This window comes from Misgurnus anguillicaudatus, chromosome 21 (assembly GCF_027580225.2).
Source record: "Misgurnus anguillicaudatus chromosome 21, ASM2758022v2, whole genome shotgun sequence".
Classification (NCBI taxonomy): Eukaryota; Metazoa; Chordata; class Actinopteri; order Cypriniformes; family Cobitidae; genus Misgurnus; species Misgurnus anguillicaudatus.
The window spans coordinates 2077291-2149379 of record NC_073357.2 but is presented as its reverse complement, the minus strand read 5'-3'; the positions used below and the strand labels follow the sequence as shown (position 1 = coordinate 2149379).

General features: G+C 37.6%; 1 protein-coding gene and 3 long non-coding RNA genes across 11 annotated transcripts; 3 read left to right on the top strand and 1 right to left on the bottom strand.

Moving 5' to 3' along the window:
• The first annotated feature begins 2933 nt into the window (after positions 1–2933).
• Positions 2934–3513, top strand: LOC141353201 (uncharacterized). The gene is made up of 3 exons (XR_012360219.1): positions 2934–3070; positions 3154–3254; positions 3373–3513. It is a non-coding gene; the product is annotated as an uncharacterized lncRNA (long non-coding RNA).
• Positions 3443–4661, bottom strand: LOC141353200 (uncharacterized). The gene is made up of 3 exons (XR_012360218.1): positions 4305–4661; positions 3953–4010; positions 3443–3555 (listed from the first exon to the last, which is right to left on the bottom strand). It is a non-coding gene; the product is annotated as an uncharacterized lncRNA (long non-coding RNA).
• Positions 4662–8554: 3893 nt separating this feature from the next.
• Positions 8555–10785, top strand: LOC129421281 (uncharacterized). The gene is made up of 3 exons (XR_012360421.1): positions 8555–8669; positions 8913–9071; positions 10350–10785. It is a non-coding gene; the product is annotated as an uncharacterized lncRNA (long non-coding RNA).
• A 9565-nt stretch (positions 10786–20350) lies between these two features.
• LOC129414754 (sodium/potassium/calcium exchanger 2-like) lies at positions 20351–66836 on the top strand. 8 transcript variants are annotated; one of them, XM_055168896.2, is made up of 12 exons: positions 20352–20596; positions 21739–22740; positions 35603–35641; positions 36341–36449; positions 40472–40486; positions 46468–46518; positions 55257–55337; positions 55967–56049; positions 59062–59196; positions 59278–59367; positions 59517–59683; positions 60800–66836. In XM_055168896.2, the coding sequence occupies exons 2-12, from the start codon at positions 21880–21882 to the stop codon at positions 61047–61049; spliced, it is 1881 nt and encodes a 626-aa protein (XP_055024871.1). In that variant the 5' UTR covers positions 20352–20596; positions 21739–21879; the 3' UTR covers positions 61050–66836. The 8 variants fall into 8 exon arrangements, with proteins under 8 accessions (XP_055025111.1, XP_055025186.1, XP_055025254.1 ...); XM_055169136.2 differs by lacking the exon at positions 55257–55337 and having other exon boundaries at positions 20351–20596; XM_055168956.2 differs by lacking the exon at positions 35603–35641.
• Positions 66837–72089: the final 5253 nt, after the last annotated feature.

The following is a 72089-nucleotide window of genomic DNA, read 5'->3' as shown; positions in this document are numbered from 1 at the left end:
GCAAACCCAACCATTGACTATCATACGCATTAACTACTGGGTACATTCACTATAACATCCATGGTAACTACATGGAAACAGGACTGTAAAATAAAGTGTTGCTTTTTACACAGTTATTATATAGGACCTACCACCTAAGATATAGCATCATATACATGACACTGTTAGGCAAACCCAACCATTGACTATCATACGCATTAACTACTGGGTACATTCACTAGTACGTCCATGCTAACTACATGGAAACAGGACTGTAAAATAAAGTGTTGCTTTTTACTTTAGTTATTACACAATAGCATAGTATACATATACATATGCAACTGTTAGTTATATTAACTAGTAAGACCATAAAATAAGAGGCATTGTACAATACTTTTGAAGTGCAGCAAAACATTTACTTATTTAGTTCTTAAAGATTTTGTCTTTTTTTGTTGAATTTTGTTGAACAATGCATTTAGAAATAGCAATGACATACTGTTATTTTTTTTAACATGTTGTCTTAACCTGAGAACAAAGATTTTGCAAAAATACTATTTTACCATCTTGAAAACTGCAGAAATGTTATTTTGGCAACAGCTTACTACTGGGTCAAATAATTGTCTTACGTTTTAGTTCAGTGACTTTATTTATGACTTCTGGGTTTGTATCCACATATTCCTGTAGAGTTAGTAAAGTCATTTTGCTACACCCTGTATATAGCAGCAATGTCCTCAAGCAAACATCCAAGAATACCTCTGGGATGTTGTTTTCCTCTCCAATATTGCCATTCAATGAAGGCTAGTTGATCTTTCAGTGTTTGTAGAGTCATGTTCCCCCTGTAACGGAATACCTCATTTTTGTAGGTTCTCCATGCACGTTCTATATGTTGCGTATGAGCTCCTGTTTGTGGATGTACAAAAAAACGACTGTGATTGACCTGATAATGAATAAAGCCATGATGAGCAAGTTTTCTATAAGCTGGCCAGTCATCACTGATCAGAGTGCTACCTTGACGCACGTGCTTCCTAATAATGGGAATTAATTTTCTTGCTGTTCTTCGTTTTACCACTTTCAGCACAGGTCTCCTTTGGTTTCTTTTGACTTCAATCATACCGAAAACCCATGCTTTTCTTCGCCACGTGTTGCCAAAATGCCCACGTGCATACTAAATAAGAGAAGGATAAAACTAGTCATTATGTATCTTACTGTTACTAATTGCATTCATTTTTTAAAAGTATTAAAACTTTTTTACAATACACACAAATACCTTCCTTTTGTGGCAAAACTTGCTTTCATCCAGGACCACAAATGCTCTTGCTCCACCAATTCTGATCCTCCGCTCTCTTTCCATTTTTTTGATTGATTTAACACATACTGCCTTGAGTTTTTTGGTCATTTTTGTAATGTTGCACTACTGCCACACAGACCCTCCTCAAGCATATCCACCTGACGGAGACGTAATCCTTGAGCAAATCTGAAGCAGAGTGTTAACAATTAGATTACATGCATGCAGTATACACAACAAGAAGAATATTTGTCATACTTTAAACTAGCAAACTAGTTAATAAATAAAAAATAAAAAACAAGATTAATGCATATACACAAACAGCACACAATACCTAGAATGTAATTTATTGATACACATTAACTATTGTTAACAAATGGTTAACAATATACGTAACACATTAAAGAGCACCTATTATGAGATACACGTTTTTAAACATCCTTTTGTGTGTAAGTGTGTATTAGTACATGCTAACGATATTCAAAAAGTACATACCTCAAAGAAAACGATGACGCGAGTTATCGTCTCTAACGTTCGAGGACTACAAAAAACACTTGGATTGTAGGCAACAGTTTACTTCCTGGGATTGGTGACTTAGAGAAGACCAACATTATCATAGTTCAGCCCTCTCTGCTTTGCTTGGGTATGCCCTCAAAGACGGGGGTGGAGAGCGCTGAGTCAGAAGAGAGCTAAAATGGCGGAGGTTGGGAGTCCCTGCTTTGACCCTGTTTGCAAACTCTTGTTTCATTGTTTAAGCGATTAAATCTCTCGAGTAGACGCTGTCTCTTTAGATGCGAGGGCAAAATAGCACTTTATGGACTTACACAGAGGACATCATGTTTAATACGGTTCCGGAAAAATCCAGTCAGAAGTTGTTCACGGAGTTTTCACAATAACTGCTTCTCATGAACCGAAGCTGCGCGACGTCTCCTCCTGAAAGTTGGATTACCGTGCACTTCTGGATCACAGGCTGTAAGTCTTCATGTTTATTATTTGCCTTTACTGTAAGTTACGTTACCGGTAACCGGAGCTTAACATTATGTGCTTGTAGAGCTCAGATATATATCTATGTGTAGAGCTAAGCTTGCAAGCTAATTGTTTTGTGTTGTAATAATGTATTTCATAAACAACGTACCATATTTACACACGTGTATGTTGAATTATGCAGACTATCGTTTTTTATCGATGTTTATTTAGACGTGTTTACAAACTTGCTAAGCTGTTCCAGCTAAACTGTTACCAGTAAAGTTTGTTCTCATGATCAAACTCAAGAAACTCTAAGTACAGATGATTTGTTTAACGTTATATGTATTTTACTGTTGTTTTTACTTGAAGCTTTCTTAGATTTTGAAACGAACACGTAATGTGTGTTGCTAATGTTGGGCCATGTAATACAATAACGTTTTAATGAATAGTCTAACGATTTATAATCGTTGTACTCTATTGTTATAATATGTCTTTTTGACTGAATACATGTTTGTTTTATTTGTCTATATGCTAGATTCGCAGCTGGACACATCCTTCTACACTGTATGCAAACATGCAACATCACAGTACAAGGCATATGAGGAGCAAAGGTGTGTAACACATATGATGTATTTAGCCAGTGAAACCACTACCAGTCTCAAATGTATAACTGATGATGAAAAGTTTTTTTTCTCTGCATAATCATAGGAACCCAGGCAGTAGCATCGTTTCACAATGTTTACATCACCATCATCAGTGGATGCCTTTGCCGTCCGTAGCCTGAGATTTCAGATTTGCAGCAAAAAATTTGACTTTACCATTTATTGGAATGCTGTGCAGGTATTTAAGTATTTTAGTAACTGTGTTAAATTAAGTAGTATTTACTTTTAAAATAAATGTATTGCTTATTTATATTTTTACAGGTTGTACCTTGCAGCCATCCATTACAATGTCACCAAGCCGTAACAAAAGCAGGAGAGGGAAAGTACAAGGCTATGTTCCCAAAACACACAAGTGACATACCGTAAGCAGTAATGTTTTATTTCAAATACATTCATAGTTAAAAACTTACTGTTTTAATGTATGAAGCAGGGAAATAAATGATCAAAACAAAAGATTTGTTGACTGCAATATTTGTACAGTTATGTGGATGATGTGATCAGGCTTGTGTTTGAGGTATTTGAAGATAAGCTGAAGGAAACTCCGATTCCGATGGACCTGGCATCACAGTTTGAGAGACCTTCAAAGGAGGACGTGATTGCATGCCATCTTCAGTGCAGGGGTCGTCGGAAGCCAACATTCCGATCAGGAAGCTCCAAGCATATCTGGAGAACAACACACGACAGGATGATAACCCTAAAGTGTCGTCTTAGATAGCATCAGCTGACAAAGCTTTGATATGCCATTTATCTGAATAAATAGCTGTAAGAAGTGTATTGAACAATTTTTGAAAGAAGAGCACAATAAGGTTACTAAAGTATGTTTATTTGTATATTGTTTAACATTTAAATATATATTTGTAATAAATAAACTTTTGACTGACTACTATATTTTCTTTAAAGTTACATCTTTTGTTCTTTTGGGTACTTTGTTACTATAATAATACTTTAGTGTTATTGGTTTAAAACTGTAATAAAACTTACCCTAGTCCTGCGCCTCAAAGGCTTATAGTCGGTACAATAAATGTTCTGTGTGTAGGGATTTAGACAATTTGCGCAAAACCTGGATGATGAATCACGCAGGTAAGAGGCCCTGGAACCTGTTGCATTCTCCTTAAAACCTAATAAGTAAAAACATAGCACTTATAAGTAAGCTCTTTCATAATAAAGTTTACCATAGTAAAATAATGTAGAACTAACATTCATTGCAATTAATACTTTTTTTGTGCTACATTTGGTGTTTCCATATAGTTTGCACAGTAATAGAGTATGTAAGCAGTCTTTTATAAAAAAATTTACTATAGTAAAATAATGTAGAAATTACCAAGTGAAATCGTTTTATAATCATTTCAACAAATACTTTCTATGTGCTACATTTGGTGTTTCCATATAGTTATGTAGTACGTTATAATTACCTTTTGGATGTCTTTGCAACACATTTTCGTCTTCGTTTAGCACTCTGGCAGAGCTAAGGACACCTAAAAAAGTTGAATCCAATCGCATTCATTGACGGAGATTGTTTATATCGTAACGGCCTTCTGAACTCTCTGGATCGAGCTCGAAGTGGTAAGGCAGTACAGACACCATCGTTTATAGAGAAATATAACGCTTGTTTACGTTGCCTCTGAGGCCGTGACTCTCAGTCAGAACCGGTGTCAACCCACGCGTAGTCAGGGGCGTAACCTTTCAAACACACGCCGAACCCAGCTGACCAATAACAGTTGAGTAGTCATCTGACCAATCCGATTACACTAGACATTTTGGGAGGCGGAGACAGGAACTAGTGGTGGGCGATACTGCAAAATTTGGCATCGATCCGATACCAAATACATATAGGGTCAGTATTGCCGATTCCGATACCGATCCGATACTTTTTACTTTAAAAAATACTTTTGTGTAGGGGAGAGCAGTATGTCATTATTTCTGAGATAAATGAATGATAAATTCTTTAGGCTTTTTTTATTAAAGTATTGAAGTCCACAAAATTATTAGTTATTAGGAACTGTAGAATTAATTTGTTACAACCTTTTTTAAAAAAAAATAAAGAATAACAAAATTCTCTCCCTCTCTGTTTTTAAAAGCAAATGAAATAAAGTGCACACAATTATTACTTTTTACACGTTTCAAGTTATAGTATTATTATTTAGAGCCGTAAAATAGCTCCACACAACTCTTCTCTTCCTCTCGGCCATCCTGATCTCTCACTCAGTTCGCTGCTCCTCGGCGCGTTGTGTCAGTGAGTCACATGACGACACAACAACGAATCACAGCAGTGCAGCAGGAGGGGGAGGAGTAGCAAAGTGGGCCAGGACGTGAAAGAAGCATTTGCTCAGGATTGTAGAGGTAGAAGACACGAGCAAAGTATAATGAACATAGAGGAGGGATATTTAAATTGAAGTATCGATTCAATTACAATTGTATCGATCTGATACCAATACCAGTGTTGGCATCGATACTATCGATATTTAGATCGATCCGCCCACCCCTAACAGGAACTAAACCGAGCGTTTTCCAGAGAGTGGGAAATCGGTGAGGTATGTAAGCAATTTATAAGACTCACAATGCATTAGTTCAAGTTTTAATAACATGTATGTACAATGGGATATTGCAATAACGTGCTAACGTGCCAATTTATTAGCATAATTGGTGCTCTTTAACACGTGACAGATTTTAAAATGGCACAGCCTCAGGGCTTTTACTAATATATATAATTATTAAACATGTAATGTAATTTGTAATAATGTAATATGTTAACACATAAAGACTTTAAACACCCTGAATTCATTAATTTAAATCTTAGAGTATAGAACTTGGACTATCTAACGTTACCTGTGAATGAACTTCATATAGGAAGCAAGAGAAACATGACTTTTGCTAAAAACAGAGCCATGGCGTATGGAGAGAGACACGTCCTTGTGGCGATTTCGTCTACATATCCTGTAATGTTGATGTAAAAAATAAAATTAGTACTTTATATTTTGAACTTTAAGACTAGGCTTTCTCAAGCCAACATAAATTTTGTTCACAAACTTTTACCTCATCTAGTTAACATTAAAATCTAATTTTGCCTGTCCTACAAAAGACTTTGCTTACCATCGATATCCATCTTTTGTTGTGGTACTTTTTTAAAGACTCATCCTCTTTCTGCATAACCTACATTTCTTTTTTCTGAGCAGGAGCTTGTGTTTCTGAAGCCATTTAATGAGTGATTTACGTCTTCCGTATATCCTCCGTAATAAAGATCTGACAAGACTCATTTTGAATTAATCTCTGAAAACAATTAGTTAGGCTAAGTGAGATCATCGACCTCTAAAACACCGCAAAGCAGCCAAAATAGTAATATGATCACTGATTGGATGTTTTGAGCGCGAGACATGAACTTCCTGTTCCCGCACTTCCAGAATCATCGGAAGTTCGGAACAATCAGTCGTCACTGTTCAGGTCATCACCCGTGTTCGTCGTAACTATCAGTCATCGCCCTGGTCTTCATCCGTGTTAAGGTAAGTTATATATGAACACAACAACAATAACTTATATACGCGGAGATGGACGCTGTTAAATTGTTAAGCCTTTAACTAACAAGTAACTTTACAGATCTCGCGAAATAGTGGCTCCCTCAACCCGCAAATGATATACAATATCATATCAGTCCATCGATTTATTTTTTTAGAGAGACCTAAAGGGATGCATATCTCGGCATCTAACTTTAGTTTACACAAACGAATGAATGCACTGGCTGAATAGCTTGATGCACTTTGCATAAGACGTTATGTTTAATGAGACACCTTATTATCAGTTAATGAGCTACCATAAACATACAACAAATTAATACATTTAATGATGCTCAAAGTATAATTTAATTTATACAACAGTTCTTTCTGGTTCTCGAATCTGATTGGCTAAGAGCTATACGATATTGTGCTGATAACGGCACTGTAACCGCTTCACCTTTCGTATTATTCTGCCACCTAGTGAATGGAGGTCCTAAGCAGGCTCATCTCTGAATGGAAAAACACAGACGCGCTGTTTTTGAACACTCTCCTTGTGTCTTATTAGTTTACTAGCTCATAAATCTGTCTGTGAATCCCCAATCAGAAGTTATTAATAAAGTTAATGGGAGAAATGTCTTGTCACATCGTGTGGACGATTAACACTTGGAAAGAGGAATATAAACACTCGTTTTTTCTGGAGCTATATTTCTTATCAGAACGCGAAAACACCGTGGAACTGCAGGTAAGCACCGCAGCTTTTAAATGTGGACATTGATCATTTACTTTATCGTGACGTGACTATTAAAACATGTTATGAGAGATCGCCACTGATATATTTATAAGCAGCATGCAAAAACATCTCTCTGACACTTATAAAAAACCGTTTTATATAGTACTGACAAGAACAAAGTTTAATAATAATAATCGAGTGCTCGTATCGCGTTAAGAATAAATGAGAAAGCAATAGTAACGTTATACAAGTATAGCTTTATTAACTTTTACCTTGCGCCAAAACAATAACAACACAAAAGACACTAAATATGAATAAAAAAACAAGTAATAGTTTGATCATGACACCAAATACTGCTGATTTGATCTCATTTTGACGATCATAAACAAACAAGGCCAACATGAGAGCCAGGGAATCCCTGTCAGAAATGTAGCCCAGAGAGGGCGGTGGTCAGCGGGGCGAGTGAACACTGACGTCCGCTCATGCTTTGGTTCTCATTCGTACCGAATCTCACTAAGCAAACATTCAAACAGGCGCTATCTTTACTAATCGACTGCAGATTTAAATATAATACATATACATTCTCGACTGAACTAATCTTAAAATTACACTTTGTGACCAAGAAACGGTAATATAAAGTAACGGCTTTTCCGTCCATTGAGTTGTTATGAGCTTCAAAGCAGCCGAAAGTTTTACCTGTCATTCTGGCCGCCCTCAAATCCGTGGCGGAAGAAGTAGTTCTCAAACAAAGAGGCTTTTAAAATAACTCCGTTGTTGTTTTCTAGTTTTCGTTTTTCAAACGTGTGCCGTCGAACTGTTGTATAAAAGCAATATCGCTCGAGTAGGAGTGTGATATAGCTCTATATCATCACGGCTGTGATTAGGCCAGAGGCTGCGGCCTCGTGCCTCTGGCCTAATCACAGCCGTGATGATATAGAGCTATATCACACTCCTACTCGAGCGATATTGCTTAAATAAAGATGCCCTTAAGTGTCATATTACCATCCATGTGGAAACTGTTTTGACCTGCTGTAATTATGTGTTACGTGCAATGGTTACAGTTGCAGTTGTGAATTGATACTTAAAATGTTAATGTTTTTAATATGCAGAATATGCAGAACACAAAGCGCACAAAGCGAGGGAGAAAGCAAGTTGTTGATGAAGGTGAGGAAGGTTTTATCCAGACCATTTAAATATATGAAAACAAGCCTCTTTTTATAATTTGCTATAGCCCAAACTAAAATTAGGGATATATATTAATATAAACTCAAAGCTAAAAGCACTAATGCAGATTATATGCAGATATATAATAGAAATACACATCTTTTAAACTTAATTGAAATCTCCAGAATTAACTGATAAATGTTTTTTATTACTGTAAATTTACAGCAGGTACATGATATCCCTCTCTGTGCCTCCCCCTGTCTCTGTGCCCCCACAAGTTGCGCCAACTGCAGTTTCAATATTTGAAAACCTGAAAGAGAAAAATAAACTTTTGAAAGAGGAGCGAGACTTCCTTCGGGAGCAATTAAAATGTGCTCTTAAAAACAGACAACCAAGTGTTTATTCACATAGGTAGGAAATCTTATTTCCTTGACATATCTGACTATTTTTTTAAGTCTGATAAGAAGCACATGGAATCTAGTTGTTAGTTATACGAACTCAATAAAAACAAAAATGGAGATTTGATGTAATAAAACAATAAAGCATATCATTCATAACATCTACAATTTTAGGAAACTCAAGAAAATGATATTTTACTGTAGCAAATGTTAGATGTCTTTTTGTACAAATGTTCTTAGGACAGAAAGAGAAGATGCAAAATGATGCTTCTTCTGAGTCAGAATCTGGAGAGAGTTCAACATTCTCAGACACATCGGATTCATCTGACAAGCCTCCAAAAAGAAAACAAAAGAGAAAGCACAAAGTCAGGGAGGAAAAACATGCCGCCATTCGAAGAGGTAAGTGCAAAGACCAAACCTATCGTACAGTTTAAATACTTTCTTATTTCCCAGTTTATTGTACTGAGCTAGCTATATCCATTCATTAAAGATTCTAGATTGTTACTGTGATTTGTACCTTGGTACAATAAAATTCTTATTTTGTCACAAAAAATAAAAATATAAAAAGGGGTTATAAAAAAGATGTGAAATTAAAATTATGTCATTAATGACTCACCCTCATGTTGTTTCAAACCCGTAAGACCATTGTCTTCTCTTCCGGTCTGTTTTGAATCCGCATGCATGACACAGCAGTGACGCTGCTGATGTATGACGCTGCTGATGTGTTATCTGGTGCGCCCGAGCTTCGTTTAGAGTTTGATGGAGACGCACGCTGTATTCAAGCTGTTCAAAATTGTTTGTGTTTTGTTGGTATTGCTATATTTTTTTAAATGGTGCGTAAATGTGCATGTCACGGATGTCCTAATCCATCAGACTGTAAACGAAGCTTGGGTGCACCAGATAACACGTCAGCAGCGTCGTACGTCAACAGCATCACTGCAGTGTGGTGAACGCGTATTAACAACAGACCCGAAAGAGAAGACAATGCTGAATAAAGTCGTAATTTTTGTATCAATTTTTGTATCAAAATGTATTTTTGATGTTTCAACACATTCTAACTGACCCACTGATGTCACATGGACTACTTTGATGATGTTTTTATTACCTTTCTGGACTTGACAATATAATGTACATACATATTCAATGGACGGTCAGAAAGCTCTTGATCTTAAACTGTGTTTCCAAAGGCATTAATGACATAATTTTAATTTTTGGGTGAACTATCGCTTTAAGTCTTTCACACATGCATTAATGTTTATAAAACAGTTAGTTCCAATCCTTGATTCTGATATTCACAATAAAACAAGGCTAGGACCGCCCAACGGGTCTATTTATCACTGCACCCTTAGCAACCACACGTATCAGTTTCAAAACGGTTTGTTTGATTGTATTGATCTAACTTCATGAAAGTTGCACTAATACATTTTTTTTAACTTTTATATAGTGTGGTAACCGTTTTATAAAAGCAATAAGGTACTCAAGGCAAGTGTTGTATCCTGAATAAGTAACGGCTGCTCCGCTTCGCTTCGTGCCTAATACACCCTTCAGCCGTTACTTATTGCTTACATAAATTTATTATACCTTTTCACCCCTTAGTGGTCAAAGGTGGAACTACATCTTAATGCATTAGATAAGTATTAGTCCTACAATGTCATAATGTTACATAATTTTTTTCAGTTCAAACACCTGATGATGTTTTGCAACGTTACAAGGCCATTCTGAAAAGCTTCATGAAGACCAGAAGTGTCTCCCACAGCTGCAAGCAACACAATGTTGATCGCAATACCATCGCACTTACAGCCATTATTGCAGAGTTGCAGATTATTGCTACTCCTGAACTCCACATTCCTGAATTTCAGGTTGGAACTCTACAGAAATATGCGAAGGAGTGCAAGGAATACATGGATACAAACCCAGAAGTCATTAATAAAATCAATGAAATGAAACGTAAACGTGAACTCCTGCCAATTAGGTACAAATTTAGAAAGGAAGACAATTAATTGACCCAGTAGTATAATAAGCTGTTCTCAAAATAACATTTCTGCATTTTTTATGATGGTTAAATAGTATTTTTGTTAATATCGTTGTTCTCAGGTTAAGGCTGTTAATTGTTAAAAAATCTGAATGTTCAATATGTTGAAAAAAGTAAAAAAAATAACAGTATGTCATTGCTGTTTCAAACTTCAGTGTTCAACAAAATTCAACAAAGAAGACAAGATCGTGAAGAAATAAATAAGTAAATGTTTTGCTGCACTTCAAAAGTAGTGTATTATGACTCTTATTTTATGGTCTTACTGTGTAATGACCGAGTAAAAAGCAACACTTTATTTTACAGTCCTGTTTCCATGTAGTTACCATGGATGTAATAGTGAATGTACCCAGTAGTACGGTTATTTAATGCTTGGTTTAAAGGACAAATATACTGAGTACCAAAATGGCACATCAGTAATGTTTGTTCTTAGTTATCATATATGTATGGTATAAGTATAACTTACACTTACCTGCAGGTACCACACACTTATCATGTATATACAATTTGTAAGTACAGTATTGTTTCTTGTTAGTTACAGTAAACATACACCATATGTGCCGGTCATTAATTTATGACCTACAGGTACCACACACGTATCATGTATATACAATTTGTAAGTACAGTAGTGTTAGATATTAGTTATCATATATGTACACTATAAATACCTGTCATTTACCCTAACTTGCATGTAAATACTAAATACTTATATTGTACATTCATTTGTAAGTACAGTAGTGTTTCTCGTTAGTTACAGTATACCTACACTATAAGTATGTATCTGTTATTACCCAGTACTTATCTAGAGTTACATAATTACTACCAAGTATGTACTACTGGTAAGTACAGTAATGATACCAATTAATTACCATGTAGATACCTAAAAGTAAGTACCACACATTTGTCGGTAAGTACAACTTATTTACCATATATGTACACTGTAAGTACACGTACTGTAAAATAAAGTGCTACCATGCACTTGCGAAACTGTGATATCAGTTCTTGCCATTCTGTTTTAATAACGTAAAAATGGATCGGTGGCTAAACCAAAGAGGACTCAAAAGAAAAGATCAAGCTTCAACTGAAAGCAGCTAAAATCCACAGATCTACATGTATTAGTTTTGTTATGTACTAGTTTTTGTTTCATGTGTAAAATCCCTGTAATTTCAGTGATTTTGGAGATAAGGGGAACCTTTTATTGATACCATAGTTACAACCAAAGACTTCATATACGCACCACCTCAGTTTTAAACTAATGGCTCTTTGGAATGACATTAAGTGGAACCTAGGCTGTTATAGTATGTTTAATTGCAGGTTTTTTTCAGATGTGCATCTGAAAATATAATAATTTCTGAACATATAATTTGTGTTTAAAAATGTGTTTTTGACTTGAAACAGTTGCATATTAAATTTAAATTTAGCTCATCCTTCCTATTTTGTTGTTTTTTGGGGGGGGGGTGTTAGAGTGGGATTCTGTTAGGTGGTCCTCAGAAAAAAATTGGAAGATAAAGTGGTCCTTGGGCTGAAAAAGTTTGAGAAACACTGGTCTAGATGAATACACTGTTAACCCAGAAATTGTCTTTACTTAAACAATCAAGTAAACATCACTTAATATTTTCTGTTTTGAAGCCAAAGCTTAAAAAGTTTAGTTGATTTAACGTTTAAGCTTACAAAATCCATTAAACTAAAACATTCAAGTAAAATTAACTTAAAATTATTAGTTCATGTTGTGAGGAATACCCACAATCCTTTGCGCCTGAATATTTTGATTATTTTACGCTTTTTCACAGAATAAAAACTGGTAAGAACTTTCTCTACTCAAATATTTGTTAATAAAAATGTCATATAGGTTCAAGCTCTTATATTATTGATGTTGTTTTGTTGTAAATTATAATTTTGTGAAGTCACCGTTCGGGTGATCAGTGTTTCCGTACATGAAGCCTGTTCAGAACATTTTATTGCATTTCTCTCCACAGTACTGACAATCTATGTCAAAAACACAGTTTTGTGTGTGTTTCTGTGGAGAATCACGTTTATTTAATTATTGAGTTAAAGGCGGAGTCCACGATGATTGAATGCCAATGTTGATATTTGAAATCACCTAAAAAAACACGCCCCTACCCCAATAGAATCTGGACCTTCTGTTGATAGACCCGCCCCACACATACGCAACCCGGCAAGGATGTCGGTTAGTAGACACGCTCCTTACTGCTGATTGGCTATAAGTGTTTTTTTTGGTAGTTGGCCCGTCTCCTTTTCCAAAGCGTTTTTCAAACACCGTGGACTCCGCCTTTAAAGTCAGTCATTAGTTTTGTGTTTTAATACCATTTATAACATCAAAAGTAATATAAAGTGATAAAAACTAAAGTTATATGCAACGGGTTTCCTCACAAACTTCTAGTAATGTCTAATCCGGGTTAAGAGTGCAGGAATATTGGGAGAAATTAAAACATTAAGTACATTAAACTTAAAATGAATTGTTTTTTTTAACCAGGCAAAATTAACTTTTTTAGGGCAACGAGTTTCCATATTTTTTTTAAGTTCAATCAACCTGTATGGGCTTACAGTGTAGACCCCAATCTCTGTCTTGGGTTTAAGTCACATCCATACTGTCACATAACTGAGAGAAAAAGTGTCACGATCGGTTTTAACCGGAAAGTGGAAAACAAAAGGAGAACCCAAACGCAGAGGAATGTATGAAAATATAACTATGATTTATTTACAGAAATAAAAGAAACACCCACGAGGGGGTAAAACAAGGGATAACAAAAACACTGTGATAAAACACAAACGGAACACCAGAATAAATGGAACAGGTAACTAAATACATGAAGACTGAAATACGACAATGCACGCACACCAGTGCTTTAAGTGGCCCAAAAGAGGTTCCGGTACTCTATTTTTTTTTTTTTTTTTTGCTGACTCGACTCCTATATTGAAGGGGTTTTATATTCAGCAGTCAACAGAAGACCTTGTAAAAAATAATAAATCCTTTTATAAGTTTATGGATTTGCTTGAGCTAGAAATAGCTACTGAACATAAATAAAATGTGCAAAAGGATTTTAAAAAAAACCATTAGAAAGAGCTACTGTAGAGCTTTTGAACATAAATAAAATGTGCAAAAGATATGTGAGGAAAATTTTCAGCATGGTTAAATGCTAAAACTAGTTGTTCAGATAGAAAGAGCTTGAAAAAAAACTTTAAAATGACACGAAGACCCTGCAGGGTACTATGGGTTCAAGAATAACAAAATACTGGCCATTTGAAACTCGAAAGTCATTTATTTTGTCCCATTGTTTTCCATTTTGCGGGTGGTAAAACTACTGTGCACGTCGTTCAAATTCTCATTCACTTGTAGTTTAGCAATTAAACTAAATGTATATTACAATTTCAAGAATGTTTTCTGCACATCGCCCTTAGGAAATCCGAAGAGGGGAACCAAACTGACAGCCGCGACAGCGGAGATTATCACGTACCTACAAACAGGTATTGGATAAAGTTTGCGTCTGACCTGCAGCTATCATTCTGGCTTGGTGGGATGTCAGCCAGCATGTCCTCTGATACTGACCTTGTTCTTTTACTACTCAGAGTCTAAAACAAGGAGGGCATATTAAGTGTTCATTGTATTTTCATTTTAACCGAGCATCTATGGTTGCGCGTTTCACACACAAACACACACACCTCTCCAGTCCAGAGCACGTTGACTGACCGACGCATGCGCTTTTAACTTGTAAACACAAGGGTGTATGGGTAATGTAGTCTCTGCTCTCGGTGGGATGAATTAGGAAGCGTACATTAAGGGCGCTCTGAAAAGCCGCAGCGCAGCCAAAGGATTAAATTAAACCTCTGATTTTTAAACAGATGTGCAAATGAGCGTTCCGGTACGCTAAAAGCACGTTCTGGGCGCACGGAGAGGTGGTGGTACGCTCAAGAGCTATTTTTGGAAGTGGCGGTACTGAGTACCGGGGCGTTCCGGCCCACTTAAAGCACTGACGCACACCACACAGAGAACACGAGGGCATAATATAGACAGCACACCAATGGGGAACAGGTGAACATAATTAATCACATAAGACACGAGTACATAAGGGAGTAGGGTGAAAGTGACAAGACACTGGGAACACGTGTCACACATACATGATGTGAAAACACACGTGTTCCCACATAAACACAATGCTGCCATGGCCTTGCCCTCTAACATCCCACCTGGATAATAACCAGTGTCAGGCAAGACCATGACAGCCACAAGACACTGAGAACACGTGTCACACAGACATGATGTGAAACACACGTGTTCCCACGTAAACACAATGCTGCCATGGTCTTGCCCTCTAACATCCAACCTGGATACTACCCAAGGTCAGGCAAGACCATGACAGCCACAAAACACTGGGAACATGTGGAAGCCACACACTATATGCCTCCACATGCTCCCACACAGAACATAGTACTGTCATGGTCTTGCCAGATACACTCAAACCTGAGTCTAGTGCAAAAATATCTGGCAAGCCCATGACAGTACCCCCATCTTCAAAGACGGATACCAGACGTCATAAACAAAAACAAACAAAAACATTAAACACGAGGAACGAAAGACTGCACAACAGAAGACAACCACGACAACATTACCACGAACAACAAAGGTAAACAAACATATGTGACAAACGGATTGGGGTGATTTCACAAAAACAATACATGATGAAGGGGTGGTGGGGCAAAAACAGGGGGAACAAAATGTCCATGGTGAACATGAGTCCCAGAGTCCCACGGCTGAAATGCCGGCTGGTGACGTGTCGCCGGCTGCGCCGGCGGGTGACGAGTCTCCGGCTGCGCCGGCGGGTGACGAGTCTCCGGCTGCGCCGGCGGGTGACGTGACTCCGGCTGCGCCGGCGGGTGACGTGACTCCGGCTGCGCCGGCGGGTGACGTGACTCCGGCTGCGCCGGCGGGTGACGTGACTCCGGCTGCGCCGGCGGGTGACGTGACTCCGGCTGCGCCGGCGGGTGACGAGTCTCCGGCTGCGCCGGTTCCGAGGCCCTCTTCGTCCTCCTCCTCCTCCGTTTCGACGCTGGGAGTGCAGGTCCGAGACTGGCCCCGGGAGTAGTCTCCAGCACCGGGGAGATGGGAGTCGACCTCCCCATCCTGATGGCCCCGGTCATAACACCCCTCACGCTGGACTGAGTCTGGCGGAGTCCAGCAGATCCAGTATGTGTCCGCCTGGTGTTGGTCTCGGGTCCGCATACGAGTGGGTCATAAAACTATAACTATAAGGGAGTAGGGTGAAAGTGACAAGACACTGGGAACACGTGTCACACATACATGATGTGAAAACACACGTGTTCCCACATAAACAAAATGCTGCCATGGCCTTGCCCTCTAACATCCCACCTGGATAATAACCAGGGTCAGGCAAGACCATGACAGCCACAAGACACTGGGAACACGTGTCACACAGACATGATGTGAAACACACGTGTTCCCACGTAAACACCATGACAGCCACAAAACACTGGGAACATGTGGAAGCCACACACTATATGCCTCCACATGCTCCCACACAGAACATAGTACTGTCATGGTCTTGCCAGATACACTCAAACCTGAGTCTAGTGCAAAAATATCTGGCAAGCCCATGACAAAGAGTGCTTTCATTAATAATGAGATTCAAAACCTCTAAATCAGATATGGTCTGGTGTCTAAGAGCTTCTTAGGATATCAAAATATAACATTCTCTTGTAAAACATGAAGTTTCTGATGATTTAGTCAGATTGTATTGTGCATGTCTAGTGTATGTGCATTTAGCTGCACGAAAAGCATGCAAGGATACGAAGATAGCACACGCAATTATCAAGAGAACCCAATGCGAGAACCACAAAGACCTCGATACATTTATCATATCTGCAAGCAGAGAGAACAATTAAAGCGATCAAAGAAATGTTTCAGAGAAACACATGACCCTTTGTGCTGCTAATGCATTGCTACTAAACTATACAGGAGCACATAATATATATTTCAATTTAGTTTTTCTTTCTTTTTGTGTTGTACTTCTGTGTATGTTTTGCATATTTGTATTATCTGTTTTTATACTGTTTGATATACAGTTGTGTTCAAAATTATTCAACCCCCCAATGCTGTTAAGGGTTTTAGGGAATTTAGTGTACATTTGTAATTGTATTCAGAATGAAATCCTACAATGACTTCTTAAAGAACCATATGCAACTAAAATGACATCAATTGGTTTTGTAATATAGTAGTAAATGTTTCTTTTGTGAATTCTTCATTGACACAATTATTCAACCCCTTAAAGAACTACCACTCTGAAGAACAGAGGTTCATTGAAGTGTTTTCAATCAGGTTTTGAAAACACCTATGGATGTCAGGGAACAGCAATAAAGCCTAATAAGCACCAATTAGGCAGCTTTAAAATGACTGTGATACTCAACTCCTTCTAAACATTTACTGGTGAGGTTACAAACATGGTGAAGTCAAAAGAATGGTCCAGGAAGACAAGAGAAGAGGTGATTAATCTTCACAGGAAGGGCAATGGCTATAAGAAGATTGCAAAGATGTTAAACATACCAAGAGACACCATAGGAAGCATCATTCGCAAATTCAAGGCAAAGGGCACTGTTGAAACGCTTCCTGGTCGTGGCAGAAAAAAGATGCTAACTGCGACTGCTGTGCGCTATCTGAAGCGTAGAGTGGAAAAAAGTCCTCGTGTGACTGCTGAGGAACTGAGAAAAGATTTGTCAGATGTGGGTACTGAAGTTTCTGCTCAGACAATACGGCGCACCCTGCGTACTGAAGGCCTCCATGCCAGAACTCCCAGGCGCACCCCCTTGCTGTCTCCAAAGAATAAGAAGAGTCGACTGCAGTATGCCAAAAGTCATGTGGACAAACCACAGAAGTTTTGGGATAGTGTTCTGTGGAAAATTAGAACTGTTTGGGCCCATGGATCAACGCTATGTTTGGAGGAGGAAAAACGAGGCCTATGAAAAAAAGAACACCTTGCCTACTGTGAAGCATGGTGGGGGGTCAATCATGCTTTGGGGCTGTTTTGCTTCTGCAGGTACAGGGAAACTTCAGCGTGTGCAAGGTACCATGAATTCTCTTCAGTACCAGGAGATATTGGATGACAATGTGTTGCAGTCCGTCACAAACCTGAGGCTTGGACCTTTCAACAGGACAATGATCCCAAGCATACCTCCAAATCCACTAGAGCATGGTTGCAGAAAAAAGGCTGGAACATTTTGAAGTGGCCATCGCAGTCACCAGACTTAAATCCGATTGAGAACCTCTGGTGGGACTTAAAGAAACAGTTGCAGTGCGCAAGCCTAAGAATGTGACTGAATTGGAGGTTTTTGCCCATGATGAATGGGCGAAGATACCCGTAGATCGCTGCAAGACACTTGTGTCAAGCTATGCTTCACGTTTAAAAGCTGTTTTAACTGTAAAAGGATGTTGTACTAAGTACTAAGATTGAATGTCACTTGGGGGTTGAATAAAACTGATAATGATGTGAGCACAGAAAAGACATTTGTGGTTATTTCATTATAAATGTTATGTTATATTTGTCTGACCTACACATGCCTCTTTGATGTAATTGTAAGCAGGATGACTGAATGATCAAAATCAATGTCAAACCGGCCAAAACAATTTCAGTTGGGGTTGAATAATTTTGAACACAACTGTACATTCTGCATTAATTCAGTATCATTAAGAAAATAAACTTCAAGTGTTTTCCAGTCATTTGGATGTCTCATTTAGATAAACAGCTTAGACATTCATCAAACTAATCTCTTTGGTATTCCCTTAAAGATAGAAAGCAATGAAACATGTACAGAATAGAAAGGTATTAAATAAATAATAACATATTTTTTGCCCTTTAATAATGTAAACAAGTGCTTATTACAAACACTTATTCTGACACACTTTTACCACACGGGGACACTGTTGGGCAGTTCTTACTATGAAAAAAATATATTAGTTGTTATTATTATGTTTGATATTATGCTACTCCTATTATAATTTAATTGCTGATGTTGGCTATAAGAAAGTGTCAGTGTGTTTTAAATTTCAGCATTAAGAAGAGATAGGCTATTTGTGGTATTTATTTTGTTCATTATTTTTGATTATTATAATTATTATGTTTATTAATCCAAACAGATATTCCTCCTTTAAAGAGATGAAAAAAATTAAAATTCTGTCATCATTTACTCGCCTTCATGTTGTTACAAACCTGCATAAATGTCTTTGTTCTGACAAACACAAATGAGTATACTTTTTTCCTACTATGAAAGTGAATGGGGTCCACGAACGGTTTGGTTACAAACATTCCTCAAAATATCTTCCTTTGTGCTCATCAGAACAAAGAAATATATATGGGTTTGTAACAACATAAGGGCGAGTAAAAAGATGACAGAATTTTTATTTTTAGGTGAACTATCTCTTTAATGCCAATTACCATGAGTAAGGAGACAATATGTCATTATTATAGAGAACCAGAGGCGAGTGAATGACACCTGCACTGGTATTACTGTAAATCATGATTCTTCTGGGATACTGAAACAGCAAGAATGCCTGTCACACACACACACACACACACACACACACACACACACACACACACACACACACACAATAGGCTCCTCTCACACCTCCTGTACTTTCACACTCCTCTCTCACGAGGCTGACTGTAAACACCACCATGATTTTAGCAGAGCAAAAATGTTGAGTCTCCATTTGTCAGAGACACCCATTACAGATTTAAAGGCACCAATACATTGATTTCGGAGAGATCGCACCAGTGAAGCTCAGGAGAATCTTGATAAATTGACTCATTTATGACACTGGACAGATGAAGAGAGACTTTTAATGTACAAACAAGTCAATGGGAGTTTTCCTCCTGAGAGACACAGAGTTCAATGCTAAAAAAAAGTAAATCTTTCAGACCTCATACTGCAGCTTACTACAAGATAATAAATGCACGATCTGCTATATAGACAGCTGTACATCTGCAGATACTTTTATTACCACATTAAATGTCTCTCTGTGTGGGTGTGTGTGCGTAATTCTCAAGAACAATGCATAACAAAATTTAACTAAAGTGCATACATGTTTCTAACATATAACATAAACAAATGCAAAACAATGATAAATAAATTACAATTATGATTGGAAATAGGACATGATAATGAGGTTGGAAATATACTGTATTAGCATTAAATTTGTGTTGCAATGTTTCATTGCAACATTCTGTTGATTTTCAATTGTATTGTTGCTTTTGGGGAGAAATATGACTTAAATCTTACAAACTAGTACTACATGTCTTGTAAATGTTGACATTAGTAATCATTCGTATTACCCTAAAACTACGTACAATAAAAACGAAAACAGAGAAAGCCAGAAAGAATATATGTGCACATGTGGAAACATATTTAGCCTGTGATATAATTTTAAACTCATGATGTGCGAGAACCACGCTGCCGTAACCAGGGCAACGCTTCACCCAGGTCATTGTGACGTCACAGATACGTGTGGACCGCGCTGGCCGACACCTGTGCACACGCACACACAGTGAGTGAGTGAGTGAGCCAGAGAGAGAGAGAGAGAGAACGAGAGAGAGAGAGAGAGAGAGAGAGAGAGAGAGAGAGAGAGAGAGAGAGAGAGAGATCATTGGTCCTCGCTATAGGTGATGTCTGGGAAAAAAGCGCATGATAGAGGTGCGCTCTCGGAGCTCCGCCCCTAAATAACATCAGCACCAGCATCACCATCATCATCATCATCATCATCACAGACGGAAAGAAATAACCGGAGGGCACGAGAGAGGACGCACGCGGATTGTCAACTTGCTGCATGCGCCTCGCCGCGCGTCGCGTTCATGCATCACCTCTGAGCGTAAGTCTTCATTTATTATATTAAAGTTTATCAATGTATTGTGTTAATGTATCGTTATTGAAGATTGCAGAATTGCGCAAACATGATGCATTATTAGAATGGTACGTTAGATAAACTCTCACATGACTTCATCATTTCATATTAGGCGATATATAATTCATGGCAGAGCGCAGAGGTCATGAGAATGACAGGTGTGTTGTGTGTCAGATGTTTCATGAGTTATGACAGCTCTTTACTCTTTAATAACAGTCTGTGATAAATGACATTGCCATGCATGGAGATATTTACCGGATATTTATGTTCAGAATATGAAAAAATAAATCTCTGAGATGAAACCTGCATGACTAAAGGCTTTAGGGAAATACAGATTTATTTATTTATTTATAAATAAATAAAACTTATTATATAAAAATGCTTTCAAAATATCTGCATTCCCAAAATAACTGAAAACAAACTAATAACTAAAGCAACTTATATAATAAATGAATTGAATAGAGTTTTTAGATTAGTGGATTAATACTAATTATTGGAGCTTTTATGTTTAATAAGCTGAAACTTCCTCCAGTTTCTATACTGGAGATCTTACTGCATGCTTCTTGATTGTTTCTAGGCCTTTCTATTGAATAGCTCTAACCTTAAAGACATATAACATAAACACATATACTAGATATTTGAGAATGTCTGACTTTAGTCATTACTGGTTTTCATGTATGATAAAGTAGTAGTACAGTATATTTTCAAGTGAGGACTTTTATAGCTGTTTTGGTTGATGTCTGATACTGGTTTTCAGTTTAGCTCTTTAAAAAATGCTTTAGATGTGTGTGTTGCGATTGTAGTATTTGTCAGTGATACACGCATTTTAGTTATGTAAGGCTTGTGTTGTAAAACGGCTGCGTCTGGAATGAGACGTGCTTTTGACATTGTGCAGTTTCACTGTGACCTTGAAAATGCATACGCAGCTTAGAGGAAGAGCTAGTCAGCGAACGTTCTCGGATTCAAACGTGCACCAGCACGCACCGTTAATACCTCGATGTGCGTGTGGATACTGAGAGCGTAGATCTAGGTGGTTCTGTGCTGTGTATGATAAACCCTCTCCCCATCCCTGCTCACTCTCTCTTTCTCTCTGTGATTATTTCTCTCAGGCTAATATAAGGAACCCTCTGGCGTGCTGAAGTACATCTGGATTCTCCCGATTTTCTGGACAAGTAGCACGCTCGGCATGCGCTAAGTCCATCCCTAGCGCAGTGAGAGAGCACGTTAGTGTCGAAGCCGGGACAACGGCCATGGCCTTTAATTCAGATGCACTACCGCAGTATCACGAGGGCGTTTGCTCCCACCGGCGCTTCCGGCACGTGTGGAAGACGCGTCGGCCAGCGCGGATTCTCTGCCTCCTCGCCGCACTCGTAGCAATAAGCACAGTGGCCTTCTCATGGCCCTCGTCTTCTCAGCGGGAGGGGCTATGGAGCCACACCCCACACAGGACTTTGCTGTCCACAGACCTTGGTTACCATGGTAACCTCTCAAAGAACACGCCCGTGCCCAAGCACTCATCCCCGGGGTCGAACGAGAGTCAGGGGGAATATCCAACTGACCTGTTCAGCTTGAAGGACCGCAGGCGAGGTGCCGTAATACTGCACATGTTCGGCATGATCTACATGTTCATCGCCCTGGCCATCGTGTGCGATGAGTTCTTTGTTCCTGCGCTGACCGTCATCACGGAGAAACTCAAGATTTCGGACGATGTCGCGGGCGCCACCTTCATGGCGGCCGGGGGCTCGGCTCCCGAACTTTTCACCTCTGTCATCGGCGTCTTCATTTCCCACAGTAACGTGGGCATCGGCACCATCGTCGGCTCGGCGGTGTTCAACATCCTGTTTGTCATCGGAATGTGCGCCGTGTTCTCCAAAGAGATCTTGAACCTGACGTGGTGGCCTCTGTTCAGGGACGTCTCCTTCTACATCATCGGCCTCATCATGCTCATCGTCTTCTTCTTGGATAACTACATCACGTACTGGGAGAGCATCAGCCTCCTGCTGGCCTACGCCACCTATGTGGTCTTTATGAAGTTCAATGTAACGGTAGAGACTTTCGTCAAGGGCTGTCTGAACAGAAACCAGGTTGTGGAGGTGGAGACCCAACCGAAGGTGAGTTGACAACCCCCTTCCTTTCTCAGAATGTCTAACCCTTCATAAACTAAGTGGATTTTGGTTAAGCTGTTTCTTTGTGGACAGTGTTACCACAGTAACAAAGAGGACATTGAAAATAGTTTGTGTACTATGACGTCTCTATTGACTGGGTGTCTCCAACCCTGCTCCTGGTGAGGTACCATCCTTCAGACTTTTTTGGTAGTCCTCCAGCTCCAACACACCTGTCTGTAATTATCAAGCAACCCTGAACACCTTGATTAGCTGCTTTTGTTGTGTTTAATTGCGGTTGGAGCTAAAATCTGCAGGACGGTATCTCACCAGGAGCAGGGTTGGAGAGCACTGATATAGAATGTTGGGTTGTCGAGAAAGGTCAGTCTAGGATTTGGTCCAGACCGGTTTAGGATAAGACAGTAGTTTCATGAGAATGATGGGCAGTCATATATATATTCAAAATGCATTACACTGGACCCAAGTGTGCCCTCCAATGTTGCCAGGCAACAGGTAGTTGTTTTCTTTATAGGACCCACAGTATATGTAGTTTTTTTCTACAGCAAATGTTTTGGCTGCTCATCCACATGCAGTCTTGCATGCAGCTGCAGTAATCCTGCAAGCTTTATGTATTGTAATCCATTTGTGTCAGCTACTGCAACAAGGCCTCCAGTAACAATAATCATGATCTAATACCTCATGCCTAATCCCTGAACCCTGAAGTGTTCAGAATATCTTCAAGCACAGCTCGATCAGATCCATCACTGCATTTTGACAGGACATTTCTCACTAAATGTTTTTCTGGATGCAACAATCACAATAGTAACATCATTAGGCACTAATTAGTCTCGGACAAATGAGTCTGCAACAAATGCAGTAACTATCATGCATGTAAAGCTAATAGGAAACTTACAGTACAGATCAGTTCTAATGATTGCTGTCAGCAAAATAAAGATCACCAGTAAGACGTTTTTGGTTGCACAGCATTCATGGACGTAACTAATTTGAACATCTGAACACTATGCACAAATTTTGCCACTTGCATCCTGAAAAATCCACAAATTCAGCAAGCTGTATTTTGGATCAATGCTGCAATTATAGTGAGCTCACTTTGATGGGCACTCGTGAGCCCAAGCCACGGGATGCCCCACATCGAGTACAGTATGTGCCCTGTTGGCCTCTGCCCCTGGTGTGAGGTCTTGTGGTGTAGACTATCTGCAAGTATTAATATTGTGTTAATGTAACGTTACAATAAAGTTCAGGGGTGTTTAAGAGTTATAAAGCCAAAGAGTCTTAGCCAATATGAGATTGTGGTAAACTTCTATGCTGCCATTAATGTAAGGAAATCTGATTGATGTGAAGCAGGAGAAGCTCACAGTGGACTGTATCACAGCACCGAGGGATTGTGGGATTGTGTAGTCACGTTCATTACGCAATCTATTTCAAAGAAACCAACCAAAGCCCTACTGGTGTACTATGAACAAATTGTGTCCTTTTTCTCTGAGCATATTGACAACCTTTGCCTGAATCTAGTAATGTGATTGAGATTATGCTTAATGAAGGATTAACTTCAGCAGTAAGGAGTCATGCAGGGTCAGAAGGATTGATTTGAGGTGGAAGGGAATTGCTGTAATATTAAAGTGTCATAGAACAGACGTGTCTCACAGTGTCTTGTTTTGTTTGGACTGACATGTCAAAGATGGCTGCCACTGTCTTTTTTTAACTCTAATTACTTTGACATCAGACAGGTCTCTATGACGATATGAAGTGAGGTGAAGCGTATTGTCAAGGAAACAACATGCTTGTGTTTCACAAACTACTATACAGGTTTGGAGAATGAACGCACATGCGACAGGGTCAGTAGTAAATGCTGTTCCTCATTCAGACTCAGGGTCTGACCTGGGCAGTAACTACTGCATTTCTATACTAACTTGCTTAGTTCAAGAAAGTTTTGATTAAAGGGGACATAAAGTTTTGTAAAGTTTTAGCACAAAATACTCCACAGATAATTTATTATAGCATGTTAAAATTGCCACTTTGTAGGTGCAAGCAAAAATGTGCCGTTTTTGGGTGTATCCTTTAAATGCAAATGAGCTGGTAATGCAAACACTGATCACCATAATGGTGGTTTGTTGAAATTGAAACTCAATTCTGCCGTCAATTGTTCTCTCTCTCTCTCTCTCTCTCTCTCTCTCTCTCTCTCTCTCTCTCTCTCTCTCTCTCTCTCTTCACTAAATGACAATGCCGTGGTTGGATAGTGCAGATTAAGGGGCGGTATTATCCCCTTCTGACATCACAAGGAGAGCCAAATTTCAATGACCTATTTTTTTACATGCTTGCAAAAATGGTTTACCAAAACACTGTATAAAACCTCTAACAGTTACTATTTCTTTAGCTCATATTTATATAGCCAATCTCAGTGTAAATCTATTAAGCCATGCAAGCCTATAGGCGGGGGAACCTTTTAAGTTAATCCAACTTTCACTTTTGATGCTGTGTATTATCTGAATAACACCTTTTTAGGGCGAACAGAGGTGAAATGCATGACTAGTATATTTATGTTTTGAGGTGAAGCATGATTATATTCAGTTTTTTTTTCTTTGCACTATTTGTTACTGAAGCTTAAATGATCCATAGGGATTTAGTTTTACCCAGTGACAAGAGATGGAAATGAGTTTCAGAGGAGCTCTAAAAGCCGTATAGTAAAGCTTTAACCAAATCAGGATTTATCATGACTACATAGGGCAGGTATTGTGGTGACACGGAGGTGGGGACGATCATTTCTGATCGTTCATGCCCACATGTTTATACTCTAGCAGCTTATCTCTGCTATGTGAGATGTTTGCGGTCTGCTGCCTCATACAGGACTCATTTTGTGCATTATTTACAGCTTGACAGAGCAAAATACAATTAAACAGAACGTGAATTTACTTACTAAGCATCTGTGCATGTTGCATGTGTATCAACACTCATATGATCCAGACGATCCCTTCTTTTCGATAAATTTATATCTACACACTAGATACAAATAATCTACAATACCAACTGTAAAATTCTGGCAAGTCATTTTAATGGTAACTGTTCATGATATTTTTAGATTAAATTTAAAATAGAATCACAGGAAGTGCATAATTTGAGTAGCACTGTGGCTGTATAGTGAATGGGTTCAGGGTTGCCAGGTCTGCCTAATAAAACCATCCCAATGGCCAGTCAAAACTAGTCCAATGACTCAAGTTCAAACACCAAAATTGAATATGCCACTATAACGCATATTTTACAGTCACTTTTATGCATTACACACAGTTTCTTCTTGAAGATCACTGTATAGAAGTAATGATAAACACAATAAGTTTTCATAAAATAAATCATTATGCCTCAGAATGGACAGCTAATGGACAAAATCCTTTCATCTTTAACCGGCAGAACCCACAATTCCAAAGTATTTTGTGGAAAAACCAAAGATTTGGCATTTTTAAACTAAATGTAATGCCTTAAAGAGAGTCGTTTTTGATGTGATGGTTTCAGGAAAACTTTTCACCAGCTGTTAACACTTTTACTGCTATTGGATTAAAATGCGCAGTAACAGTGTATCCTCACCATGGGGACAATCTTTGCAAATGTTTTAACATAAGTTCCAGGTCAGAGTCTAGGACTAAGTCGGATTAGGTGTATTGAAGCCTTAAAGCTAAAAGCTGTTAAAAGCTATTAAAACTTTGCTTAATTTGAGTATCAGCAGCTTAATTACTGTAGTAGCGTGAGTTTAGAGCAGCACCATTTGTTTCACTAATCACTGGCAGACGATAATTGTAAGGAGAAATGTATTATTTCTTAGAGTATATTGTTGATATTTGTTAGACTTACAGAATCTCTACAATATAAGGTTGTCTCTGTTTAGGACCATGATAAACGTTTAAGGGTTGGGTCCATTGTGTTTTAATATTGTTAAAGGATTTGTATGAGTTTTTTCAGATTTGTCATCCAAAAAAATCCATCACGCACAGAAACATAGGACACTGAGTTGAATGTGTATTAATTAATGTGGTGCGAAAGAAATCATCAAACAATACAAAGAGTCTTTATAACGTTAGCACTATTCACTAAGAATGAATGAATGACATTAGCAACAAGCTATTGTTTAGCTAACTTGATCACAATACTGTATAATCTTTCGTACACTCTTTGTTAGTACCTAACGTACTGTTTCACAATCATCTGCCACAATCTCTCTTTATATTCCATCTCTTCAGACCCCGATTTGGTCGTCGCTTGCTATGGATGCAAAAAAATTAAAAATTAAATCTGATATTTTTTATGACGTACGAAAGTTTTAGAGGCAGTGTTTAAACGTGATTGGCAAAAAGCAAGATTGTATTTATTTTTTATCATGCAAACATTTCAGACAATCATTTCGGACTTAGTGTCCATAAGTCTGATGATAAGATGATATCGGCCCCAGAAATAACTTTTACTGTCTATGTCAGAGTAGAACGCTTAATCCTTCTACAACACAACACACAGACTCTTAATTCACTGTGTGTGTGTGTGTGTGTTTGTGTGTGTGTGTGTGTGTGTGTGTGTGTGTGTGTACCTTATCACGTTGTGGGGACCAATTGTCCCCACAAAGATAGGAATAGCAGTGTTTTTGTGACCTTGTGGGGACATTTTGATGTCCCCATGAGGAAACAAGCTTATAAATCAAACAGCATGATGTTTCTTGAAAATGTGAAGTAGTAGAAGTGTTTCTGTGATGGTTGGGGTTAGGGAATGGGGTAGGTAAGGGAATAGGATATACAGTTTGTACAGTATAAAATGCATTACGTCTATGGATTGTCCCCACAAAACATGGAAACCAGAGTGTGTGTGTGTGTGTGTGTGTGTGTGTGCGTGCGTGCGTGCATGTGTGTGTGTGTGTGCTGATCAGTGCTCATCTGCATAAGAAGCGTGTCTGAATAGTATATGTAAATGTGTGTTAGAAATGCATATTAATATCTCTCTTAAATAAACATAGATTACTGCAATAGACATTGTATGAAAGAGAGGAAATTCAGTGATGAGATCAGTCATACAGCTGTTTATTTGCATGCACCTGATTCACCAAAGAGATCATGCACATCTATAGTTCATATAATAACCATAATGTACACATAAAGAAGACCTGTTTGCACCGCAAAAAAGACTGATTTTATATTCTCATAGCACTCGCCAGTAGTCATAAACTGGCACAGCAGTGTCGTCAGATTCTGCAGAATGAAATATTATGTAACAGAAATTGTGCCTGAAAGTCATGAAACAAAATGAGCAAAAACAAACCAACAAGGTAAATGAAACACCTCACCCGCTGGCATTCACTGGGCATGGTTTTATCTGTCTAGGTAAAGGGATCTTGCTTTTCTGTATTTGATATTCTGTATCAAGGTCGCTCACGAAAAGAGCTGAAGGTGAGGAGCTGCGAGCCGCGGAGAGAAATCTGAAGCTGAATCGATCTGGCTATTTTAAAAGATTAGGGAATTAGCTAATGTAGGCAGTGAAATGGCGAGGACCATTCTGTAAATAGATTGTGTGCCATTCAGACTGACTTCCTAATTACAAATTCACCTGAAATTCAACTGCTGTAAGGAATTTTAAGACATTTTGTTTGTTTTTAGTGCAAACAGCATCATGACGATTTCCAGAAACCTTAATGTTTGATATTCCAGTCAAAACATTTTTAATGTTTATGCATTTTGCAGACAATTTTATCCAAAGCCACTGTGAGAAGTGACATTCATTTGTGTCTCATAATCTAATGATGAGAGTATCAAAGTGATATTTAACATTTAAGCTACCTGAGCATGTAGTGTACTGTAGTTAATTTACACTGAGGTCTAAAAGTATGTGTACTTACCTTGTACATATATGGTAAATATGTTGACAAATGTCTGGTACTTACTTTTGAGTATGTACATGTTAATTAAATGGTATCATTACTTACCGTACCAGTGGTACATACTTGGTAGTTATTATGTAACTCTAGGTAAGTACTAGATAATACCAGATGCATATTTATAGTGTAGTTATACTGTAACTAACAAAGAAACACTACTGTACTAACAAATGACAGTTTAAGTATTTAGTTCTTACAGGCAAGTGTGGGTTAATGACAGGTACATATAGTGTTCATATATGATTACTAGTAATAACAAACAAACACTACTGTACTTACAAATTGTATGTACATGGTAAGTGTGTAGTACTTACAGGCCAGTGTAAGAATGACTGGCACTTATAGTGTATGTATATAATAACTAATAACAAACATCACTGATGTGCCATTATTAGGACAAAGATGCAGAGTAGAAAAATGGCACATCATTAATGTTTGTTTTTAGTTATCATACACGTATGCTATACATACCTGTCATTAACTTGCAATGACTTCAACATGTACATACAATTTGTAAGTACAGTAGTGTTTCCCATTAGTTACAGTATGCATACACTATAAGTACCTGCCATTAACCCACACTTGCCTGTAAGTACTTAATACTTATATTGTAGATTAATTTGTAAGTACAGTAGTGTTTCTCGTTAGTAACAGTATACATACACTATAAGTAGTACATAATACCAAGTATGTACCACTGTAAGTAATGATACCGTTTAGTCACCATGTAGATACTCGAAAGAAAGTACCACACATTTGTATGTAAGTACAACATATTTACCATATATGTACAAGGTAAGTACACGTATTGTAAAATAAAGTGCTACCTGTCAGGCTAACATATATTTTTATGTTACTTTAACTGAATAAATTAAGTTAAAAATTTTAACTTGTTTTTATAAGTTATGTCAACTTATCACAGGTCAAAACTTAAAATATTAGGTTGAATTGCAAAACAAAAACAAAAAAATTATGCTGCATTTGTTTACAGTGTGTGTAGAAGTGCAAGAGCCACACATTGCGTTTTAGTAATATAATCTTAAATTTTGACATTTAAAGTCCTAAATACAGTTTGTCCAGTCACAATGAAATTGAAAAATTATTTTTTGGAATAATATGGTATTTTTTTACAAATGACTTATACTGTATTTGAGCTTCATAATTTTTGCCCTCCTCTTCTCAAACCGATTTCTCTTTTCTCTTTAGGACAGATGGGCGGGGCCTTGAAAAAGGTCACGGCGATTAGCAAATAGCAACATGATCCAACTTCCAATCAATTCTCGATGGACAAATTCAAGTCTAGTCCTACCTTTATTCATTTCAGAAGCCGTTTCACTCGGATAGGGAAAATAAGGCAATCGCTACTTCTGTTTCATTTCATACTTCCGTGACTTTAAATCGTAAAACACAAAACTTATTAAGTTGTAATCTTTAGGGACGTGCTGGTGAGGAAATTTTCACAGAGATTAAGAAACTTTTTTGATCTTTAAATTTTGACCTTGATGAGTTTTAACATTATTTGTTATTTTAAATATTTAAAAAAATTAAATATATATCTCTACAAACAGTTCCCTTATAAAAAAATTATTATGTGACATAGTAACCACTTTTGTTTTTATTTGTAGTAACTACAGATTTACCATGTTCTTACTATAGTAACCATAGTATAACAGTTTGGCATTAGTTTGGCATTTTGACCATAATAAAAAATTTTCATACTTAAAGGGGGGGTTTAATGGTATTTCAAGCATTCTGACTTATTAACACAGTTATAGAGTTGTTTCCTCATGCTAAACGTAGGCAAAGTGTCAAAAATGCAGTTGGGTGTGTTTCAGAGTATTTCTGTGCCGAATGCACTTCGCCAGGGTTCGTACAAGTTTCGGCTAATTTTTTTCGATTACGGTTCTAACTGACGTTTCAGGGGTTTTCGAGACGTATCACTTCTTTATATGGGCTTCCGCCGGAAAACTTCCCCCGGAAAACCCCGCCCAGCCGTCAGTCAGCGGGAGACGCTAGAGCTTGCTAACAGCTTATCACGCCACTCAGCCTTGTTTAATTTCAAAAGTCAACAATGGCACAACAAGAAGTGTGTTTTTGGATGTAAGGAGAAGACATCCAGCCTCATGGAAACAATGGATATAGTTTATTATCCGGATTAGCAGCAGAGTGTTGCGTGTGTGTTTGATGCGGTGGATTTTCAGAACCGGGTCATGACGAGTTACACGTGGTAAGTAAGACTTCTGTCTTATGTTGGAAATAGGCGCGTGTATATTATATAAATGACACGAACATGTAGTGAATCATACGTTATAAGTGTTGTATAGTGTTGCATGACTCGTACTCGCTCCTCCCGTGTTATAACTCCTCCTTCATTTTTTCGTACGTTATCAGAAAGATTCGTTAAAGCTAATATTTCTTTTATAAATCTGATTAAACTAAAGACTCTTCAGAGATATAAAGGATGTCATACTACTCTATAGGTACTCCAGATTGATATCAGAAATGCAGAAACAGCGTGTGTTACGTGAGCTTTAAGATTTTGTGTGTAAATGTACACAGTAGAACGAAAAAAAAAACATTGCAACGCACAGTATGAAGTAGTCGCATCTGATTGGAAGCTGATTGGATGAATTCTGGTGTGTGATCTAGGATCCAGAAATGAAGCTGCCCCAGAGCAGGTTAGCTGTGTAGTATAGGTTACTATGGTGATAAACACTATTTAAAGCTGAGCTTCAGGATTGGCACAAACTAATCCTAAACTTACCTGACTAGCCAACTAGTCTGACTATATGGTACAGGCCCTGGTTTCTCACAATGACTCTACTGTATTTCAGCTCTCATGTACAGTGTTCACAGTGTTTCTCTGATCAGATTTAAGGAGATGTCTGATTGCAATCAGTTTGTCTGATGAGGTCTGTGAAAGGCTCATTATTATAATGACTGAATGTTACTCTATAAACACTCATACAGCAGTGCTCCTCATATCATCTTCAATGTGACCCGCTACACACTCATACAAACACAGTTCTGTCTCTTGTCTGTGCTCGTACTGTGCAATATTTATCATGGGACATTATTCCAAAGGATAAAAATGCTTAAAAGCAGCTATTAAAGATTTAGGTTCTGTGGAAACAAATAGATCTAGTTTCACAACCAAATGGAAAAATGGAAATGGATGTTGGTTTTTAATGAACTCACAGTGCAGGTTGGTCCTGCATTAAATCTAACCAGCTGTCGCTGAGTAAACTGTGTGTACTCAGACATGCTGTACAGATTGATTTTCTACTTCTTAAATGGTCTTCCAGGAGCTCTATCTGCAGCTAATTTTATATTGCCCCACGTCAGCTCCATGATTGAAGCTCCACTGATTCTTTACTACAATAACCTCTGAACAATACACTTGCCAGTTATTGACCTCTGCAGACATGGACTACATGGCAGACATGGCTGGACATCTGCAGACATTTATGTGTAACATAGCCCTACTCATGCAAATAGATACTTTACTGTCCACTTGCATTTAACTGACAGTAAAGTGACCATCACCGGTTTTTGTTTTACATGTGACATTTGAAAAGTAAGGTAAACCAGGTCAGTAATGTGTGTGTCACTAACAAACTGTGATAAGATTCAAATGTGTCAATGAGAAAAGTTTTGAGAAGAAACTTAAATGTGTATAAAAACAGTGAAAATATTTTTCATCTAATCACTCTGAAAACACCATGTGTGAGTCCACAGACTGTTTAGCAAATGCACATTCTGTGAGGTCAGTGGACAATTTGTGAGGTTAGTGGACACTGTGAGGTCACTGGACAACCTGTGAGGTCAGTGAACACTCTGTGAGGTCAGTGGACACTCTGTGAGGTCAGTGGACACTCTGTGAGGTCAGTGAACACTCTGTGAGGTCAGTGAACACTCTGTGAGGTCAGTTGACACTTGGGAGGTCAGTGGACACTCTGTGAGGTCAGTGAACACTCTGTGAGGCTAGTGCACTCTCTGTGAGGTCAGTGTGACACTCTGTGAGGTCAGTGAAAACTCAGTGAAGTCAGTGCACACTCTGTGAGGTCAGTGGACACTTTGTGAGGTCAGTGAATACTCTGTGAGGTCAGTGAACAGTCTGTGAGGTCAGTGAAAACTCTGTGAAGTCAGTGCACACTCTGTGAGGTCAGTGGACACTCTGTGAGGTCAGTGGACACTTTGTGAGGTCAGTGAACACTCTGTAAGGTCAGTGAAAACTCTGTGAAGTCAGTGCACACTCTGTGAGGTCAGTGGACACTCTGTGAGGTCAGTGGACACTCTGTGAGGTCAGTAAACACTCTGTGAGGTCAGTGAACACTCTGTGAGGTCAGTGAACACTCTGTGAGGTCAGTGAAAACTCTGTGAAGTCAGTGCACACTCTGTGAGGTCAGTGGACACTCTGTGAGGTCAGTGGACACTCTGTGAGGTCAGTGAACACTCTGTAAGGTCAGTGAAAACTCTGTGAAGTCAGTGCACACTCTGTGAGGTCAGTGGACACTCTGTGAGGTCAGTGGACAATTTGTGAGGTCAGTGAACACTCTGTGAGGTCAGTGAACACTCTGTGAGGTCAGTGCACTCTCTGTGAGGTCAGTGGACACTCTGTGAGGTCAGTGGACACTCTGTGAGGTCAGTGGACACCCTGTGAGGTCAGTGGACACCCTGTGAGGCCAGTGGACACTCTGTGAGGTCAGTGAACACTCTGTGAGGTCAGTGCACTCTCTGTGAGGTCAGTGAAAACTCTGTGAAGTCAGTGCACACTCTGTGAGATCAGTGGACACTCTGTGAGTTCAGTGAAAACTCTGTGAAGTCAGTGCGCACTCTGTGAGGTCAGTGGGCACTCTGTGAGGTCAGTGAAAACTCTGTGAGGTCAGTGAACACTCTGTGAGGTCAGTGGAAACTCTGTGAGGTCAACAGACACTCTGTGAGGTCAGTGGATACTCTGTGCGGTCAGTGAAGGCCAGTGGAACGTCTATGAGGTCAGTCCACACTCTGTGAGGTCAGTGCACACTCTGTGAGGTCAACAGACACTCTGTGAGGTCAGTGGACACTCTGTGAGGTTAGTGAAAACTCTATGAAGTCAGTGCACACTCTGTGAGGTCAGTGGACACTCTGTGAGGTCAACAGACACTCTGTGAGGTCAGTGGACACTTGTGAGGTCAGTGCACACTCTGTGAGGCCAGTGGAACTTCTGTGAGGTCAGTGCACACTCTGTGAGGTCAGTCCACTCTGTGAGGTCAGTGCACACTCTGTGAGGTCAGTGGACACTCTGTGAGGTCAACAGACACTCTGTTAGGTCAGTGGACACTTGTGAGGTCAGTGCACACTCTGTGAGGTCAGTGGACACTTTGTGAGGTCAATAGACACTCTGTGAGGTCAGTGGACACCCTGTGAGGTCAGTGGACACTCTGTGAGGTCAACAGACACTCTGTGAGGTCAGTGGACACTTGTGAGGTCAGTGCACACTCTGTGAGGTCAGTGGACACTTTGTGAGGTCAATAGACACTCTGTGAGGTCAGTGGACACCCTGTGAGGTCAGTGGACACTCTGTGAGGTCAACAGACACTCTGTGAGGTCAGTGCAACACTTTGTGAGGTCAGTGGGCACTTGTGAGGTCACTGGACACCCTGTGAGGTCAGTGGACACTTTATGAGGTCAGTGCACTCTGTGAGGTCAGTGCAACACTCTGTGAGGTCAGTGAACACTCTGTGAGATCAATAGACACTCTTTGAGGTCACTGGACACTCTATGTAGTCAGTGCACACTCTGTGAGGTCAGTGCACTCTGTGAGGTCAGTGCACACTCTGTGAGGTCAGTGAACACTCTGTGAGATCAATAGACACTCTTTGAGGTCACTGGACACTCTATGTAGTCAGTGCACACTCTGTGAGGTCAGTGGACACTCTGTGAGGTCAGTGGACACTTTGTGAGGTCAATAGACACTCTGTGAGGTCAGTGGACACCCTGTGAGGTCAGTGGACACTCTGTGAGGTCAACAGACACTCTGTGAGGTCAGTGGACACTTGTGAGGTCAGTGCACACTCTGTGAGGCCAGTGGAACTTCTGGGATGTCAGTGCACACTCTGTGAGGTCAGTGGAGGCCAGTGGAACTTCTGTGAGGTCAGTGCACAGTCTGTGAGGTCAGTGCACTCTGTGAGGTCAGTGCACACTCTGTGAGGTCAGTGGACACTTTGTGAGGTCAGTGGACACTCTATGAGGTCAACAGACACTCTGTGAGGTCAGTGGACACTTGTGAGGTCAGTGCACACTCTGTGAGGTCAGTGGACACTTTGTGAGGTCAATAAACACTCTGTGAGGTCAGTGGACACTCTGTGAGGTCAACCGACACTCTGTGAGGTCAGTGGACACTTGTGAGGTCAGTGCACACTCTGTGAGGTCAGTGGACACTTTGTGAGGTCAATAGACACTCTGTGAGGTCAGTGGACACTCTGTGAGGTCAATAGACACTCTGTGAGGTCAGTGCACTCTGTGAGGTCAGTGCACACTCTGTGAGGTCAGTAAACACTCTGTGAGATCAATAGACACTCTTTGAGGTCACTGGACACTCTATGTAGTCAGTGCACACTCTGTGAGGTCAGTGCACACTCTGTGAGGTCATCGGAGGTCAGTGCACTCTGTGAGGTCAGTGAAAACTCTGTGAAGTCAGTGCACCCTTTGTAAGGTCAGTGGAGGTCAGTGCACTCTGTGAGGTCAGTGGAGGCTAGCATAAATACTCATAGGAGAAAACACCCTTTGTGAGTATGTGTGTGTTGTACAGTAGATGAATGTCACAGGATGTGTGTTGTATATTTGTCTTGTCTATGTGGAGTCTGAGGTTATTGTAGTGTCTGCAGTCGTACTGGTCTTGTCTCATATCACTGTACTGTTATTTCTTCTCTTTCTTTGTTTTCTGTTCATCTTGTGACTGTGAAGCTGAGCCCTAACGGAGTGGAAGATGACAGCAAACTGTCGGTAAGTGTTGTCTGTGTGTAAACTGTATGTATGAGTATATATTGGTGAATAAATGTCCATTTAGGTCTGTTGTTTGTGTAATTGTACTTTGTTATGAATGATGCCTTGATAAATCTTTAAATCCATGACCACATTAAATGAATAACATTCTTCTTTGAAACATTAGGAATGTATTACATTTAATTAGATATCACAAGACACATTCCAGTTTAATGCAGTATAAATGCATGAATAAATGGAATGACAAGTTCTTCATAATGTAACAATCTGCAGAAATAACTCAATCTCTGGATCAAAGAGAAACTGAAAATGAACACTGTTCCCTGATTCTCTCAGTTTGTCTCAGCACATCACACACTTACGCACACGCACACACACACACACACACACACACACACACACACACACAAAGTCCTGACACCTGCTGAATCGTATGAATCAGCACTGATTCTCTTGATTGAATTGCCATAGCATCAGCTTCTGCAGACAGCATTACCCAGCACTAAAGCCCTGACCTTTAATCAACCAATAATCCCTACACCCTGATCCCTGACCCTTGAAAGGTCAATGTGTCCGACCTTGCTCGGAATCGATCAGCTGGGCTCTCTTCCCGATCGTGAGCTTTCATTCATGCCAAATGAAAACTGCGCTGTTAATGGCCAATAGGTTTTGATTGACGTTTTTGTTGTCTTGTGACAGGCCAAACCCCGGCTACAGAGAGGAGGAAGCTCCGCCTCTTTACACAACAGTCTGATGAGAAACAGCATCTTTCAGCTCATGATCCACACGCTCGACCCTCTGAGTGAAGGTAAAACACACACAACATCACACATGATTTACACTCATTAAAAACACAAATATAGTCCTAAAGATTATGACCCAAACTTTGTGATAGATTTATTTGTTTATTATTCCTTTGCAATACAGTTTAATTTCACACCAGTTATTTTCATTCATTCTACTTCATTTAATCTGTTGATTGTATGTACTCATGCGTTGACCGGGGGTGAGGTGCACCAATAAGAATAAACCTAGATTAAGTCAAGGTTTTATTTACTAATTCTGTGAAACCAACCATTAAACCTTGATTTAAAATAATCAGGGTTAAATCTAAAAGCACCAATCATTTAGCTGAGAATATTTCTTCTACCTGCACAAGAGATTTATCATAAAGTCTGAACATGAACTTATTTTAGTACAGTTATCATTCAAGTTAAAGTTGCCATGAAACAGAAGTAGCAATAGTCTTATTTTCCCATTATGACGTATATCCGAGCTTCTGAAATGAGAAAAAAGGTTGAATTTGTCTATTGAGAACTGATTGGATCGTTTGAAGTTGAGTCATGTTGCTAATTGCTGCAACCTTTTTCTGTGCCCCGTCCTTGAGTCATTCCTCATGACTGAAAGTAAAGAGATATAGTTTCGAGTAGAGGAGGAGATTTGAATGAATTTAAAAAGTAATATGTAAAAAAAAACAATATTCCAAAAAATATGTTTTCAATTTCATGCAGACTTTAAAAATTTTAATAGTAACATTGTGACTGTCAGTGCCACTGGTGAATCTATAATGGTGGTCAAAATGAATGAAATATTTAATGGTGTTAAAATGAACAAACAAAACAAACCCTGTATCTCTAAACTCTCCTAATGTAATAAATATTGGTGCAGCGTTCTCCGGTTGTCAGTATGAGGTAGTGTATTGGCTTAGAGATAAGACAACATTGTTTTTCAGAGATATGTTACCAGTACAGTACAGTCTTATATAGCTTGTGATTTATTAATAATTGTAAAATCAGCACCTTTTCCGGAGTCATCAGCACTTGACAAAACAATGAGTTAAACAGAATTTTATAGAAATTATTGTAACCATTATATTATTACTATGATGTGTGTTTCCAGTATGAAGAATAACATATTATTCATGAATATTTAATAGCAAATCAACAGTAATAGAAATATTTCTGCATTAAACTTGTGGCATTGGTTTAGCTTTGACTAGAAGTGGGTTACTCATAGCCAAATTATTTTGGAACTATAACACCTCTGGCCAAAATAAACTTAAATTTGGTTACATGCACTGAAAAAATGATTCATTGAATTTAATTAATTTTTTAAGGTAAGTGGTTGCAATCAATTTATTTAAGCTACAATTAACCAAAAGTTTTTATTTTTTATTTTACTTAACTACTCTTTTTTTTTAAAATGTAGCCAAAATAAATTGATTGCAACCACCCACCCCAAAAAAATTTTTAAATTCAATTAATATTTTTTTTTTCAGTGTATAATTTTTGCCAAAATATCTTGCAAGATGCCTGTTATTAAATAATGTAAGTCAACAGTCATTACAAGCTGTTTGGTTTTATGTATCAATTTATATTTTTATTTATTTTTGGGCTATGGTTAGACGTCTATTACATTTTCACAGACCGCACAAATTTTGCCTTGTTTTAGCCTAGACGTCTGGGCTGTGTCTGGACAGCTATTAGATGTCTTTTAAAATTGGTAATATATGGTGTATTATTAGATCGGTGCATTTGCTGTGGCTGTGTATATTCAATCGAACAGACACTGCCAATTATTTTGTTCAAATTAATCAAACATTAATAATAAAAATTTATGAAACCCACTCACTGACTTTGGCTGAAAAAAAACTTGTATTTTAGCTAATTTAATATACATTAGTTATTTTCTGGATCTGAACGTTGATGTTTACTTCAATTGTGTCTCCGTTGTTGTTTTACATGTTTTCTGTTGCCTGTCTGTATTGTACTGTACTGTTTAAATGCTAGAACTTAATGTTTATATATTCATAGTATTCGTATTAGTTTTTGAACTAATCATTGCTTGTTTAAGTATCAGCTTTTGTGACAACCCTATTTTTAAATATAATGTTTTCAAACTTTAATAGAGGTATCAGTTTTAAATAAAATAATGGAGTGGTTTCCTACACAGGGATTAGCTTAAGCCAGGACTAGGCCGTAATTTAATTAGGACATATAACTAGTTTTACCAAACATGCCTTACTAAAAACATCACTTCTGTGCATTTTCAGGCAAACCAAAGGGCACTGATGTATTTTAAGATATGTAAGTGCAAGTTGTTTTTAGTTTGGACAGCTCTTACATTTATTTTAGTCTAGGACTCTAATCCCTGTCCGGAAAACCACCCCAATAAATTTCACTCATTGCTAAAGTTGAGAACTGATTGAAAAGATGTCAACTCTAAAGTTAACTTTACATCAAAATGAAGATGCACAAAAAATTCTGACCCTAATTAAATGTAACATAATTTAAATTTGCAAATAATTTATTAATGAATTTCTAGGCATAGAACATGTGTTTTACATCAACCTTGAACTTGACTCATATAAGTTGACTCGTACTTTGCTGCCTTAAAATGTTTCGTTTAATCAACACCAGTGTTGGGGGAAGTTACTTTTAAATGCATTACAATATTAAGTTACTCCCCGAAAAAGTAACTAATTGATGGAAAGTAATGCTTATGTTACTTTTGCGTTACTTTTTCTTACTTGGCTAAGGCTTGATCTCTTTCAGGCCTTGCAGGCGGCTTTTATGACTGAGAAGTTCTGCATTCAGAAATTGCATATTTCCATCGCAAAAATTACTGAAACTGTTCCCGCTCAGACGTGCATGCATAGAGTTCATAAATCTAAGTTAATATGTTCAGTTTAATGCAGTACATTGTTTTTTTTACATCAAATTAATTCAACTGAAAAGTAACTCGCATTACTTTTTTAAAAAAGTAACTCAAATATTAATATGTACATTTATAAAGTAAAGCTTTACTCGTTACTTCAGAAAAGTAATATTATTACGTAATGCACGTTACTTGTAATGCGTTACCCCCAACACTGATCAACACTGATTAATTAACTTACTATTATTTATCTTGACTAGAAATGAGTTGTTATAACTACAGGTGAGTTGTTATAACTTATAAAATTAAGTTGACTTTTCGCTTTTGACATGACTTGTAAATCTGAGTTGATTTAACAAAAAAAAATGAAGGCAGCAAAGTATTTTTATAGTGTGGGACTACATGAATAATTTGTGTTGTATTAAAGCAATATTGCTAAAATGTGCAAGGATTTCCAGTGCATGAGACTGAGCAATGAGATTTAATATCAAAATAAATCGTTATTTTGTGCATTAATAAGAAAATATTTATTATAATGTTATATTAATATTTAAAAGACTTTCATGTTTTGTTGTCGGGATTTTTAAATGATTACATTGTGCAGACGAGTCAAGCATTTGCTTGGGATAAGAACAGTCTTATTGACATGTTTCAGTTATTTAGTGTTGTTTTGATCATAAAGCATTAAAATGCATTGATTTGAAAGCATTTACATTGCAAATGTTTATGTCATAATCTGTTTCAATCAAGTGTTAGTTATGGTTAGCTTGCTTATGTGTGCTGTTTTTGTAGTATATTAACTTTATATTTTGAAATTTGAGCAGAACTAACATGATTAGATAATAGTAGTATTGCTAAATTGAACTCATTTTTACACAGATCAATTTAATTTACATAATTGAATTGCGTACATCCACTTACCTTTAATTGAATGAATAATATTTTTCAGTGTGTGAAACATAAGAGACATGCTTTTGTATGTCATAAAGTCACATGATTCATTCAGCAGTATGATTTAAATGGGTTTTAGTCACAGAAGCACATCTCATCTTTCTAGTCACTACATGGCTTTGCTCTGGAGCTAAATCGTATTGTTTCTGCTTATGTTATGTTCATCTCTCTCTCTCTCTCTCTTTCTGTCTCTCTCTTTCTCTCTCTGTGTGTCTGCCACAGAATTTGCTGACTCTGGTGAGTTTTTCTCTAAATGTCGTTGTCATCACAGTCACAGTTGATCCCCTCCATGTCACCCCACCCCAAATGTTCACACCAGCACTGTGTGTCGATGTCTCTGTGGTGCTTTGTTTACACATTTTGTAAACAATGGAATTCCTCTCAGTATTCAGGACTGAATACTTGATAGAGTTTGTTTCCATTTGTGGTCTGTCGCTTTTCTTTGTGTGTTTGATTTGCTGCAGCAGTCTTGAGATCCTCTGTGGATTTCTTTGACATCCCTGCTGAAGAAGCATCTTAAAGTTGGTCTTATGGGATGCTTACACAACACCATTTTTAACTAAAAACAGAAAACCTTTTGGGCCCTATTTTAACTATCTAAGCGAATGGTCTGAAGCGCATGGCGCGGGTGCACTTAAGGTGTGGCCAAATCCACATTTGCTAGTTTAACGACGGAAAAAACGGTCTGTGCATGTTCCAAAGGGGTTTAAGCTATTCTCTTAATGAGTCTTGGGTGTGTATTGGGCATAATGTGCAATAAACCAATCTGAATCTCATCTTCCATTTCCTTTAAAAGCAAGTTGCGCTTGCACCATGCTAATTACATGAATTGAAGTGCATTTGCTATTTAAACAACGTGATGCTACCCATACAGCAAAAAAATTATTTCTCTGGCCAAAGATATGGTTAAAAAATGCTTAATATATTTTTGAATTTGAAAATATATGTTGATATACCGAGCCCCTAAGGTGACATTGGAGCAAAAAAATCTAAAGTTTAGTTTCATGTGCTCACGTTAAACTTTCATGTGCTCACCTGAAACTTTTTTGTGCGCACGTGAAAGCGGAAGTTTCACGTACGCGCAAAAATGTTTCAAGTGAGCACGCAAAACTAAACGCGGTAGTTTCACTAAACTTTATTAAATTTTTGCTCCATGTACCCAAAGGGGCTCCGTATAGATATAAAGGTTAAAACGAAATATATTCCAAAATGTATTTTAAAGCCAAGCAAATACATTTCTAATTTTACAACCCATATGGCAAGAAATGTATTCTTGACCAACATATATTTTAAATATATGCTAAATACAATCTAATTTATATAATATATTTAATTTTAATCTTCTCAAATCTGTTAGGTTAACAGGAAGGTTTACAATAAAAAAAAAATTCCAATGCGACGTGAATATATTTTCTTGCTTTAATATATATTTCTGCAAAAATATATTGGGTAAAAATATATACATTTAAACATATTCCAAAATATATTTCGACAAATATATTACTTGGCCATTTTTTCAAACCTATATATTTTTTTGCCATATGTGTAGATGTGAAAATGATACCTGCGTCGGGCTTAAACTAGCAAAAAACTTGCGCCATGACTGAGGGCAAGGGGGACCTTCCGATCTCTCTGATGAAGCCAATATGGAAGTGACTTAAACTGCAATTCATCAACTGTTCGCTAGAGGCTCCAAAATGGGGAAAATAATATGTTTACAGCCTGGTACAACAATTGTTTTTGGTCTGTACAGCTAATTTTGTCCTTCATGACAACTGTGAGGGGGTACATTTTTTTGTAACTCAGTCGTTTAAAAGTAAGGAATAATTGACGACGGGCCATTGAATTATAAGAAAATAATGCACACCCAAGGTACACCCAATTAAAAGTCAATTATTCCTCTTATACTATGGTTACCACAAACATTGCTCTGGTGCCTATTTTTAAGACATTTGACAAGTTAGGTGTGCGGTTATCAGAAATTAATGCATACCCATGGAACATTTCTCAGCCAATCAGAATACAGCATTCAACAGACCCGTGCTATAAATTATATTAATCCTTAAAGTTCTGCATAATTAAGTGCGTGGTCACTTGAGTGATGGTTGAACAGCCACTGCTGTCATTAGAGTCGAGCTAGGGGGGCGTGGTTTCAGCAACCAGTCACCTCAGCCTCACCCACGCCCCGCCTCTTTACCCATTTTCGGATATTTCGGCAGACACCGCCTACTTTAAGCTTCAAAAACGATCTTCAGAAACCTATGGGTGACGTCACGAACACTACGTCCATCTTTTTTTACAGTCTATGGGCTTGACTGGTGTCGTATTGCGGCAGGTGTAAGACAGGGCCTTAAATGTGTTTTGGTATTTTATTAAAATGTTTGAAGGCCTGGAAATGCGAAAAAAGTTTTTGAAACTAAAACGTTATCATCTGTAAAGTACATAACATTTAAAATTGTAAAAACAGTGTAGTCATGGACATTAGTGATGCGCTGGCACCGCAGGTAACCCGCGGGTCGGTGCGGGTAAAGAAATTGTAACTTTATTGCGGGGCAGGTCATTAAAAACAAAACAAAATAAAAAAAAACATGTATGTTGCTGCGTCTAATTCCCTATAGCATATATATAAAATATTTTATTAGGTTATTTGATAAGGTTAAATTACGTAGGCCTACCTGGAAACGTAACTTGCCCAAACCTTTGGCCTCATGTCACGGATGCGAACAAAACAAATAGAGAAATAAATATTTCATAAAAGCAGGACCCGTGGGTTGGATAAAACTCTGACCCATGCATCACTAATGCACATCCATATGAAGTGTTCATGCATCATGTAACATGCAATTTATCCACTGTCATTATCATTAGAAACTTGACCACCCGCTCGGAGAAACTGTATAACTTTCTGATTAATTAAACTAAACTGTAAATTACGGAAAAAGGCATAACGTAACATCGCCAACTACTGGCCTGACATGCGTAATTCATCCTATAGTCATATATCAGATCTGTGTGAATTGGGATTGTTTTGACAACAGTGTGCTCTGTAAGCAAAAAAAAAATATTTTACTGTACCCTGTAAATGTTTGCCGAGACATTATATAGCTGAGATGAGACAATTATATTAAAACAGTTTTGAGAAACCAGAATGCCCAATATTGCTGCAGTAGTAAAGAAATTCCCAACTTCAAAATAAAATTCATTTTTCAGACACCATAACAACAGCTGTAGTGAAAGTTCTTGTTTTAAAACAGAGCTTCTGCGTGTCATGAAGTGTGTACTTAAATTAAAAGAAAGTTAAACCTTAAACCTTAAGGCTTGGTTTCCCGGAAAGGGATTAGCTTAATCCAGGACTAGGCCTTAGTTTAATTATGAAATATAACTAGTGGATGTGGATGTGCAGTCTGTTTTGTGTGAGCCGAGAAACAGACAGCGACAGATACACTCAAATTATTTATTACATAACTTGATTAAGTGATGTTGAATAGATGAAAACACAGACACATCTGTGTGTGTGTGTGTGTGTGTGTGTGTGTGTTTGTGTTTTAAGTGCGACTGACCTCTTTCACTGCAGTTATTATTGATTATTGTCTTCGACCTTCATGCCAGACAAACAATTTCTCTATTTTAGGAACAAACAAACTGTCCACTCGGGCAAACAGACATACACACAGAAAGACGCCATCCCGTATGATAAAGTAACTCCCAGTCGATTGGGTACGAATGTTCACACATGCCAATAACTGTCTGATAGATTACCATGTGTGACCTTTATTGTGTAACACGAGCACACACAAACGCACACCCTTTCCCATCTGAATCAATGCTAAAAGCTTTGCGCCTCTGGGATGAGGATCCAGTCCGTCACTCCGCAAGGTCACTCGTCTCATTGCTTGACAAGGACGTGAGACATGTCTGTACCATTTATGATGGTTTATAATATTTAACACAATCAATTTTGATGTGTTTAATGAGTGGCTAATTTGTATAAATTCATAAGAACACATTCGTTTATGTATTTTTTTGTATGAATTGCCAACCCGCGTGATGTTAGCGTTAGTCGCAGGGTTTAAATATTGTATTAATCGTACAGTAACATACGAAATCTCGTGAGATCAGGCTGGTATATTTCATATGGAAATTATTTGTCCTTGATAAAATATTTAAACCCTCTTTAAGTAGAGTTATGAATATATAATGCATCAATAGTAATGCAAGTGTAATTAAATACACTTAAACTAAATGTGGGAAGATTTCATTTATTAAAGAGCCCCTATTATGTTTCTAAAAACAACCTTATTTGGTGTATTTGGTGTAATACAATGTGTTCGTGTGGTTTATGGTTAGAAAACACATTATTTTCCACATACCGTACATTATTGCTGCTCCTCTATGCCCTGCCTCCCTGAAACGCGTTGATTTTGTACAAACCCCATCATTCCAAAAGGCACAGTGTGCTCCGATTGGCCAGCTAACCAGTACGTAGTGATTGGCCTAAATTAGAGGTCTTCAAGGGTCCACTTAGATCTGAAAACCCCAGGTACGACCTGAGACCCGATCGGGTTTGGGTCTAAAAGTTTCACATGCGCCTCGGACACGGGTCGAGAATAATAATAGTGCCATCTGGTCTCAAGTAATTTAAAATGAATGTGTTTTTGCCGAACGGACCCGAGAAGACCCGAACTCTCTCGCGTGTGTGCGTCAATGTCCTTTTCAAATCGCTCAGCTGGCGGTAAGTAAATTTTTGTTGAGACAGACATGTCAGTCAATTTTAAATGTACCTTTTAGCGGTTACCTTGGTGTGGTCATCAGATAACAATGTAAAACAAATGGAGCAGCTCGCCAAATTGGTTGCGAGGACACCAAAGTGTAGAATACACACACATCAGTGCCGTTTACCTTCGGGTCCAGTCGGGTTAAAAAATGCCACTAGTTCGGGTCGGACTTGGGTCTAATTTTCTCGAGTTTGTCTCGGGTCGGGTCTTTCTTTAAAAAAAATATTCATGCACGTCGGGTATAAAGTGATTCAGGTAATTTTGGAAAGAAATGGACCCGAGAAGACCTCTAGCCTAAATACTTCGGTCGTAAGCCAGAAATGTAACACTCCTTATCATATTTGGTAAGTCCCAGGTGACTTGAGTCAGAAGTGGGCGGAGTTATGATAATGATCGTCATGTACACGTCAACAGGCTGAGGAAGTAAACTGTTGCTTACAATCCGTGTGTTCGTTATAGTCCAAGAATAGAGATTTAAATTGGAGACGATAACTCGCGTCATCATACTTTGGGATTTTTGTAATTTTGCAATCCGTTAACATAGCTCAGTGGTTTTCAAACTTGGGGCCGCGAGATGGTGCCAGGGGGGCCCCAGTTTTATGACATTTAATGAAATACATTAATTTATCATGAATTCTGTGAAATTAATCCTAAAAAAAATAAGGCTACTAACCAAGCACTACTTTTTTGTATAATTTAATGTTTTTTTTTTTTATTAAAATGTTGAGTTTTAGAACAGTTTTGTCACAAATTTTCTTTGGGGGGCCACGAAGGAATACACTGTACACAAGGGGGGGGTGCACGCTGAAAAAGTTTGGGACCCACTGACATAGCTAACACACTTACACACAAAAGAAAAAGTAAAATTGGGAATCGGATAATATGTACTCTTTACATGATTTACTTCACACTCAAGCCTGGCCCTATTTTTCAATCCTAATATAATCTTTGAGTGATTTTCACTGTAAATTGCACACAATAAAATGTTGTAATCAGTGCCTAAAAGATATTTTAAGATCCAAATTTTTGTTCATAACGTTCACATTTGCTTTTCTTTCTGCGTATGAACTCACATATCTCAATATAAGGTCTAAATTGTTTCTAGTTTTGTCTTGAGTTTCGTTTTGTGTGCACTTATGCGTGTGAGATCAGCTTAGCGAGGGATTGTTTTTGTGGCACAGTCTCATCATTCTCATTGACATTGATATATGTGTGTGTGTGTGTGTGTGTACCCCGTTGAAAAGCTCAGCTTTGCTGCTTGCCAGCATATGTTGTGTTTTTGATGGGATATAAGTATGTGTTTCAGAACTTTTCCATCATCACTAGTACCAAACCAGTCTGAACTACATTAGCATGCAATGTATTTTTCAGCAGGGTATTTCTGTATAGTAAATGTGCTGCCGTTTGGTGTCCTTACCCCTGTCTCTGTATGTGATATTATAGAACTGGGGACTTATGGCAAGCTAAAATATTATCACTCAATGACCGAAGAAGGTAAGAATCTTTCTGTCAACCCTCATCTTTCTGCCCTTCATCTCACCTCTTCCCACCTACCCATGATGCCATCTGTTTTTGCCTGTGGGGAGGAGAAGGTTTTCTTTTGCATTTTTAATTTGCTGACCTCTCTTGGCAAGATTTCACTAACATAAGTGCAAATCGTGGTTTCCATCTTTAATTTACTATCATTTCTAACGTCTTCCATTTTATTTGAGTTTTTTCTTTAAAGTGAGTTTTTTGGGTGGGAAAGCATAAAAATCACCTTTCACTAAGATAAAACTGATTATTATAATAAACACTACTCATAATGCAAAACATTTTTAGTAAAAAATGAACTATCACTAAACTTTTGTTTGTTATTTTCCAAAAGAGCTTTTGTATGACAGGAATAATAATAAACTGGTTTGTAATAAGTGAAGACGTTAATGGTGTTTGTGCAGTTGTTTAATTCTCCTCTGGTGAGATCGTGACAGATTTATTGTGTTCATCTTCTGTTATTTGCAGGTGATTTTAGTCGGTGTGGTTGTTGTTGTGTTGCCTTAGAGCAAACATGACATTAAATGTGATGTTGCACATTATAACACTGATTCAATGTCATTACCGATTTTTTTCCAACATTAATTGCAGGTGCAAAACTGATATTAATTTAATGCAATTAACACTGATGCATCACTGATGCTCAATGGTAGCTTGCCAAGCTGTTCACCTTTCATTTTCAACCAAATTCTGATGTAATGTATATATAGAGGGAATTCTTTATACAGAACCTGGAAAAGATGGCTTTTTCATTTTTTCAATTTAGGGGGGCAGGTGATGTTTGTAGTTTAAACCTGCTATACATTTCAAGGCAAACATTTGGAGTCGTACATTTTAAAATGCAATTATCGGAATACTTTGGCAGATGTACACAAATGTAATGGTGTTTTCCGATAAGATTGCTTCTGTTTCCAAAGCATTAGTCATTACTGTCTGAGACTGCTCGCCAATCCATAAGTGTAAGATAATGCGCCTGCTGAATTCAAACATGCATTCCAATCTAGTCTCACTGTTAATAGTATAAATACTTAACTTTCAAAACACAAAACATACTTTTTGGTGTGGATAGATGCTGCAAATGTATAATTTTTTTACAGCTAAAAACATATTTATGGATCTTTCACATCATAAAAATTGCTGTATAATTTTTATTAAACCATTTTAACGATAAAGGTTACCACCTTGCCTCTAACCCTACCCTAAATCTAAAAAAAATGTAATTTATTCTTTTTATATTTTGCAATGTACTGGACAGAAATGTGTAAGGAAATAACAATTTTAACAATACAGCATTTATAAGATATTTTGAGCCCCTAACACAGTCTTACGCAAAACATTTACTTAAAACCACGTTTTGTAAATAAAAGCATAACAGACACACTGTAAAAAAGTTAATGTTGGTTTTTCAAGTCAGTTCAACATACTATTTTAAGTTTTGACCTTTGAACAGTTGACATAACTTAAAAAAGCAAGTTGAAATTGTTTAACTTAATTTTTTAAGTTAAAGTAACGAATTTTGATTTGACAAAATTTTAATCACCATAATTCATGTTTTGGGAAATGTCTGTTTTAATCTGCTGGGGGTCAATTCAATCAAATGACACAAAACGCTGACGTCATTGTAAGCCAACTAGAAGGCCCTGGCGATTCCAACTTGAAATCTGATTGGTTAATGCAATGATTTCATTGCCATTTATCTTAAGCTAAAGTCACCTGCACTGTTCGTTCTGAAGGCCTAGGAAAATTTCTTTGACCCTGGCAACAGGTGTCAGCCACTGAAATATGATTGGATAAATCATAAATATACACTACTGGAAGCAGCACAACCAAGAGAAAAGCTATGAAATAAAAATAATAGACTATTATGGGATGCATTTAAAATACATTTAAGGACCTGACGGCCCACCAATGCAGCAAACAAACTAAACTAAATGTTTATATGGTTACAGGATTGTTATTCATTTTAAGCTTTTAAAGTGTAGTCTTGTTTAATTTAATGTAGGCTCTTTCAGTAGGCAAATGAGTAAACTGCCTTTATTATATACGACTGCTTAAAGTGCCAGACAGATCCAATATTTTAAAAAATGACATTTATTGCAGTGTGTCATGTAGCTATCCATCAATGTAAACGATGTACAAAGTAGTTAAACCAAATAGTGCATGATTAATAAAGTAATAAAGTCGGCTTCTAAAGTAGAGAGATGACTCTGAACCACATTTTCGAGTCATATTATTTTTGAATCTCCCGCCTGTTGTCTGTCTACGTATGAAGGCAATACTTTGCATAATCTCCCCCTACAGTCTTGCCCGCAAAGATACTTCTGCTAGTCAGTGTGTTAACATCATGTCGAGAAGACACTGTGTTTTGAGCTGTAAAGTTTGTGTTGCTTTCACTACCAAAGGATGAAGATGAGTAGAATCAGTGGTTAAAATTACTTTTTCAAGGTGGGATTTGCTAAACGTTTGGCTGTGAAGAATCAGTGGTTAAAATTACTTTTTCAAGACAGAATTTGCTAAACGTTTAGCCATGAAAGATATTTCAGTATCCACTTTATTTGGACCAGCATGCGTCTCCTAACCACAACCTGTAAGTTTGATTATTATGTTATGTGTTTATTTTCTCCCAAGTGTTCTGAATGTCTAATTTACTCTAATGTCTTATCAGGAAGTCGCACTAGCATCACATGTTACAGTTAAACAACGGTTTACTGTTTTGCTATGTCCCGTTTAGCTTACGTACTTGCTTATATGAGTGTCTGTCATAGTTTTTATTACTTGGACTAATGAGGAATGATGTGCATTGATGTCGGATTTCAAACTTGTAATATTTTGTCAGTTAGTTGAGCTAGCAAGCAACTAACACATGTTGTAGTTTAACTACTGTTTACTGTTTAGCTGTGGCCCGGTTAACTTTCATACTTGCTTACATGAGTGTCTGTTGTCGATTTTATTATTTGGATAAATGGGGAATGATGTGTATTGATGTCGTTTTTTAAACTCTTAAGGGGATCGCACACCGGCCGCGCAGCTCAGCGTCGCGTCGCATCGCGCCTAGGAGAACTCGGAGGTATTGTAAACCGGAAGTGCACATTAAATAGCGCGAGCTTCGTCAGATAGCGTCTACTTCAAAATGCTAAATATACGTTAGCAGCCAATCTTAGTCGTTAATGATTTGGGACAAATATGATGTTATTTAATGTTAAACCATGTGAGTGGCGCTCTGTGGCGCGACAGGGATTAGAACAACTTCCTGAGTCACAGCTGGGGTCCGCGCCGTTGTGTGTACACTCATAGAAAACAATGTGTTACATTTTTTTAGAACGGCGCGGCGCGGTGTGCGATCCCCTTTAATATCTTCTCAGTAAGTCATGTTAGCACTAGGTCAATACATGTTGCACTATTGTTGGTAGGGTGACCATTCGTTCCTGTTCCGCCGGACACGTCTCGAACAGGATTTCGGGTGTGTTCTCCCGAAGTCGCGTTGCTTGACCGCAAATGTCATCAAGGTTTAATATTTCGGGTTCAATTACAGAAAAGCAACCGTTACATTCCAAGGTAAGAATGAAGCTACAATGATTGTATGTCTTAAAAGAAATAAATCTTAATTTTCGAATGTATTTTAACTGAAATGTGAGAACCTTGATGGCGTATGCGGTCGAGCAACGCGACTTCCGGAGAACGCACCTGAAATCCTGTTCGGAACCTGTCCGGCGGAACTGGCACAAAATGGCCACCCTAATTGTTGGACTATGCGGCGACTGTGTCAGTTGACCAATCAGAGCCAAGTAGGCAACTGAAAGGTGGGGTTTAGGCAAACTGAATCTTTGAACGGCTTCGCATGAATTGTTGGGGATTTCTGAGAAATGGGGGTAATATTAAATTGATATGTTTTGAGAAATAACAGTGTTTTTTGACCTTGCATTGCATGGGATTACTTAACTATATGAGGAAGCTTAAAATTGGACCTGACTGGCACTTTAAATATGACAATTAAATGCTATAGAATTGAAATGCTAATGCTAGGATTTTAATATTTATACATATGAATACATACAAATTTGTACGTCTGTAAAATCATTTTATGTTTAGTCCTGTCAATACGTCGATATTATACGTTTCAGTGTTTATAAATAACGTAAGTAAAAGTACGTGTGGTACTTTACGTAAAAATACACGTGTATTCTCATGAGATCGTGTTGCATAGATACACAAATAGATGGTAAGAAATGTACGTCATGCCAGTGAGACGATAAGTGTGAGTCATTCTGTATCTAAAGTTATGCAATACCACCAGCACAGAGATAATTCAATAATAACACTCTCTCTCTCTCTCTCTCTCTCTCTCTCTCTCTCTCTCTCTCTCTCTCTCTCTCTCTCTCTCTCTCGTCTCTAACTAATGCAATTATGACTGAATCTGGTTATGGCTGAATTACCAAAGTCTCTTTGAGGATGCACAACATCCAAGGCAACAAAATGACAAATCACAATGTGTCTGTGTGTGTGTCACCTATTGACTGAATTCTAATTTTAGTTCCCCTCTCATCTTTGATGTTGTAATATTAACACTCAATATGGGCTGGAGTGGAAAGAACATGAGTAAATATTTAAGCTGACTCTGCTGTTTTCAGAGCTGCGATTAGAAACGCATGAGTTTTTTTGCAGAACATAACAGAAAATGAAACACGAATTACACAACCTAAATTTAAGATCTCCTGTGTATTTGCAAATCACTTCTTTCATGCAATTACAATTCGATGCAATTTGGTTAATTTATCAATATTTTATATTATGTGCCTAGTTAAGAAGTTACATTTTTAATAACTTACAAATGCAACCGAAATACATAATAGGAACATTTACTTCAACTTTTTAAAGTAGAGTAGAGTTGAAATTTCTGTCCCAATTGGAACAAACGAACAAAAAATACACAAATAAAGAAAAAATTAAGAAGGGGAAATGTCACAATAAATCAAGCTTAAGATGATTAGTCTTTTAGTATTTTGTGCCAAAATGTGTAATAGTGTAATAGACACTAGCAGATAAAAACAAACAAAACTGCGTAGATGGTGGAAAGACGTCACGTCAAGGAATGAGGATGTGGAGAGTGTCAGAAAAATGTACTTAATATCAATATTTTATTGTTGGCATCAACGCATCGCAAGAAATTAAATCAATGTATCAATCCATATCCATGTATCTTTACACTTCTATTCAATATGTGTGTTGTTTTTGTTATCCTATCTAGGTCAACCCTTTAATAACGTGTTTATTTTGAGAAACCCAAAAATACTCTGTTTAGATCAGTCTGCATGTATACTGAAATACCCAGCACTATAGGAACCAACAATAGCCTGTATCTATTATAAGACACAACAATACATTAACTGAGGAAGCAAACACTCACCTGCTTATAATAACCCAAAAATATATCACCTCTGTTTAATAAATTCTGTAAAGTTTTACCAAACACATTTCCCAAGTGTTTTCAGGAACAACAGCACAAAATATAGCTTAGATGAAAAGTATCAGTTTAATGAACAATAGAAAGTATTTATTAGATAACAGTTAATAGTATTTTCTATATAACCCATCTATTTGATGTATACAGCATGTAACATACAGTATACAGTATGTGTTGTATGAAACAGACAAACAGAATCAGAATGAGCGATTCTGCTGAAAGGTCAAAGAGATTTAATGATCTGGATGTTTGCCTCACACACATTATGTTCATTACTCTGAGCTTTAAACAATAACACACACACATGCACACATATTCACACACACATACACACACATACACTCCCACAGACAGATATACACATACACAGACACACTTAATCTAAATGTAGTGAGAAGTCAATAATTTCCCTGCTCTTACTGTCTGTCCACATACGCTTGAGTTTTATCGCCGCATTGATGGATCCTGAGAGTTGTGCAACTGTATTGACTTTGTTACGCTGGTCTGTTACTGTTGAGTTATATAGTAAATGAAAACTTTCGTAGTTGACCGTCTGGGTTAAGTACAGACCCGATGTAGGCCAGCTATGAGGAACCCACTTCTAGACAAAATAAATTTGGTTATGTCGTCTGAAAGTTATCTGGTATTAAATCGGGTGAGCAATGTCAAGAGTGATTGCGAGGTGTTTGCTCTTATTTATTTATTTATATTATTTTATTTATTGTTAGGCTATGGTTAGAAGTCTAGAACATTTTTACTGACAGCCCAAATTTTCCCTTGTTTTAGCCTAGATGTGTGGGTTGTGCCTTTTAAATGCAAAACTTGCTGGGTTAAAACAGCTCACCAGTCCAAACTTTATACAGGCGTTCCAAACCTTCTATACACCATTGGTTAATGACAGTGACATCATAGGTGGGTGGGACGTGTTGCTCCACCCACTTTTTACACAAACTTTTAGTTTCTTTACTCAGACTGTCCTAACCCATTATCACCAAAATGCGTACAAATAACATGCAGTGTGATTATCGTGCAATAGATACGCCAAATTCCAATTTTGCGTGCATATGTGTCCTTCCCGCATCTTTTTGTGTCATTTTATTTATTGGTTTCTCATTTGTTTTCTGTTTTTTTTTAGGAGGGGGGTTAAAATCAGGGTTTGGGTTTGGATGTCATTTTTTGTTACAAAAAGTTTCTCTAACTCAAAACCCAAGCGACATTGGTAAAAAAAATGAGAAAATAAATGAGAAACCAATAAATAAAATGACACAAAAAGACCGTTTCATCAGGCGCACGTGCGGTGACGCGATACGTGTCTAGTCCGAACTTTACTTCCGGTTTTTGTTTGTTTAATGGTCTGACTAGTTGCTGAGACTGAACTCTTAAACAAATACCTCGTCGAAAATAACAAATGTTTTGGGTTCCTATATAATCTATGTGTTGTTTATTTCGCTTGTTATATAAATAAACTACTTTAAAAGGACTTTGTTGTTACAGTATATATTCTTTGCGGAGTTTACCGGAAGTTACGTGATGACCACGAAAGCCGCTTGTTTATCTTGTTACTGCTGAAACTGTGTATAAGTGCAGGACGGGAAGGACTGGTGTATCATATGCACGCAATAACGGAATTTGCCGTATCTATTGCACGATAATCACACTGTGTGTTATTTGTACGCATTTTGGTGAGAATGGGGTGAGTTAAATACAACACAAAAACTTGTGCAGCATCCGAATATTTGGTGAAAGTTAAAAAAAATAATTATTGAATACAAAATTATTTTAACAACAAAGGCAAATATGCATTTACAGTGTAGATAGGTATTACAGGCTCAGCACAGTACTAATACATTGTTTAGAAAAAATTAATAAAATAAATAAATAGAAATCTGAAATTATAATTTACATGAAACTAAATAATGAGTAAAATAAAAAAAATTTAAATAAAGATAAATATTAGGGGCAGTATCACAATAAATTAAATGATGTCAATAAATAAAGCAGCTTCATAGCACTCTGTCCTTTCATCTTACTAAGGGCTTTGGAAAAACCATTTTAAATCATTTTTGAATACAATAAGTAGTGAGGGGGATTTAAAGAATCTACATTTATAAATGAAATATTTAATCAACCTTTACTTTTGTAGTTTTGTTATTGTTATGACACTTTTAAGGGCTGTTCACATTTCGCATCTTAAACCACATGGAAAACTCTTTTCCCAAGCTTTAGGTGCTTGTGCTCCTGTAGCGTCTGCTGTTGCTAAGCAACCATTAGCCGCCTTTCCATTCAGTAATGCAAATTTCATTGCTCCATCTATTTGTGTCAAAATAATAGACGATTGACAGATCGTATGGCTATGATCAGCTGTTTCTCCATCTCGAGTTGATACAGAATATATATAATGTTTTCATGACACGGTATTGATACCTAAAGGGTGAAGCTGATTGTTTGGTTCTTGTCACATGACCTGCGATGCGGACGCGGCATTCTGAAAAGTTTAAAGGGGCCATGGCATGAAAATGCTATGATTGGGTCCCCAGTGCTTCTATCAATCTAGAAAATGTGAAAAAGATCAACCCAGTAACTTAGTTTTGGTAAACCATTCTCTACAAGCACATGAAAAAATAGGTAGTTGAAATTTGGCTCTCCTTATGATGTCATAAGGAGCTCTTATTATTATAATACCGCCCCTTAATCTGCACTATCCAACCACAGCACTGACATTTTGTGCAGATTAAAGCACAATTGAGTTTTAATTGCAACAAACCACCATCATTGTGATTAGTGTTTGAATTTCATCAGCTCATTTGCATTTTAAAGGACACACCCAAAACTGCACATTTTTGCACACACCTACAAAGTGGCAATTTTAAAATGCTATAATAAATTATTTATATGGTATTTTGAGCTAAAACTTCACATATGTGCTCTGGGGACACTAAAGATTTATTTGACATCTTAAAAAATATTTTTAACTCACTATGTGACGCTTCCTATTTGAGCACACTTGCCGTGCATCTACATAACAACATAATAAACCTGTGTGCACAAAAAAAGCGAAATGTGAACAGCCTTCAGTCATCCATTTATCATTTTTGTGACCGCTACAATTGCTATTAATTCTGTCTCCAGCAAAAAAACATCATTACAAATACCACTACATATCTTTGACAAACACTCATTGGATATGCACAGATCGTGTAAGATATGTCGTAATCCAAATCACTCGTCTGTTATTCAGGAAAGTTTCGTGAGAAAGCGTCCATCCTTCACAAAATTGCCAAAAAGAAATGTCAGGTGGAGGACTCAAATGGAGTTGCTGGTAAGTGTTGTAGCATACAATTTGGTGCATTTCTTACTTTTTATATTGTGGGTGTATGTAAAAAAAGATGTTATTTATTGCAATACAATTTCAACATCTCATTTGAGTCTCTTTTTGCGGTGTGTTGAAGACATGCGCACACTTTCATCTCAAGTGGGAAATTATGCTAACAGTTTCACATTAGCATATTAGCATGAAAAGCAGGGCTGTCGAGAGCTTCTTTCTTTGATCTGATCTCTGTCCACAGACTCCACCACAAAACATCTTTTTAACGTTTCTATCGAATGCATTTTTTCCATCTGTTTTCGTTTTTTGGGGGGGTTGACCAATATCTCCTCACAAACAAAAACCACCATGGTATTGTCATTAATATTTACGTACTGTAGGGTGACCATACGTGCCATTTTCCCAGGACGCGTCCTGGCCTGGATTTCAGGTGCGTCTTCCGGAAGTCGTATTTGTCGACTGCATACGTCATCAACCTAGACCAGGACGCGTCCTGGGAAAATGGCACGTATGGTCACCCTACTTTATGTATTAAATATTTTTTCTTTAGACAAATTTAATGGGGCAGAGATCACATAAAACATTTTAACACGTTTCACTGTACATGTCTGTGTGTGTTGTAGATAAAAATCTGCCAAACAGCTCCAATGTAGAAGAGGACGTGACCCCGCCCATGAATGGCACGGCTGGACCAGATGGAGATACGGTGAGTTGCTGATACTGCAAATAACACACACACATAATCGCTCTCATCCCCTTCCACAGCCATATTCAGAAAGTGAATCATGGCTGTGACTTTGAAAACAAACGTGAAGGACTCGACGTCTGGAGTGATCACATTTAGCTGTCTCGCTCCTGCTGTAATGTGTCTCTTCACATTGTATCACACACACGCACAGAAACATACTGTCCTGTGCTATAGAGTCAGCATTCACATCACCATTCAGAAAATGAAGCGCTCTCATCCGATGCCCCCTGTTGGCACGGCAACATGCCAGCGGAACAGACGGCGCAGCGTGCGTGCGGCCCTCTCAATGTCACCGTGACAACCGGGTCACGAGAGATCCATCACTCATAAACCAGGTGCACACGCAGATACCATAGATCAGCCAAACATAAGACCGCTTTAGTTTCTTGATGGACTGAAGTACTGAATAGACTGAGGGATGTTCATTGTGTTTGGGGTTCAAGGGCGACATCTGTAACCATTGTGATAACTGACCGTCGGTGGTTAAATAAGCTGTACAGTTTACTCATTTGCATGTTAATATAGTCAGAACGTACAGCAGTTTTTATTATTTACAATTTAAATGATATCACGTTTAAAACGAATTTTGCAAACCAAATATAATTGTGTCAACATTTTATTGTTTTACTGTTTTAGTTAAAATTTTGGTATAGTATATTCTTACTGTGTGTGTATATTCCAACAAGAGCTAGCAGTCGTCTTGTGTAAATCCTCTCTGCGTGCATGTGGAGGATTGAACGCTACATTATTGATGAAGAGAAGGAAGGATTTCTTCTTTTAGGATTCTTTCATCAGGAAGTTACTAAAAAAAGAAAACAGATCTTCTGTATTTTTAGCAACTGCTGAGATATTCACAAACATCACACCATTGTCGCGTGTAATAAACGTTTTCCTTTTTATATCTTGTGATTTTTTTTACCTCTTGCATGTTTCCCAATTTAGCGTGTTAAATTTAAACGTTGCCTCTTGTGATGTCCCCCGTGTCATTTTTTGTCACGTTTCTATTATTATTCTACTATTTTGAGTTTCCCTGCGTGTGTCTGTAGGGAGGCCGTGGTGCTGTTTTCACACCCGCAGGAATGTTCACGAGTGTGTCGTCCTGATAATGATTCTGTTCCTGCAGGACGCCATCACGCCACACACACACAATAGCTAAGGGTGACATTCAAAACAATTCTCAAATCATCTGAACTCAACAAGCAGCTATTTTTACTCGAGAATGGATAAAGTTGAGCTGAGATGTTGAAATATCCGGCCTGGACTAATAATACATAACTTTCCAAAACATAAAACTTTTTTGTACGTTTACCGAGATGCTGAAGCCTACAATGTAGACGTATTTGCAACATTTAATCGTAGCATTGTAACGTGTTTTTTTTACAGCTACGAAAACGTAAAGTATTTACAAATCTTTCATACCAAAAAGATTGCTGTATAATTTCCCTTTAACCATTTTATCAAAAATGTTACCACCCTACACCAAGCCTTACCCTAAACCTAAACCCTTTATACAAAAATGTAAAAAAATATGTGATTTTATGCAATGTAATGGACAGGAATGTGTAAAAAGTTTTTTTTAACAATATAGCATTTAAAAGATATTTAAGCCGCTAATACAGGCCAAACCAAAACAGTTTATTAAAATCATGTACTGTTATGCATTTACACCAACCGCGTTTCAGGCGTCAAAATCGCGTGTACCGCGCCTAGTTTGCCGCTTGAACAGTTTGAATGCATTCGCACATCTAGAGCGAAGTAGATGCGCGGAAAAAGCTAGCATTTGACACGCGTCAGAGGCAAAATCCGCTTCTTGTGGGAGGGGCAAGTGCTATGCGGTTGTCTGTTTGCAAGATGACATTGATATATTATACATTTCAGTGTGTATTAAAACATAAGTAAATGTATACGTGAATGGGGTACAACCACACTTTGCATAAAAATACACATGTATTCTCATGAGGTCACGTTGATATATCACAAGCATGAGTTGACTAAACTCTCGGTTTATGTGACTTTTCATCATCTTTAAGCTAACAGATTATACAGTCACGCCAGCGTAATGTAGATCATGACTCACCGTAAATTGTGTTTCTGAATGAATATCATTGTTGATCCTGAAACAACATTCCTAACAACCAATCAGATTTTAGAGCTACACTTAAGGTTTGTATTGAGGCATCGCATCATATGACCGACTGTATGGGCTTGAAACTGTTAATGATTTTATTCACTCGCACGTCACTCATCCAACTCAAATTCCCAGCCTCTACAAATCAAGCTGGAACCTCTTAAACTCAATGCCCATCACCATAGTAACCACTTCACATCTCTTAAAGGGGAAAGCACGCACTTTATAATTACACTAATTGTCAACTACACTACGTAGTGCAACCGTTTCCGACACTTGACCTGGTTTCTGACCAGCCTGGAGTGAAATTGATTATAGTGGAGACAAAAGGAGCTTAGCTTTTGTTGCGGTTTTGTCTCAGTGACTTCCATCGCTGCCGTGATGCAGCTGACAGCTCGTCTCAGAGGATCTCGACTGCGATCGCTGTAACGCTGCAGGTGCACAAAAGCTCTCACTTACACCCTCAGCCGGGCGATGATGGGGAACGGGGCTTTGGGTTTACAGCCGCCTGTACATATGGCATGTTCTGACAAGATCGCTGTTATCCCACAGGATTTGCACGACCTTTAATTGGAGATACAGGGAAGCAATCGAATGTGTTGAGTATTGTGTGTGTGTGTGTGTGTGTGCACCCAGAGGATCATTGCATGGCTCAGAGGTTTCGCTTTATCATTGCTCTGAAAACCTGAGAGTTATGTTACAAGTAGATGTGATGGGACTGTGATCTATCCAAGAAAAACAGACTTCAAAATCTACATTTTGACTGTGACTGTCTGTGTGGTGCTTTGAAATGTCACATAGTTTACTTTTCCTACATAAACAGCTATTTTTACTCCGAACAGGGTGAAGAAGAGGATGAGGAAGATCAGCCTCTTAGCCTGTCATGGCCCGAGAGCTGCCGTAAGCGTTTCACGTATCTCTTCCTACTACCCATCATCATTCCTCTCTGGATAACTCTGCCAGATGTGAGGAAGCCGGTGAGTACTTAAAGACTTGTGCTGAGTTGAGTTGACACGACACTGATACGACTGTGACATCTTCATGTGCTTTATCTTCAGAGTGCCAAGAAGTTCTTTCCCATCACTTTCCTGGGGGCCATTTGCTGGATCGCAGGCTTCTCGTACCTGATGGTCTGGTGGGCTCACCAGGTAAGACAGAAAATAATAATCAATAAGTTGAAAGTCATTGAAGGGTTATTTTCATCTAAGTAGTGTTTACACAAACTGCTCTTATGTACATCGCAAGCTACTACTGAGGACAGAAACAGGACCATGTGTTGTGTGTTCTTGCGCTACAGGTTGGAGAAACTATAGGCATCACAGAAGAAATCATGGGACTGACCATTCTAGCGGCTGGAACCTCAATCCCTGATCTCATCACCAGTGTCATAGTGGCACGCAAGGGTCTGGGGGACATGGCCGTCTCCAGCTCTGTTGGCTCCAACATATTTGACATTACTGTGGGGTAAGACTTCCAGATATGCTCACCTACACATGCACAATATGGAACTAGAGTTCGGGAATGACTTGGTGTGGCTCAGTTCGCTTTTCCGCTGCAGTTTAGTACCGCTTCAAAGTGTGTGGGATTATAGACTTATTGTTGGTTTCAGCATGTGGATACAAGCGAATTTGAGAACTCGTAAAGCAAAGCTTCACAAGGGTAAACGAATCGTGCATTTAGCAATGATGTTAGTAGTGACGAATCTCTCTGACCAATTAGTGATCTCCAGTGTTTATATATCCAATTTAAAGCTGATTTCACACTGCCAGCGAATAGCAAAGGCGGTGATGCTAACTCATTCGTTTCAATGGAAGCTTGCTGATTTCACACGACAGGATTGACAGTCACCGTTGGAGACAGAAAGTGGGCATGTCCAGCTACGTAACAAAATTGAGAACAGTTCAACCTTATGCAAATGATGAGTGACTTTCGGGAGAGACAACCAATGAGAGTGAAGCAGTGGAGTTCACGTGATCCGTCTTTTGTCATGTACTAAGAGGACGGTTACGAATTTGTTAGTAGGACAACCAGAATTAGGAACGCCTCCTAATGACCATATTGAAGGAGACTAGCGACACACAATCGCAAACACAGTTGGTGTCGGTATGGCTCACTTTGAGCCTCTACCCAGGTGGGTACGAGGTACTGTACAGTACACAGTGAAAACCCCACCAAAAATGAGCTGTACCGAGCAGTGGAAAAGTGCCAATAGACCTTGACATACAAGACAATCCCAAAATGCATTGCATCAAGCCTGGTATTTTTTTAAATCAGTTCAGTAAAGCTGCTTAGAAATACAACATAAACAATATAAATTAATTTTACTTGACTTAGGAGGTTGCATCTGAGGTTAGGCTGGTTTGGTGCTGATCTAGCCAGTGGGCCAGCATATTCAAGATATGAATAGTTAAGAGTTGGTCAATCAAGAGGTCTTGTTAGTTAGGAAGACCTGGTGGGCAGTATCTAAAGACTCTGCTCTTTCACCAGGGTTATACGTGTAGGCAGTAGCTATTGTAAGAATGTTTTGGTACAGAGCTATGGTATTTTCTTTTCTAATCTTCAGAAGTCTTCGTTTCCCAGGTTACCGCTCCCTTGGCTGCTGTACTCTTTAATAAACAATTTGAATCCAGTGAGGGTGAGCAGCAACGGCCTGTTCTGTGCCATCGTTCTACTCTTCATCATGCTCATCTTCGTCATCATCTCCATCGCCGCCTGTAAGTGGAAAATGAGCAAGCTGCTGGGCTTCATCATGTTCGTGCTCTATCTTGTCTTCCTGGTGGTCAGCGTCCTGTTGGAGGACAAGGTGATCGTCTGCCCCGTCTCTATCTAGCACACGCGTGCGCATGCGACTTCGTGAAGATAAAGACTCTTCATGCAAGTATGTACTCGGTGACTTTACCTCACCTCTGTTTGCCCAACATGACCTCCATCCAGCTCCGTTGAAGCACAGGTGTTTGAATCATGTTTTGGTGATTCGGCACAAATCTGGATCAATTCACTGTTTTACTATTTGGTGTCTTGTGTTAAAGGCACAATATGTAAGACTTTTGTAATGTCCAAAAACGCTTGCACCACAAAGTTGTGTACTTACATTATTCCAAAAGTTCCCAAAGATTTGTTAATCCATTAATGATGTATGTCTCTGGATCCCCATCGTTCCACTCTTCTTCATAGCGTCATAAAGCTTCACCTTCATTATCCTTGTGAAAATGCGACGTGTAGCGGTGAAAACGTACATATTGTGCCTTTAAAGAGGTTGGTTTGAACCTCTGTAAAGTGTCATTCATTGCAGGATTGGAGCTGTAACGGTACACTAAACTGAGAGTCAGAGCTGCTAAAATATACAAACTCATTTCACATGGATCATCATTTCTACTGTAACATTAAAAGATGACAATTCTGTCTCTTGTTAAATAGTGTTTAAGCAAATCAAGCAGATATTTATATTACACAATGTTTCAAATATTGTGTTTCTGTGTTTTAGTATCTCTGCAGGGTACATTAAGGATTTATAATCAAACAGACGTTTGGTCATTTCTCAGTCTCTCGATCATGCTGTGAACATGCGGCAACTATCGACTAATAGACTTCACTCCATATACAGAAACAGTTTTAGCTTTCATTTGTCTTTCACGTTCAAGTAAATGTGATAAAAAGGATTTTTTTTTGCCTATTATGCAACTTTAACAATTCCCATATACTTGAATGTTTACGTATTTATTGATTTAAAGGTGCACTGTGTATCTTTGAAAAGGATCTCTTGACAGAAATGCAATATAATAAACATAACTATATTATTAGTGGTGTATAAAGACCTTACATAATGAACTATATTCTTGTTATTACCTTAGAATGAGCCCATTATATTTACATACACCGCGGGTCTCCTTACATGAAAGTTGCCGTCATGTTTCTACAGTCGAACAGCTCTACGTATAAAGCGTGGTTTGGTCACTACATTGTCTCAGACAGTGACGTGTTCGTCCTGTGGTGGCTACTAATAATGCGCGGGTTGGGTTTTTTCCCACTGCAAATAAAGTGACAATTTCTTTACCCGCCAGGTTATGAGATGACCCGCGTATCACTAGTGGCTACCGTAGCTGCTCTATGCGTTTCGAAAGCGAGGGGTGAGCGATGGACTAACTGTGCTTTCACAACAGACACGGAATAGCGGCAGAAATTTGCTATTTTCGCGCATAGTTGGGCCCTTGAACATTTTAAAAGTGAAAGTCGCGTATGAAATTCTAGTCATTCGAGACATGAGAGGGGCTTATATAGCTCAAATTGTGTAAACTTACCAGATTGTTCGACCTCCTTACTCTTTCAAACAAGATCCTTTGAATTCCTGTAAAAGTATGAAGATGTCGCGTGTAGTGATGATGATTGTCCTCCATTATGTTTTGTTTTCGCTTCCTGTAACCACATCACTGCTAGAGCAAGCTCCTGATTGGTTAACGCTGCGCGAAAATCCGCCAAAGTTCATATTTTCAACTCAACACTCAATTCGTCAGTTTGCGGCACGCCCTTCGCGCTTACTGCGCCGCAGGATGCCTATTCGCATCTTAGCATTGACTTAACATGTAAATTACTTGAGCTTGCCGCCTCTTCTGCGTCTGGTGTGAACGCACCATAAGTCATTGGTTACAATATGCAACCTCACCACTAGGTGCCGCTAAAATTCACACACTGCACCTTTAGTTATGTCATATTTTATTTACACATTATTCCTGATCAAGTTTAGTGAACCGTTACATCCCTAGCTCCAAAAAACTAAATAAAACAACAACACAGTGAATGTTTATTAACTGGTATGTTTGAGATGAAACAGATGCATGTGATCATGAGTTGATGAATGTTTTTATTACACGTTAATATTAGTGACGCCCCCAACTAACATCTCAGTGTTTTATTCTGTCATCTAATGTTTCACAAGCTCTCATCTGTTGGCTTATAAGGGCACTGGTGAGGTAACACGGCTCTGTGGTTTGGCCGATTTAAAGCCTGTAAAATTGATTTGCAGCCAGTCTTTATCGGAAAAGGCGATAACCAAAGTGGCAAATAACATTTGAGGGTTTAAATGGACCTAGATCACCATACTAAAATGATTTATTTTTATTTATTTTGGAAAATGTATTTATTTTGTCTTTTTTATTTATAATTCTTGTGTGTCAAGATGCCAAGAAAAATGCACGATTTGCTGAACCTGGTGTATGATACCTTCATCTGTACACAATGAAGTTCAACTTTTTTCAGTTTTAAAGGATTTTATTATTTTATTTGTTTGATTTGACTGTATAGTTTTTAGATGAAGCCGCAGTATTGACTGTGGTCGTACACCATTAACTTTCTTAGTAACGCACGACAAGATTAAACAAGTGAACAAAATAACATGCATGTTGCTTCCCAAAGTATAAAAACAATCTTATTATTTATTTGTTTATTGAAAAAAATCATGTGAGATAATATTATAAACGGGGCAAGGGACACGTGTAGGTGCTTATAGACTATAGTGAAGTGTTGAAAAAACATTTAGACATATTATAGGCACTCTAAGCTGCTTAAACGATATGCAGTGATTTCTCTGTGTATTTGGACTGAAACTCAGCCCGGACAGAAATTCTTTATTCTAAAGTAGACACAAATACATGCATGGAAATGTGTAGCTTAATTTAAGATAACCTGTGCTCATTGCTTTAAACACAAGACATTTGCCTGAAGATCTGAAAAATATATAGTCTTTTGGTTACAAAGGAGTGTTAATGTATTAGCACAGTCTAAAGTTATACTAGATATGTAAAATCACGTGCATTTATGAATAAAGGTGCTTTAGGATTTTATCTTTATAATCTGTACAGACACACATGAACTTATATAGATATTACACCCACTAATAAACTCAATAGTACAGTAGCATCACATTTCTGTGATCCATTATTTTGTTTTTTTAAAGGGGCAGGCCTATATTAAAACCTATGAGGATTAGGGCCAAGCAAAAATTAAAAAATAAAACCATCTCGAGATTAAAGTCATTATAATTTGAGATTTAACTAGTAGTGTTTATAGAAATATTCTAAATAAAAAAATATTCTGATATAAAAGTCGTAATATTTTGAGAACAAAGTCGTAATATTTTGAGAATAAAGTCAATATAATGAGAACAAATTTGTAATATTTTAAGAATTAAGTCAAAACACTGCAAAAAAATGACTTTCTCACTTAGCATTTTGGTCTTGTTTTAACTACAAATATAAAAAAATCTTAAATTAAGATGCATTTCTGATGAGCAAAATGACCTACGAAAATAAGTCTAGTTTTTAGACAAAATATATAAAATGTAGGTGAATTTGTGCTTAAAACAAGCAAACATATATGCCAATGGGGCGAGAAAAAAAATAGCTTTTTTTCTTAAAAGCTTAATTCAAGAAAAGATTTCTCTCCCCATTGGCAGATATTTTTGCTTGTTTTAAGCACAAATCCACTTACTTTTATATTTTAGCATCTGAAAAGCTGACATACCTGCCTTGTTAATATAACAATATAGGAGATGTGCTTACAATCTAAATGCAACAAGCAAATGTTTACTTTATGTAAAAATTATTGACATTATTATAAAATATAACAACTTTATTCACAAAACCTCACGACTTCGTTCTCGAAATATTCTGACATTTATTCTCGTTATATTGACTTTATTCTAGCAATATTAATACATTATTTGACTTATTTTGACTTTTTTTTCTCGAAAAACTACTTGTTTAATCTGGCATTATAATGACTTTAATCTCACAGTGTTTTAATTTTAGCTTGGCCCTAATCCTCCTTGGTAAAAACCCATTGCTTTCTTTATATTTGTTAACAAATAATTTGATGTCTGATCACCACACTGTACCATACTGCCCTCTGGTGGCTTTTTCAAATAACTTTTCATTATTTTATATTATGTAGAACTGCATTTAACGGCTGGATTCACTCAGCTGTGCATAAATCACATCTGCAGTCATCAGATTTTATTAATAGTGAGGTGTGAATGTCAACAAAGCAACAGATCGAAGTGTTCGGATCATGTAAAAGTGCTTAACTTTTGATGCGTTCAACGGATGATATTAAAGGGAATGTAAGTGATATAAGCAATGTAGCTGTTTCTAGACATTTGAAATTGTAAAGCTTTACTATCCTGATCTCTCAAACACCATCAGTATTTATTTTCCTCATCAGCAGCTGTTTTTTCATATTATTTTGTATTTGATTTTAAAGTTATATATAATTTTTCTTACAAGAGGGCTTTAGAACTATTCAAGTGCTTTACCCTGTTTTACCATGTTCATGTGGGCTACACTGCTAAAAAAGGACTTTCTTGCTTAGTATTTGTGCATTGTTTTCAGTGCAAATCTAAAAATTCTTAAATTAAGATGCTGAGCAAAATGACCTCGGAAGAAAATCTATTTTTTTGACAAAAAATTACATTTAAAAAACATTTAAGTAAATTTGTGCTTAAAATAAGCAAATAAATCTACCAATGGTGTAAGAAAAATAAGTTTACTTTATCCTCACCCCACTGGCAGATTGTTTTGCTTGTTTTAAGATTTACTTAAATTAGATTTTTTTTGTCCAAATACTAGATTTCTTTTCTTGTGTCATTTTGCTTATCAAGAAAATCTTAATTTAAGAATTTTTAGATATTTGTAGTGCTGTCACAATGATTAAATAATCGTCTCATAGCGATTGTTTGACCTAATCATGATGATTTCAGATCACCGCAATGATTGCACATCTCTCTAAAAAACACAAGGGGGAGCTGTGTGCCTGTATAAACGAGACCGCATCAGATTACTTTTAAATGTGTGTTATTTGTATTAATATTTACTGCCAGGTAAACCTTGCCAAAGATTTAATTTAAATAATCACAACAATATGTGAAAAATATTTCATAAACAAATAAAATTTTTTATGAGAATTAAATTTCAAAGCAATAAAATAGGAAATTAATCGTCATAATCGTCAAAGCACTAAAACAGGCAATTAATCGCCATAATTGTCACAATTTATTAGACAATTAACCGCCAGCCAAATTTCATAATCGTGACAGCCTTAGATATTTGTACTAAAAACAAGACAAAAATACTAAGAAAGTCATTTTCTGCAGTGTAATGATTATTTTTAGTTGCTCTTTTGTTTGTTTAAATCCCATTGATTTGCACTTTGCATTCGATGTGTTTGCTTTTTCTTGCTCATCTCTTATTTGTGGTTTGTGTTTGTTTTTAATGATGTTTAATTTTAAAGCTCGCCCTGAATTTTTGAAATCATGAAATCCAAAGTGTGCAGAGTTTTCATGCAGTAATTACATACAGACAGACAGTTTGTAGGGACTCGCTGTAAGGTTTGATTCAGTTCTCTTCCTGGCTCCATAGTTGTCTTTCTTTAAGAGTATATATAACAGCACTTTTCTACTAATTCACATCTGATTCACAGCATGTTGAATGTTTCATTTCCCTTGTGTTCATGTGAATCATTTCAAATGTACAGATATACAGGCACTAATACAATTGTACAATCAGAGTATAGAGAATCTCTTTATGTAAATGCAATGTAATAAATGAAATAAAGGCACATATAAGGACATGTGTTTGTGGTTAATGAAGTTTTTTATGAAATTAACAGCTGCCAAAATCTTAATAAAACACACACTCGCCTGTCTCATTTCTTTATTAAAGCGATATGGCTGGAGTAGGAGTGTGATATACTGTATGGCTATGAGGTACTGGCTGGATAAGGCTCTTAGGCTCAGCCAATCAGATTGGAGAACCTGCAAGAACTGTTGTATAATCTGCAAACATTGCTTTTAACTTGGTCCTCTTGTAAATCACCTGCGGATCATTTTCATCAAGATTATTGTTTAGTTATAATATAAAACATGTGCGTAATAACTAGAAAAAGAAATGGTAATGTAGATGAATGTTTTGATATTATTATTTATGCTTTATTGTAATTAATGACTAATATTAACAATCATATTAAAAATGTATGCGTTAGTTCATGTTTAGTTTTTTAAAACTGTAGGAAGCAAAGTGTGTTTTAAAGGACACCAATTATGCCCATTTTTACAAGATGTCTCTAAAGTTTTAGTAAAAAATACCCCACAGATCATTTATTATAGCATGTCCAAAATGCGCCTATTGCGTAGGAGCAAAAACTTGCTGGTTTTGTGTCTGTACCTTTAAATGCAAATTAGCTCCTCACTCCCTTAACAAATAGTGAGTGCATCGGTTAAAAATAGATTTGATTTCTGTGAATACTGTTTATAGAGACAATAGTATTGAAATATTATGGACCGCATACAACTCGCTGATGGTGGTTACTGTGGTAATGCAGGACTGTCAGTCAGTAGCCGTGGGCGGGGCTTTGTCAGTGTGATGTCACATTAACAGAAGAATCAAAACAGCATGTCTAATGAGACTCTATTAGTTTAATGGGGATTGAACCTTGTAAACGTGGATTTTGCAAAATAGGTGCCATTTAAAATGCTAAGAAGAAGATTTTTTTTGTTCCAGTCAATTACACCACAGTAACAAATAACTCATAGATATTACAAGCATGGTGAAAATGGTTGATGAAAACCAAATGATGGTTTTATTTGTAGATGCAGATTGTTTTGTTGTTAAACAGTAACTAGTTAAATATTCACTTTGTTTTGGTCATCAGTGTGTTTTTACTGTGTCAGTACAAAATACAATCTTCTAAAATTATTTGTTAAAAATACATTTAAGGATGCTTAATGAAAGGCATTACAGCTCAAATGGAATGGTAATATATTATGAAAATGAAAAGGTGTGATGTTCTGCACAACAACAACAAAAGTCATTTAAACTAGGCTTCACTTCTTGTATGAGGTGTCTGTCAGTTGTCTTATCTAATGGCGATTGGCATTTGTATTTGTTTAACAAAATCTGCAGCAAATCTTTCTCTGATATGACCATAAGAGATGGACGTGTTGTAAGACTGACACCAAATGGCTGAATCAAGAGGGAAAACGAACCCGCTGTTTAAATCCTGTTTACCAAGTAGGTACAAATTTGCTTATATTATGAAATAATTTAAATCTGCATCAGCTGTTGGGTTGATCGGGTGTTTTTGTGAAGAAATTCGTGTTTTTGCATTTTATTCAAAAAAGGAGATGCAAAATAGCAGCATAAGGGGCCAGTCACACCAAAAGCGCTTTAAACGCTTGCAAACGCAAGGCGCGACGCACTGCCTTTTTTAAAAAAAAGAGCAGTGCGACACGGCTTTTCATATTGCTAAGCAGGGGCGCCGTTAGCAATTTTGGGCCCTATGAAAGAATAGGAGGTCTGCCCCCAGTGCCCCCCACCATTTCGCACCAAACATACAACATGCAATTTAATAATACAGAACTATTTCTTTTGCTATTGTTTTGACCACAATTAACCATATTTATAGAGACTTACAATGTCTGCAGCTAAGATAATTATGTGCAATGTAAATTTAATTGAAAAATACAGTAATCAAATAATCAGAGAAAATTCAACATTATTAAACATAGATTAAAGATAATTGTGACCCAATTAATAAGATAATTGGTTATTTGTGGTTTACTGTTTTCCACATAAAATCATCCTACATAATGTAAAGAACATTTTGTGAAAATATAAACTTGATATCTTTAATGTTGACTGAGTAATGTCATGTCAGCGATTGAAATCATAGTGAAATTAATGCTTGAAATCAAACTGTGATGCTTTTATCTCACAATAAGATTTTAGGCTTTAGTCTGATTTTCAGAGGTCAGTCACAGTGACATATACTGTATACTTCAGCTGTTACACACATCAATGACATTGTAACATTTAGCATCTTTTCTATACAGTTACCTTATGTCTCAAATAAGACTGGGTCAAAAACGCTTGACCAAAGCTTATATTATAATTATTAGCATTATTTATAAGGTGAAGAACAGGTTTCACACACCAGCAGCTACACTAAAGCAAAAATAACAACAGATCATTGAAACCGAGAAAACAGCTATGCTCTTAAATGAGTCTTCAGACTGTTTATTAATCAACGGGACTCTAAAATGAAATGAATGACAACTATAGCAGATTACGACAGATTACCATTGATTTCTTAAAGCTATTGCAAGGTGAGAAGCTTTAATGTACATAACTGGACTAGTTTAGTCTTCATTGCATTTCAGTTTATCACAATCAACTCGATTCACGACTGCATAAAAATCCTTCCTTGGCATATTGCGTTACAAAACATTAGAGTGTGTAACCGATCGCATTTGTAGTTTACGTTAATTAGCTTATACGGGCTACGTTAATTAAAACAGCTTATAAGGGCTGACCTCGCGTTAGAATCATAACATAAAACAGGGAACGTAAATCACCTTGTTTATTTTTAAACTGAGGTGAACAAAGCGAAGACTTTACAGTGGAAAGAAAACTGCATTGTATTGCTCCCAGCGTCACATTGTGTAAACTGCATTTATAGTAAGGAAGTGCACATATGCAGATATCATAGCAAATAGCAGTAAATACACACACCTTGCTCTCTTGTGAAGTTCACTCTGCACTGTGAGTCCGTGGCGTGGATTAAAGAAGGCGCTAAAACGCAGAGTAAAGACGGGGCGGAGCTAAGAGGGCTCAGCTTAAAGGGGGTTGCGTTTGCGGCACTGTCCTTGGCTGGGGCCCCAAAAAATTCATGGGCCCTTAGAATCGTCCTAACTTTTCCCCCCTTTACGGCGCCCCTGTTGCTAAGCAACCACCGAGTCAGCTGTCTTGTCAATCAAATATTTTTTGCTGTTAACTGTCATATTAGCAGAAACTTTAAAAAGAGGGTGCTTGCTCTGACCTTGTTTGAGGGTGAGAGGTGCACAAACACACAGGAGAGAGTGAGCGAGTGGTGTCCGGTTCTTCAAAGCAACTGTTAACTTCCCTCCCCACAACGTAAGGCCCGCCTCTCCCCTCATTCGATTGGACAATGGAAACCGCTTCTCCGCTCTCAGCGCTCCTTCAAAAACGCGTGCGCGGCAGGCGGCAAAAAACCGCAAGGCGCTCGGCGCGCAAAAACAGCGCGCAAACGCGCCCTGCCCATAGAATATCATTCAAAAAAGGGCCCTGCAACTGCCATAAACGCTTTTGGTGTGACTGGCCCCTTAGCCTATAATTTTGTTTAAGTGGTGATGATGACATAAAAGAGGTCTTTGCATCATAAATACATCCTGTCAGCTTTATAGCTCAAAACATTTTCTCATTAAAAGAAAAAAATGCAATTATGCAATTGTTACAAAAATAGTTCAACGTCAATATTGATGGCATGGGCAATTTCACTAGCTACATCACTACCACACCTACTTTCATATCATTGTATACTTAAACCCGTTGACTGGAATTCAGTCTGAGTAGCAAATAACATTTAGATCGCAATGTCACCATGGCTGAAGAAAACAAGCATCTTTATACAGCTTTCGAAGAACTGACTGTTTATTTTTAACAAATAAGTTTTCTTAGTCATGTCAGTCCTGAGCTACATTTTACCAACTCAACTATTAGTAAAATCAATATCACAGATAAAAACATTAATAATGAATCAAATGCTATTATAATGTAAAAAATCTAATCTACTGCAATTCAAAACATGCTGACATACTGCAAATTCCAAAATGGCATCCATGCTTGAGCCTTACTGTAATAGAGTACATTCACTTTCTTTCAAGGACACTGCTGTTTCGAGCTTGTTGAACACACATACTGTAAGGTCAATGTTGTGTTTATGAATTTGCTTACAGTAGTGATGATAGCTTTCACGGTAAACCAACTTTAGCCTGCTGTGGATAGCTAATGTTAGCTAAAGTGGTTGGGATGAACAAAAAAAATTCCAATCCTGATTTTTTTCAAATACATAGACTTTCTGCAGGTCGTACACAAACATAAATAGTTTGTATTTTCACTCACTCATCCATACACTGACGGTGGTGTCAGCCATGCTTAAAACAAGCAAAAAAATCCAATATTAACAACCTGCAGCCCCGCAGCACCACGATTCAGTGCACACGATCCAGGGCACTCGTTTCAGGGCGGCACCGAAGCACGCACTTCAGGACAAACGCTGTTTGTCTATCATTATATTTGTTATATTTGATATATGTATTTGATACTCTGTTCACGGTTCAGAATATTGGATTAATAATAATAATTAAAAAAGGACAAACGCGGAAGTGAGGGACAGTTGCAAATACATAACAGCATGGCGTTCTTTTATTTGTGGTGTAGAAATATTTACTTAGGAAATATATATCTTATTTAATGTGTAGTTGAAATCTAAAAAAAATAAAGTGTATTTGACATTTAACAATTATGCTCTGTGTCAGTGTTTATTTTGTAACAAATACTTAAAGTAGATACTGATGATAAACATGAAGTAAATGTAATTATATCAAATGAAAAAGTATATAGTGACATTACTTGGCTATACATGTTTGTGAATTTTCATATATTGTTTTTAAGTACCATACATATGATTCAAATGTTTAGTATTTATATCAAAATCCATGAGAAAATTAATAATTACACAAAGAAATGTTGGTTTTCACGAATATGGTTTGACTTCCGCCCTGAAACGAGCGTGTGCCCTAAATCGTGGCGCTGCTGGGCTGCAGCTGGTTATATCTCAAAAAATTGCCAATGGAATAGGATCATTTTTCTTGAATTGTGAAGTGTTTATGAAAAAAGTTAACTTATTTCAAGAAAATTTTTCTTATTTCCAGAGGCGGACACTACTTAAGTATTTTTACTTTCTACATAAAAGTAAATTTTCAAGTATCAGTGTTTTTCTTTGGAAAACATACATTCCAAAG

Bases quoted from the DNA above. Each gene is read 5' to 3' on its own strand.
- LOC129414754 (XM_055168896.2), top strand. From the start codon at position 21,880: ATGGCCTTTAATTCAGATGCACTACCGCAGTATCACGAGGGCGTTTGC. The intron at 55,338-55,966 runs GTAAGTGTTGTA...TGTGTGTTGTAG, and splicing joins GGACTCAAATGGAGTTGCTG to ATAAAAATCTGCCAAACAGC. The intron at 59,368-59,516 runs GTAAGACAGAAA...CTTGCGCTACAG, and splicing joins TGGTCTGGTGGGCTCACCAG to GTTGGAGAAACTATAGGCAT.